The sequence below is a fragment of the Canis lupus genome, chromosome 8, assembly GCF_003254725.2.
Source record: "Canis lupus dingo isolate Sandy chromosome 8, ASM325472v2, whole genome shotgun sequence".
In the NCBI taxonomy this organism is placed as follows: Eukaryota; Metazoa; Chordata; class Mammalia; order Carnivora; family Canidae; genus Canis; species Canis lupus.
Genome location: NC_064250.1, coordinates 21,767,584 through 21,828,531, shown reverse-complemented (window position 1 = coordinate 21,828,531; position 60,948 = coordinate 21,767,584). Strand labels below are relative to the sequence as shown.

The 60,948-nt window shown below is 35.0% G+C and overlaps 1 long non-coding RNA gene across 1 annotated transcript; it reads left to right on the top strand.

The window, feature by feature from the left end:
* The first annotated feature begins 357 nt into the window (after nt 1-357).
* On the top strand, nt 358-38,603 carry LOC125755552 (uncharacterized). The gene is made up of 3 exons (XR_007412289.1): nt 358-477; nt 734-859; nt 38,483-38,603. It is a non-coding gene; the product is annotated as an uncharacterized LOC125755552 (long non-coding RNA).
* The last annotated feature ends 22,345 nt before the right edge of the window (nt 38,604-60,948 follow it).

The following is a 60,948-nucleotide window of genomic DNA, read 5'->3' as shown; positions in this document are numbered from 1 at the left end:
GCCTCATAAGATTTGGGAGGTAACACAACAACTTGTAGTGAGCTGCTCTGATCCAATGTGTAGATATACTATATCTACACTATCTATACACTCCTAGTTTAGAGTGAGCATTAGAATAAGACCATCTGTGGTATAAGCTCCCCTTCCACTTTGGGCCTGTGATCTAGTATTTATAGGGCCTTAAGGGATGTGTGTGTGTGTGTGTGTTTATCTGCTATTGGACACCTGCTATTTTATTGGTCTATCTCATTTATTGCCAGTACTAATATAGTATTCATAGTAATATAAAAACGACTCACTATCTGGCAGCATATGATATTCAGTCTTCCCCCTACCATGTAATCCTTTCTCTTCCAGTGTATCATGGCATCTCTTTTATCCTTCAGTCTTTCATATGTATCTAAGAATGAGCTTATCATGTTCTACCAAAGAAGGAAAGGAATGGGAAGGAAAGAAAGAAGGAAGGAGAAAAGGATGGTAAGAAGGACGGAAATACAAGAAACCTTCTTTGGATGTTTTGTTAGAATTTTCTTCATGCCCAAAGTCAATTTAAACCAATAATATATCTTACTAGGCTTATCCCTCCATTTACTTTGTTTTTAAAATGTATATCAATAAAGATGCTTATGGTTTTCATAAACATCTTTTCAAAACTTATTCTTTGGTGCCTCATATTTTGCGGTTGTTATTGCAAGTGGCAACTTTTAAAAAAATATTTATTTATTTATTTTAGAGAGGGAGAGAGAGTTCAAGCAATGAGGAGGGACAGAAGGAGAGGGAGAGAGAGAATCTCAAGCAGACTCCATGCTCAGCTCAGGCCCTGTGCAGAGCTCTCTATCTCATGACCCTGACCTGAGAAGTAAGTAAGAGTCCAATTTTGGACCACCAGCCACCCTGAAAATTTTGAAATTACTTTCTTTTTTACCTTCTTGTTATCATTTAAAAATAGAAATAGTTTATACTTTTATATCAAAATGATTTATTTTAAATAATATCTAAGTAAATTAAATCTTGTTCTAATAATTTCCTCCATATTTATGTAGACATATATACATAATAATGACAATGTCTCAAAGTACTTTTCAAAACCATATACTTTTTTTTTATACTTTCTGTACTAATATTTCAGTTAGACTTAACCAAAACAGTATTAGCAGGTATCTAATATTGTCAATTTTTTCTAATATCAAAATAGATATGCAAATTTCAGTTTCTTTCTTTCATTTCCAGTTTACATTGCATTTCTTTAAAAATCCTTTCTCATATTCTATTTTTTGGTACAGATTTTTATGTATGTTCATTAAATCAAACCATTAATTATAATGTTTAAATATTCTGTATCTTTTACTAATTTTTATCTGCTTTATATAATTGATAAAGCATATATTTGAAAATTTAGAAAATTTTTGTAGTATCCAATTTGAACGTACATAGCATCTTCAATCCAATTCCCTTAAATGGGGATAGGACCAGTGACTGTAAAGAACTAGTACTTTGTGATTAGATTACTTATCAGTTACTTTTGAATTACTCAAAGTGGATATTGTTTCATGTGGGCCTGATCTAATCAGGTGAGTCCTTTAAGTGAAGATGAAGCATTAGAGAGAAGTCCTTTTGATGATTCAGTTCATGATTTCTTAAATTGTAAGGATATGAATTCTTCCAATAACCACATTAGTTTGGTAGACTACCTCAAGGCTCAGCTATTCAACCTTGGCCCCAGTTGTCACCTGGATTTCAGTGAGACCCTAAGCAGAGAACCCAGGTGGACTTCCAATATGTAGAAACTATGATACAGTGATTTTGCATTGTTTTAAAGTGATAACTTTTTGGTCATTTGTTATGTAGCATTAGAGATATAAAATATCTCTTTTTATATATTTATAAAGTCTCTTATATCCCCATTTCTTATCATATTACCTACCCAACTACCATCCTGCAAAGGTAACCCTTTATTATGTGTGTGTATTTTTGAAAAATACATGTTATCTTATACATATGTATTTTTATTTATAAGCTGTGGTGTTATAGGTCTCATTTAATCTTATAATTTTAACATGACAATGTTTCTATGAACTATTTAAATCGTATTTACGTCTAGTCTGTTGCTTCTCATAGCCTTCTAATATTCCGGTTTGCATCCACCATATTTTTATGTCTATTCTCCAGTAATGGCCAAACTGTGGGCAGTGTCTCTAGGATATATGCTCAGGAGAGGATTACTGGTTCTCAGAGTATTTGCATATTTAACCTGACTGAGTACTATCAGATTGCTCTCCAGAATACCTGCACATTTAATACCATCATTTGTACTTCATGAACCTTTTTATAGTCCAGTGTTCTCTTCAAGGATTCATGTTACCTAGCATTTTAATTTTTGCTAATACGGGCAGGAAATTATATCACATTGTTTTAATTTGGTCTTCTCTTTTAAAAATGAGTTTAAGCATTTCTTCATGTCTTTGCCATTTACATTATTTCTTCTGTGATTATGTTTTTAATTTTTGAAATTTATTAATATTTGTTTTCTCATTTCCAGAAGGGTTATTTTTTAAGCAGTCACATCATTTTGGTGTTCATCCTACTCTTTCAGTATGTTTTTTTTTAAAGATTTTATCTATCTATCTATCTATCTATCTATCTATCTATCTATCTATCATCTATCTATCTATTATCTATCTATCATCTATCTATCTATCTATCTATCTATCTATCTATCTATCTATCTATCATCTATTTATTTAAGAGAGAATGAGAGCAGGAATATGCATGCAGGCAGAGCAGTAGAGGGGGAAGGAGAGGGACAAGGAGACTTCATGCTGAACAGGGAGCCAATATGGGGCTTGATCCCACAAAGCTGAGATCGTGACCTGAACCAAAATCATGACCCAGATATCCAACTAATTGATCCACCCAGGCACGTCTTCCCCCTGACCATGTTCATGTTATCTGTAATTTTGGGATTGGTTGTTATGAAATGCTTTTACTTTTTCTGTTTTTTTTTTAATTTTAAAATATACCTATTGAGAATTAATCACAAATATGTTGTCTTTTTCTGGAAAATCATACAAAACATTTGATTTGAATTTTAGAGCTGGGCTTAAATACTGGAGACTCATAGAACCTCTCATTTCCATATAACTCTTTGCTCATTGAAGTATCCAACCTCTGTGTCATTTTTCTTTTTAACATTAAATTCACTTGAATGGTTAGTGCAATGAATTATTGGCCTTATGATATACCAAGAAGAATACTCCCATATCAGAACAGAGTTTACCAAACATGTATGGGCAGTTGCTCTTGTAGGAATATAGGATTTCATATGAAGAGTTACCAAAAAAGAAAATGTGGATAGACTGAAAATATCACTGATTCTTATAGGTCATTGATCTTGGAATGATATTAATGAGAAAATGTTAAATGTTCTCACAAGTATATAAATTTCACTTGCTTTTTCTGTATTGATTATATACTGTTCTCCACCCCGTTCCAGCTTAATAAAAAGGTAAAAAGAAACAATATTAAGAGCTACCATTTATTCATTTTAAAGCTTGTCTTTTTTTCTTTATTTAGTGCTTTAATTGCAATAGCTCATATGATTCTCAGAAAACTCCTATGAAATTTGTACTCTTGCATCATTGTTTTACAATGAAAATCTGGAGGCTTATTTTCACCACGGGGTCAAAAGCTTGTTTTACCATATGAATTCTACTATGCTATGCCGCCTCAATTTAAATTAATGTTCTTGTATAATGTAGACTATGACAGGCTAGTTCCAGCCTGGGTATGGCTTTTCAGGGAGTATGTGTATGAATAATGCTGATATCTTAGCATTATTGCTGACATTAGTGCTTGGCTAAGCAAGCTCAGAGGTGGAGTGGCAGTACATATTGAATTGGGCAATGTCCATTCAAAATGTATTTTCAAGATTTAGTAGTTCTTTGTCTTTTTAGTACTGCTAGTTCTTATTCCCTTCCAACCCCTATCATCTAGGAGTTCTTGAATTTGGGCAGAGATACACTTACTATTATAAGGAAAACAGCACTAAAAAAGAAAGTAAGTTGCATTATTTTTAGTGCCTAAAAACCTCCAAATGCTGAAATGGTAAAAAGAAAATCTGGCTATATAGAGACCACTGGAAAAAAAAAAAAAAAACAAAACAAGCACTATCATTGTTATAACAAAGGTTTCAAGAATACTAAGTGATATTGATCATTAAGGCATTGCCTAGTGATTTCCCCTTATGTGACATTAAACATTTGCATTTTAAGTAATGTGGTGTTCTGAGTACAAAGAAATCTGAACGCTGGAAAACATACAGCTGTTGATACAGCAGATATAGACATTCTTTTTAAAATGATTTAAACTTGATATCTAGTATTTGATTCTTTTTTGGTATGTTTTTTTTTTCCCTGGGAAAAGAAGAAGCAAAAGTTGTGTTTTGACATAGGATTAGACAGTCAGGATTATGGAAAAAGAAATTAAACCGGTGATATCCAAATCCTTATTCTTCTGACTGAGTTTTGAGAGTATAAATAAATGAGAATATGCTCCCACCTTAGAAAGGAGAAACAGTGGGTTAAGCCTTGATGGAGAGAAACGGAAAGCTAAGGTACTATAGAAGCCCCATACCCAGGCCCTAGACTAGTGAGTTCTGCTGGACATGCAGTTATATCCACTTTGTTGAGGTGCTCTGCTGATACTGAGGCATTTTCCTTGAGCTTTAACTTAGACAGCAAAACAGGAATACATGAAGTTGTAGTATGTCCAGAGGAACCAAGGAAAACATGCAAGTGCATTGATTCTGAGTGGGAGACCTGTGTTAAGTCTTCCACTCAGGGACCAGGCGTGAGCTATTGAAAAGCTGAACACTTGACATTACTTCTACTTTTCCCTTTTGTCTGTGTGCTCTCTAAATAGGCTTATTTTTCTTTTTCAAGTGCCTGCTGTTAAGAAGTGTTGATTTGGTTTGAACTATGTGGGAGGGCTAGGACAAAGTGGACCAGATTGAAAGAAAATTATTGAAGTTAACCCAGAGAAACCATTCTGAAGCAGTTGAAAAAAATGTCAGTTGCTTGCCATATGATACACTCTTTTTGCTTTTGATCCAGATGTTTTAGACACTTGTTGACCTAGAAGGCTTTTATAAATATTCTGCTTTTAGCACAGTGGACCTCTGATCACCAATCATTATATACATTTAGTATCTGAAATTAGCTTTAGGCAGTTTTGTCACATTGTAGCAGCAATCATTTACTTTCCCTGCCAAAAATGTATACACAGTTGTCCTTCCCTATCAGACTGCCAACTTTTAACACTTAGGTAATAATACAGATAAATGGCCACTGAAAACAAAATATGAATGCCTTCTGTATGTGTGTTAAAGTAATTATTGTCGTTAGATGGTTCTTTTGGGTTTGTTTAAGGTATTATTTATTTATTATATATCTAGAGAGCGAGCATGAGGAGGAGGTGCAGAGGGAGAAGCAGACTCCCCATTGAGCAGGGACCCAGACATATGGCTCAGTCCCAGAACCCCAGGATCATGAAGGCAGATGCTTAACTGACTGAGCCACTCAGGTGCTCTAATGGTTCTTTGGTTAAGAAAGCAACTTGATGGATCTTTTTCTACCTCAAGTACAGCTCCTATTCTGGATGAAATAGGCTAAGTCAAAGGTTGGCCAAATAAATTTGCATAATCAATTAAGAAAAATTTGAGTTTCTCCTAGGAGAGATATGGCAATGATGAGAAACAGTAATGGAGAAAAGAGAAAAATATACAGCTAGCAAGGCTGGTAGGACATGATAGGTGATAAATTTCATGGTTTTGAAGTCTGATATGGAAAACATTTTTTGGATAATATTTATTTAGTGATGAAGAGTTGTAGAAAGAGGATGGCAGCAAAGGAACCAAGAAAACAATAAAGGGCCAAGTGAAAACAAAGAAGCAGGGAGTACATAAATCTAAAACAAGATGAGAAGTATTTGACTGTTGGAAAGACTGTTGGACTTTAAAATTTTAAAAACTTACCTACCTATCTACCTACCTATCTACTTGCCTGTCTATCCATCTGTCTGTCCATCTGTCCATCCACCTATCCACCCACCATCCACCATCCACCTACCTATCAACCTATCATCTATATGCCTAATATCCTTTAGTGATCTTCTGACTACAGATATCTGAAGGTCTTATAAACTTTCTGACTGATAGCATCTTTAAACACTTAAATAAAAGATTAATACCCTTATTTTTTGTAGAGTGTCATTTTATAGACCAGGAAAACTTCTACATCAGTTCTTGCTTTTCCTATTTATTTCTGCCTTAATATGAAGGGTCAAAATGAGAAAGACATATCCTGTTTCCAAGTAGTTTTAGCAAAAGAGCTAATGGTGGACACAATTATAGCTATAAGCTAAAATGAGCTCTTTAGATTAATTCTTTTTTTCTTTTTTTTAAAGATTTATTTATTTGAGAGAGAGAGAGAGAGAACAAGAATTGAGGGAGAGGCCAGAGAAGGGAGAGAGAGAATCTTCAAGCCGACTTCCGACTGAGCACAGAGCCCAACATAGGGCTTGATCTCATCACCCATGAGATCATGACCTTAGCAGAAAGCCAGTGTTGTATGTTTAACTGACTGAGTCACCCAGGCACCCCTAGATAAATTCTTTTTTTTTGGCTGGGTACAGTATACTTTATTGATGGTACATGACAAGGTAGGGCTCCCCAAGCCCCTCCCCTTCCTCGGGGTCTAGGATGTAAATTGGAGGTCAGGAGATTCTCAGTGTGTTGGGGGATTAAGTTGGGGCAGGGACTCCCCAGCAGCTGAGGGCCTCTCTCTTCCTCTTGTTCTTGCTGGGGCTGGTGGTCCAGGAGGCTCTTACTCCTTGGAGGCCATGTGGACCATGAGGTCCGAATTCATTGTCATACCAGGAAATGAGCTTGACAAAGTGGTCATTGAGGGCAGTGCCAGCCCCAGCGTCGTCGAAGGTAGAAGAGTGGGTGTCACTGTTGAAGTCACAGGAGATCACCTGGTCCTCTGTAGCCCAGGATGCCCTTGAGGGGTCCCTCCGATGCCTGCTTCACTACCTTCTTGATGTTGTCATATTTGGCAGCTTTCTCCAGGCGGCAGGTCAGATCCACAACTGATACATTGTGGGTGGGGACACGGAAGGCCATGCCAGTGAGCTTCCCGTTCAGCTCAGGGATGACCTTGCCCACAGCCTTGGCGGCGCCAGTGGAAGCAGGGATGATGTTCTGGGCAGCCCCTCGGCCGTCATGTCACGGCTTCCCAGAGGGGCCGTCCACGGTCTTCTGGGTGGCAGTGATGGCATGGACGGTGGTCATGAGGCCCTCCACGATGCCGAAGTGGTCACGGATGACTTTGGCTAGAGGAGCCAAGCAGTTGGTGGTGCAGGAGGCATTGCTGACAATCTTGAGGGAGTGGTCACACTTCTCGTGGTTCAGGCCCATCACAAACATGGGGGCATCAGCAGAAGGAGCAGAGATGATGACCCTCTTGGCCCCGTCTTTCAAGTGAGCCCCAGCCTTCTCCGTGGTGGTGAAGACCCCAGTGGACTCCACAACATACTCAGCACCAGCATCACCCCATTTGATGTTGGCGGGGTCTCGCTCGTGGAAGATGGAGATGGACTTCCCGTTGATGACAAGTTTCCCTTCTCAGCCTTGACTGTGCCGTGGAATTTGCCGTGGGTAGAATCATACTGGAACATGTACACCATGTAGTTGAGATCAATGAAGGGGTCATTGATGGCGACAATATCCACTTTGCCAGAGTTAAAAGCAGCCCTGGTGCCCAGGCGCCCAATACGGCCAAATCCGTTCACTCCGACCTTCATTTAGGACGCGCCTGGCTCTGCACCAGAAGATGCGGCTGTCTGTCGGGCGGGGAGGAGCAGAGAGCCTAGATAAATTCTTTTTAGAGCTATACCTTACACCCCAGTTAATAAAAATTAAGGTTTAAATATGTGAGGATATTTTCTAGATTTGGAAATATGGAGTCTGTTTATTTTTGTTCTTCTGTATTTTAAAACCCATAAAAAAAATCATAAGGAGACCTCCAAGATTAAAGATGGATATTAGGACTGGGTTTAAATAAATTTCCATGGTTCCTTAGATCTTTTTTTAACCTCTTCCCCTTGCCCTTGCAAAAGGGTTTCACTATAGATTGAACACTTTTGGACTGAAATTGGGGAAACATTATGTGCATGGAGGTGGAAAATGCACATTATTCCAAAAGAATGGAAGATGATAGAAGGTTGTCTTTGAACCTCAAAGTTTTTCTCCTGGCAAATGAGCTATAAAATGGTTTTCTCAATATGAGCCCAATTTAGTACAGTTCTAAGTTTCAATGACTTCTGGATTTTTGAGGTCAAGAAGAGTGGAAAATTGGGTTCCCTGTGATTATCTCCTATAGAAATTCCATGCCTGTGATGAAGAAAGAAGATTCAAGGATGTTATCGTGTTTACTTTTATTTTATTTTATTTTTTGTGTGTTTACCTTAAATCTTGAAAATATGTGAAGAAAAATATAAATGATCAAGTCAATTACTGCAAACATACTAAATTGCTTTTTATTCTGTTTCTGATCTGTCATTTAGTTTTTCATCAAAGTTAGAATTGAACGAAGCTTATCTCTACCTCATCAGGGAAACTTATTTTGTGTTTGGAAGTAGTGGGATTCAATAGTAATAGTTTGTAAGAAGAGCACTCCAGTTGGTTTGGAAATTTTCTTGGTAAGTTTTTGAAATTGACATGAGCTTAGCTGACTTTATACAATAGCTGAGTAAGAAGCTCCCTGGAGTAACATATAAGGGGAACTTCTGAATGGATGTCACAAACTATTTTACATAAAAATTGAAAGTATCAGTAGGAAATCATCCTTTAGCTCTTTTGTCTACTTAAATATCCCATAGCCACAACTTCTTATAACCCATCTTTATTAAATTACTTCAGTTGTCGTCTTCATCAAAGCTATAGAGGATGCCCATTCCTTGTTATGTTTTCTTTCTTTCTTTTTTTATTATTAGCATTTTACTCCTCACTTCCTTCCTCAGTTTCAAGTATCATTTTCATCACTTTGATACTTCTCTCACCAATATCCTTGGAGATCTATATCACTGTTATTCTATTGCACTAGCCTGGTCAAACACCAACCCTTCATGAATCTTGGAAGGAATTGCTTTTTCGAGGCAGTTAGTGTCAGAATTACTTGGTGTGGAAAACCTGTATATCTGGTGTCAGATGTGTGGTGAGTGTGGTAATGGTGTAAGAATAAAAGTACACAATAAATTGTCCTTTTCCCTCACTTACTAACTTACCTGCATCTGCACTCAGAGTCTCCTACTGGCCATTCATTATGGAGGAAAGCATGTTCTGTCCCACTGAACCCTTGCATTTCTTCTCTGAGCTCCATGTCACCTCACTTTCACAGAGGCCTTACTTTCTGAGGCTAATTACTTCTCCTGTATGTCAATATCCCCTTCTTAACAGTGCCTTAAAGCAGATCAGTGTTTTAACGCGTTCAGTTCTCTACTATCTTAAAACAATTCTTCTATCCAAAATCTCCTTAGAGTTGACAGTTTCTTTTCACAACAAAGATTCTTTAAAAGGTCTTCTTATTGTCTTTATTCCTTTCTCTGTCATTTTACCTTTGCCTTTATTCCTTTATAATTTTATTAGTCAGCTTCACTGCAGTGGTAAATAACCCCCCCAGTCTCAGCAGATTAACACAACAAGCACTTATTTCATGCTCATGTTACATGTCAACCCCTGGTGGTTTGCTGCTTTGGCTCTTCTCTCTGTATCTTATTATTCTAGGACCCATTCTGAAGGAGAAGCCCTTTTGGGAAATGCCGTTTCCATGGCAGAAAGAAAAAAGTGAGAACTGATGAAAACACTTCATGCTCATCCGGCTTTTATTTGGAGCTGTTTAAGCTCTAATCCATCAACTTTTGTGATATTTGGACACAATTATCTTTTGTATGATCGATATAAACCAAAAGATATGGAAAACCATTTTGATGGAGCATAAGCCAAGTTAGTAATGAGAGCAAAAATTTAGGGCTACAGCTTGTGCTAGTAGGGCTGAGCACCAGATCCTGAGAGACAGAGGTGTCTGTCTAGGTGTTAATGCTTTAACACATTTGGTTGTGTGTGTGTGTGTGTGTGTGTGTGTGTGTGTGTGTGTCTGTGATACGTGAAGCCCTCTAAATAGCAGACCCCTGACTGGGGCTCCTTTTCCTGAGCTAAGGATGGTCTACACTTGGATGTTCCATATTGACATTGAGCCTAACCCGAAATGAACTAATTTTTGCTCCAGATCTGCTCCTTTTCCAGGGGTATGAGGGCAGAGATCATGTTCTTTCTATTCAGCTTTAATCCTGATGCTCCACAGACACATAGGTGGCTCAGTGGTTGCACATCTGCCTTCAGCTCTGGGCATGGTCCTGGAGTCCTGGGATGGAGTCCTATATTGGGCTCCCCATGGGAGCCAGCTTCTTGTTCTGCCCATGTCTCTGCCTCTCTCTGTGTGTCTCTTACAAACAAATAAATAAAATCTTTAAAAAAAATCCTGATGGGGATCCCTGGGTGGCGCAGTGGTTTGGCGCCTGCCTTTGGCCCAGGGCACGATCCTGGAGACTCAGGATCGAATCCCACGTCGGGCTCCCTGCGTGGAGCCTGCTTCTCCCTCTGCCTGTGTCTCTGCCTCTCTCTCCCTCTCTTTGTGTGACTATCATAAATAAATAAAAATTAAAAAAAAATCCTGATGTTCCAATTTCCTAATATTGCTGTGGAGCCTCTTTCTAAACTGGAAATGTGATGATAACCCTCTACTCAGACAAAGCTCAGAGTCCACATTCTCATGGGATGAAATCCAAAATTCCTGGCTTGCCATTAAACTCTGCTTGTTTCTCCTTCCATCCTCTTATAGCCCTCATTTTGGTAGTTTGGATTAGTAATATTTTACTCTTGCCTTTGATATTTTTTCTAAGATGTATCTATCACTAACTTATAGTTCAGTTTCCTATTTATCAACTAGGCCTCAGCTCAGATATTACCTACTCTATTGAACTTAGCACCACACACAGACTTTTGTGTCCCTTCCCTTATGCTTCTACTGAAATCCTCTTACATAATTATGACAAAACATTTAATTATGTTATCTGATATAATTTGTGTTATAAAGTTAAAATTATATAAGTATATATAGCCATATTGTATGACTTATATGTTTGGAATATATATGTGCTATATATGTGTGTATGTATCAATATATGCCACTCATAGACCTTAATGTAAAATAATATATCAATACACATTCACTAAATAAATAAAGTGTTCTTGTCAAGCACATTTTTCCTAGATATTAAGACATAATCTCTGTTATTTTGAATTTCTCTATTCAATAATTGAATAGTCCAAAATAAGAAATTCTGCTTTTTATTTGATGTATCTTCCCTCCGATGTAATTAGTTTCTAGTGGAGAAGCATATAAAGTACACACACACCTTAAAGTTTCAGATTCTTCTCCAAATATTTGAAGTTATTAGAGATATGTTCCTGGGCTATGTCTGACTCTGCCATTCATTTCCATGTGAATTACCTGAAGTTCTAAACAGTTTAGGAGAATTGATGAATCTTAGCAAAGGATTTATAATACTTTGTTTTAATCCATTTATATTACTTTGGATTACCAACAACTTTTATCTGAAACCTTACATTTATCTCTTAAACCATTTCCTTACCTCCAGTCTCCCCTCTATCCCAACTTTTTAGAATGATTTTTTAAAAATACAAATCTGGTTCTTTCACTCGTTAGTCAAAAACTATCAATAAGTTTCTATTTCTTATATTTATAACCGACAACCTCCCTTTCAGTCTTTACCCCCATTCAATCATCGAGTTTTAGAGATTCAACTTCCCTGTCCTCTATCAAATCTAGCCTATCCTTTCTACCCCTAGAGCTACTGATAATTAAAGCATCTATCATATTGTGCTTGAGCTATTAGAATAGTCTCAAAATTAGTCTCTCTTCTTGGAGGATTGTCTTTCCCTAATACATTCTGTACTCTACTGACCGATGGATTATTCAGAAATTAAAATTAGTTCATATAGATACATGATAAACTCCATAATATTATCACACAAAAGGTCTTCCTTTATCTACTGGGCTGTCTTTTTCTTTTCTCTTTTGTTTTCTTTTCCTTTGTTTCCTTTTTTTGTTAATAACACTGGTTAACCATCTAGAAAGACTCTTTAGCTCCATCCTTATAAAAAATACTTTTAACACTGAGTTTTATCAACCTTGTCTGTGAAATCTTTTCTGTAGCCTTCACTGCCTTTAGCAGAGAGTTCACCATTCCATTCCATCCTCGGTACCCCTTTTTGATTTTGTTAATATTTCTTTAATAGTCATTATAAAATTCAATCACTTTAGTATACTTACCCATATAAATTCTTTTATGCATTTTATTTAATGTTTATGACATCTCAAAAAAGAGTTACATTGTTTTATATGTTTATTCATCATTCTACACATATATTAATCATCTATTTAGTATGAAGCATTTTTGCAATATGTTAAAGCTTATACAGTAAGAAAGCCATAGTTGCCATAATAGAACTTCAGAAAATTAAGGCTCAAAATATGTAAGTAACCTAACCTAGTGATACATAGTTGCAAATACCAGTGGATTCAGATCTAGGCTCTTAAGGGCATAAGCAACCTCTTATTTATGATTTCATCACTAGTACTTTCTTCAATTTCTAGCTCATTGCAGTTGAATAAATGATATAATGAAAAATTTTACTTTTTAGATATAATTCTTTTATTTGGGGATAGTTCATCCACTCCTGAAATTCCTTTCATTGTATGTACATTCCAGGATGGGAACACTTTGGAAAATACACTGAATCACAGAAATTATAATTACTACTATGACAGTTGATATTTAAGTATCTATTTTATAGCTTTGCATGTCTTAATTAAGGATTGACCTGAGATACAAAAGAGCTCACCTCATCTTATGAATGCAGCTACATAACAGCCACACCAGTAGAACTAACCCAGAAAATGACTCAAATCCTGGCATAACGGACTCTCTACAGTTAATTGTAGAGAGGAGGTCATATTAGAAATGGCAGGAGGGGCAGAGACCTGGTAGGAAGACAAACTTCCTGTGAGGCTAACCACAAACTGGAGGGATACATGGAGATTGGAGAGAACAGACCCTATTCCTACCATACACAGAGGACCCACGCTGAAAAGACAATCCATAACATTTGGATTTAAAAACCAGTGGGGTTTTTACAGTCAGTGGGTCTTAACTCTGGGTACTTTAGAAATCAGCAGACTTGAGGCACTTGGGTGGGCGTCTGCCATTGGCTTAGGTCATAATTCTGAGGTCCTGGGATCGAGTCCCACATCTTCCTCTGAGGAGCCTGCTTCTCCCTCTGCCAAGTGACAGATCACTGAATTCTATTCCAGAAACCAATACTGCACTGTATGTTAACTATCTAAGATTAATAAACAAACAAAACAGCACAACAAATAACCCCACTAAAATACAGCATAGAAGCAGCAGTTTGAGAAGCAAGCACCTTGGGTATATGGGAAGAAGGTTTATTTACTATTCTCAGAACATGCAGTAGAGAGGCAGGGATTGTAAGGAGACTTCTCCAAAAGCAAAAGACCTTGCAGGCACCATTTTTCTCCTTCAACCCAGCCTAGATACCACGACAGCCTCCAGAAATCAACACAAACACACTCCACATAGCTCGCTAACACTGTGTGCTCTGCCCCCACGTTCTCCAGATCTGCCTCATCCAACTGTCCCCACTCAGCAGGCTTCTGTTCAAAGCAGCTCTAGCCGGGTCCCACCCTGTAAGCAATCCTGGTAGGGACTAGTGCCTACTTGGCTAAAACTGTGCAGTCTGCCCTGCTGTTCTCCTATGAACACACCAGCCTCAGCTGCACTCCCTTCAAAGTACTGCCTGACATATCTCATTCTGCAAGCAGCCCTAACAATGAGCAGCACCACTCCAAAGTGACTCTTGCCCTGGGGAGAGGGGAAGATAACCAAACACAACAATTCAACTGCACCCCCAGCAGTGGGCTGGGGGCACACATCTTACCTAACTGCCAGTCCTACCCACCAACAAAACCTCAGAGGGGGCAGTACAATGAGATAGCCCTGTATCTCAGGACCACTGCTTCCTCCCAAAAAAATGTGTGTGTGGGTGTCTGGGTGGCTCAGGCGGTTAAGCATCTGACTCTTGGTTTTGGCTCAAGTCATTATCTCAGGGTCATAGGATCAAGCCCTGGGCAAGACTCCAGGCTCAGCCCAGAGTCTGCTTGAGATTCTCTCTCTCCATCTCTCTCCCTTCCCCCTTTGCACACATGCTCTCTCTCTCTCCCAAATAAATAAATCTTTTTTTTAAAAAAAGCATCCAAATCGGTAAGAAAGAAGCAAAACTTTGATCTCACTTATATGTTGAATTTAAGAAACAACGCAGAGGATCATAGAGGAAAGGAGGGAAAAAATATAAAAGATAAAATCAAAGAAGGAGACAAACCATAAGAGACTCTTAATCATAAGAAACAAACTGAGGGTTGCTGAGGGGGGATGGGGTAACTAGATGATGGACATTAAGGGTACATGATGTAATAAGCAGTGGGTGTTAAATAAGACTGATGAATCACTGAACTCTACCTCTGAAACTAATAATATACTATATGTTAATTAATTGAATTTAAATTTAAAAAAGACTTTAAAAAAGGAAGAAGTAAAACTTTCACTATTTGAAAAGGACATGATACTATATATAGAAAGCCCTATATACTCCACCAAAAAACTACTAGAACTGTAAATGAATTTAGTAAGGCTTCAGGATACTGAATTAATATACAGAATTCTTTTGCATTTTTATAACTAGCAGAAAGAGAAATTAAGAAAACGATCCCATTTATAATTGCACCAAAAACAATAAAATACATAGGAATAAACTTAACCAAAGATGTGAAAGATTTGTACCCTGAAAACTATAACATACTGATAAAAGAAATTGAAGATAAAACAAACAAATGGAAAGATATTCCATGCTCATAGTTGGGAGAATGAATATTGTTAAAATGTCATTATCACCTAAAGAAGTCTACAGATTGAATGCAATCCATAACAAAATACCAAAGCATTTTTCACAGAAGTAGAACAAGTCATCCTAAAATTTGTGTGGAACCACAAAAGATGTGAGTAGCTAAAGCAATCTTGAGAAAGAAGAATAAAGTTGAAGGGATTACAATTCCAAACTTCAAGATTACTACAAAGCTGTAGTAATCAAAAAAGTATGGTACTAGCACAAAAATAGACACATAGATCAATTAAATAGAGGATCCAGAAGTCAGTACACAATTATATGGTAAATCTATTACAGAAGAGGCAAGAATATAAAATGGGAAAAGATAGTGTCTTCAACAAATGGCCTTTGAAAAACTTAACAGCTACATGTAAAGCTACGTGGATCACTTTTTTACACTATACACAATGGATTAAAGACCTAAATGTGAGAACTGAAACCGTAAAATTTCTAGAAGAAGACACAGTCAATAACACCTTTGACATCAGCCATAGCAACATTTTTCTAGATATATCTCCTGGCATGGGAAACAAAAGCAAAAATAAACTATTGGGAACATCAAAATAAAAAGCTTCTGTACAGCAAAGGAAACCATCAACAAAACTAAAATACAGTCTATTAAATGAGAAAAGACATTTGCAAATGATATATTTGATAAGGGGTTAATATCCAAAATATATAATGAACCTATTCAACACCAACAACATGGATAGATCTAGAGGGTATAATGCTAAATGAATCAAGTCAGTCAGGGAAAGAAAAATATCATATGATTTCACTCATATGTGGAATTTAAGAATCAAAACAAACAAAGAAAATAAAAGACAGAAAAGAGAGAGTGTCTTAAATATAGAGAACTGGTAGTTGCCAGAGGGGAGGTGGGTATAGGGATGGGTGAAAAAGCTAAAGGGGATTAAGAATACACTTATCATGATGAACACTGAGTAATGTATATAATTGTTGAATCATTATATTGTACCCTGAAAGTAATCTAACACTGTTTTAATTATATTTGAATAGAAAAGCCAATAGTAGCAAAAAGAAGGCAGCAGTAGCTATACTTCTATTAGACAAAATAGACTTAAGCTAAAAAATTGTCACAAAAAAGTCATTATTTAATGATAAAGGGGTGAATAATAATGATATAATGACTATATGTATATATGTATCCAACTGTGAAGCTTCTGAATATATAAAACTAATACTAACAGAACTAGAAGGTGAAATAAACAGCAATACAGTAATATTTGGACACTGATACTGCACTCTAAACAATGAATATGTCATCTGGACAGAGAATCAATAAAGAAATTGCATTTGAACAACAGATAGCCCAAATGGACCTTACACAATATACAAGATAGTCCATCCAACAGCAGTGGAATATGCATTCTTCTCAAGTGTACATGGAGCATATTCTAGGATAGGTCCTATGTTAGGCCAACAAATAAGTCTCAGCACATTCAAGGAGATAGAAAGCATGTCAAATATTGTTTCTTTTTTAAAAGATTTTATTTATTTGAGAGAGAGAAGGAGAGCTTGAGCAAGGGGAGGGGCAGAGGGAGAGAGAGAAGCAGACTCTTTGCTGAGTGGGGAGCCTGATGTGCAGCTTGATCCTACGACTCCAGGATCCTGACCTGAGCCACAGGCAGATTCTTAACCAACTGAGCCACTCAGGTGCCCCTCAAGTATTGTTTCTGACCACAGTGTTATAAAACTAGAAATCAACAAGAAGAAGGCTGGAAAATTCTCAAACATGAGGATGTTGACATACTCCCCCAAAATCACTGGATCAAAGAAGAAATCAGAAGGGAAATCAAATTATATCTATATCTATCTATATCTATCTATATCTATATCTATATCTATATCTATCTATATCTATATATTAAAGATTTATTTGTTTTAGAGACAAAGAGTACAGAGGGTGAAGGAGAGAGAGGGAAGAGAGAATCCTAAGCAGACTCCCTGCTGAGCACAGAGAGCCCAATGCTAGTTTTGATCCCACAACCCTGTGATCATGACCTGAGTTGAAACCAGGAGTCTGATGCTTATCCAACTCTGCCACACAAGTGCCCCAAAATATTTTTTGAAACAGATAATAGAAACACACCAAAATTTATGGGATGTACCAAAAGCAGTTCTAAGAGGAAAGTTTAGAGCTAAATATGCATATATTATTAAAAATATATTATTTTTACATATATTATTTTAAAAAAGCTCAAACCTAACATTACACTCCAAGAAACTAGAAAAGGAAGAATAAACTGAGCCGAAAGTTAGCAGAAAGACAGAATTAAGATTAAGACAGAAACTGAAATTGAGAAAAGAAAAACATACAAGAGACTCACAAAACTAAGAGTTCTTTGAAAAGATAAACAAAAAGACAAACCTTTAGTTAGACTGACCAAGAAAAAAATGAATAAATGAATAAAAATTATAAATGAAAGAAGAGACATTATAACTGATTCCACAGAAATACAGAGGATCATAGAGAATTACTACAATCTATTATATGCCAACAAAGTATGGGTTTACCCTACTATCCAAAAGTAGAGTGGTCCTATGAAACTATTTTAATCCAAAATGGCATAAAGAACAATTATTACTAATTTATATGGAAGACATTTTTAAGCATTCCTAACCCCAAATATAACCTTTGTTAGGCTTTTCTGGTACCTTAGGACACATTCTGGTAATGGAGACAAAGTAAATTGAGATAAAGTGCAGATGCTCGCAGACAAAATTGTGGCCTGATGCTGAGATGCTGACTGTAGTTCTGGGAGAAGGATCTTGGTGATGCCACTCTCACTGCTTGAGGTGTGCACAGCCTGCATCGTGGCTTGCTGGAATATAAGCACTGAACACATTTTTGCAAATGCAGAAATTAGACCTTTTTTCTTAAGTCTTAACCTTCAGGTTTCTTTCTTTTCTGATCCTGTGAAATGTTTTCCTTCTTCATTGAAAATGACAGTAGTTTTTATTTTTATTTTCTCTTTTACATATAATTATTGTTGAAAAAAAAAGGTATAAGCCCAAGGCCTCAAAATACTAAAAGAAAAAAGAAATATGTGAAGTGAATTCCAAAATGAGTTACTAGATCACTATGCCTAACTTGCTAAGGAGGTAATAACAATTTGATCATTGTGAGCAGAACGAGGTACTACAAATGAGGTTGAAGTCGAAGACTTTAGTGAGAGGCTCTGAGAAAATCACACAGAGACTTGATAGTTTGGAGACATGGTGGACAGCATTTAAAACACAAAAGTACCTAAAAACAAAACAAAACAAAACTCAAAGTACCTAAAGATGAGAAGCTGGCTGAACATTCTACGATAGCAGGTAAGAGGTTTGCACTGGGATTAAAAATACATATCTGTTTACATCAAGATCAGAGATGCATGAAAACTTCCCTTAGATCTAATGTTAACCATATATGAGAGATTAAGCCTGGAGCTATTTAAAATCATAACCAAAAGACAGTATAGAGAGTTGTTTGAATCCTAACAGAATAAGTCCGAGTGGTGTTGGGGTATTCAGGTGTTAAAAAAAGGTATCTCTGTAAGATTAAAGACACGCTGTGTTGTGCAGTAACAAACAGCTCTCAAATCTCAGTAGCTTAACACAGTATCATGCTGTGCATTCATCACAGGTCAGTACAGGTGATCTGCTTTTGGTAGACTCTGTTAACCCAGGCTGATAGAGTCTCTTTCTTAACATGGTTTTTCATTATCACTGAAGCAGCAAAAAGGGGATCTAACAAGTCATATAACTAAGAGTATACTATTATAAGGATCTAACATTATAAGTAAAGAAGTGTAATATAATTTAAAGGTAAAATGTGATATATATACATGTTGTAAGCCCTAGAGCAATTACAAGAAAATAATAAAAAGTAGCCTATATCTACTAAGCCAATAGTGGAGATAAAATACTTTAAAAAGATCTTCCACACATGTAAAGATGTAAGAATCAAAAACTAATAGGAAGTGTAAAAAACAAATAGCAAGATAGGATGTTTAAACCCAATTATATCAATAATTACATTAAATATAAATGATTCAAATTCCAATTAAAAGAGATATGGTCACACTGGATTAAAATCAAAACCAAAATCCAAGACCTTAATTTATGATGTCTGGAAAAAATTCACATGAAATATAAATTTACACACAGGATAAAATTGAAAAGGAGATATTCAATAAATAACAACCATCAGAAAACTGCAATAACTATATCAACTTAGATTTCAGAATAAAGAACACTACCAGGGGTAAGGAAGAACATTGCATAATGATAAAAAGGTAAATTCATCAGTCCTGTTTAAGCAGGCACATAATCACAAAGCTTCAAAATACATGAAGTAGAAAGTGACAAAATTAAAAAGAGAAATAGGCAAATCTACAATTACATCTGGAAACTTCAACCCTCTGATAGAGGGTTTATAATTGATAGAACAAATGGGCATAAAATCAATAAGGATACAGAAGACTAACATTATCAGTCCACTTTAAATAATGGACATTTTAAACACACCACACACTTTTTTTTCAAGTTCACATGGTAAAATCACCAAAATGGACCGTATGCTTGGTCCTAAAAGAAGGCAGAATTAAGAAGTATTAAATCATTCAATGTATGATTTCTGATCAAAGCAGAATTAATAACCGATATAAACCTGAAAAATTGTCAAGTACTTAGTAATTACAATATGCTTTTTTAAACATTATACTTCTATTTTTTAAGATTTATTTATTTATTCATGAAAGACACACAAAGAGGCAGAAGCATAGGCAGAGGAGGAAGCAGGCTACCCCCAGGGAGCCCAGAGTGGGACTTGATACCAGATCCTACCCGGGGGTACACCCTGAGCCATAGGAAGAAGCTCAACCACTGAGCCACCCAGGCGTCCCAACGTTATACTTCTAAATAGCATCTGGAACAAAGAAAAACTAGCAAATATTTTGTACTCTATACAACTGAAATTATAAGATGTCAATTTTTTTTGTTTTTTATGATAGTCACAGAGAGAGAGAGAGAGAGGCAGAGACACAGGCAGAGGGAGAAGCAGGCTCCATGCACCGGGAGCCTGATGTGGGATTCGATCCCAGGTCTCCAGGATCGCGCCCTGGGCCAAAGGCAGGCGCCAAACCGCTGCGCCACCCAGGGATCCCAAATTTTTTCGATACAACTAGAGAAGTGCCTGGAAAGATATTTGTATTTTTAAATGATTATATTATAAATGAAGAAATAATAAATATGAAATAAGTGATACGATGTTCTCTCTCATTTTCTTGAAAAAATCAAACAGATTCAGAAATTTTCAGCCAGTTGTTAACTTATTATTTTTTTAACTAGATGAAAAATTGTTTCTATCATTTCAAAATATAGGATTGGTAGAAATAATTTCAGAAAACTTTGTTTCTTTTCAGTCTGTTACAATCTATTTTTAAGTTTTATTTTTCAGGTCATTAATTTATATGGTAGAGTAGCAGCTTCAGGCTTTTGAAAAATGATACATTTAACAATGGCTAAAGTACTCAATTCTAGGAAAATCACTGAATGTGAAGTTACTCTCTAAACTAAAGTAAGTTATGAGCGTCAGTATATCTATTTAGTATGCCTGCCTAGATACTATGTAAACACATAGTAATGAACAACTATAAGGCGTTTCAGTGCAAAGAGTTAAATTCATCAGCTGGTCCCTCAAAAAAAGTTTTTGGCCTACAGACAGTTGCCTCTATTCTATGAATTTTGAATTCTCATACAAATAATTACCTAAACTCTGAATATTCATTTACGTTTTATAGAACAAGTGTTGTGATCATTTGTAGAATAAAAACAGATAAAAATCACAAAAGTATGTATTTAAAAAGAGGGTTATAGCTTTGAAGAGTTTGCTGGGATATATTAGACCAAGATTTCAAACTTTAGTTTTCTCAGTTCATTAACATTCACATACTTAATTTTTCAAAAAAATACATCTTAGACAAACTTAAGAATAGTTTTGAGAATTGGGTTTTCTAAATATTCATTTTCCATTGTGATTAAATATTGTTATGACTCAAGAGAACTGTTTTTTCTTAGGATTATGTTTTTGACTCAAAATAACTTTGCTCAGCCTTATTTGCCATAGGGATTTTTGGATTATTAAATGTTTTACTTTATACATTTCTGAATAGTGAATGTGTGGAAGAATGCAATGTGGAATTTGGCAATTCAGAGGGTTAGAAAAACAAAACTATTAAGAAGCAGCTTTATAATAAACAAATCATTTGCATTTTCAATGAGTTTAGTAGGGTCTAACTTTAGACTCTAAGAGCAATGTGATGATTACTTTTGATGGCAACATATAATCTAAATTCCTACATTTAGTTTTGGTAAAGTCTCTATTTTGAAGAAACCTTTCAATAACTTTTTCTTTACTTATATATATTGCATATATATAATAGAAAAAACCCAAATTATCTTAGTCTCCTACATTTGGCCAAATCTAACTAAATGAAGTATGCAGTTGATAGCATTTTATGAATTCTAAAATTTTAAGCAGAAAAATGTGAGTTGTTTTTTCAAGGAGAATATTTTGAGTAATTTTTTAAAAGATTTTTATTTATTTATTTAAAATAGAGTGAGAGTGAGAGTGAGTGAGAGAGATGGAGCACAAGCAGGAGACAGAGGGAGGAGAAGCAGACTCCTCACTGAGCAGGAAGCCCAACAGTGGGCTGGATCCCAGGACTCCAGGATCATGGCCGGAGCCAAAAAAATAAACTGGTACACCCACTTTGAAAAATAATATGGTCTTTCCTGGTAAAAATAAAATTATACAAATCATATAATATACCAATGCATTATAGGTTAATATTTTAGCTTCCTATAATTTACGACAGTCCCATGTTACAAAGAATAACTTATGCTTCATTTGTCATCCTTAAAGGTGAGGAACTGTTTCTTTCTTCATGGTTTGTCCAAAAAAAAAAAAAAAAATCCCAACTAATCCTTTGTCTTTCACATATTTCCTAACTTGTCATACTTTTAAACATTTGCATTTTTATGATGAATGAATAACCCATAATGGGTATTTTGTCTAGTCATCTGATGGTGATGTGAGGTTTTGAATTTAAATTATACTGATTTCAAAGATAATAATGTCATACTATTTTCCAGAGTGATTCTTAAAGGTAAAACCGTTGTCATATTAAAAATTAAAAATGCCAAAAAAATAAAAAAAAGTCACATAAGATTTTAAAGATCAAATATAGATATTTCTAAGATAAATAGATTCTATCATTTTAAAAGGCAATTCTTAAAGGTAAAACTACTTTTATATTAAAATTAAAGATGCACAATATTTAGTACAAGAAAGCTATGTAGATAGCCAAGAAGAGTTTGTTTTCTTCAAATTTCACACACTTATTTTCTTTTACTGTGTAGTATCAAAAAAAAAAAAAAAACTTTTTTTTTTCCAGTTAATTTGTTGGTGTGCCTGCTATCATGACAGTAAATATTGTTTCCATTTATCCTGGGTGTTACAAAACTGAGACTAATTTGTTCACTTTTTTTTTTTTTTTTTAAGATTTATTTATTAGAGAACCTGGGTGGCTCATTTGGTTAAGCAGCTGCCTCTGGCTCAGGTCATGATCCCAGGGTCCTGGGATCAAGCCTCACATCAGGCTCCCTGCTCAGTGGGGAGCCTGCTTCTCCCTCTCACACTACCCCCTGCTTGTGCTTTCTCTGTTAAATAAATAATCAAAATCTTTTTAAAAAATATTTATTTCTTTATTTGAGAGAAAGCATGAGCAGGAGGGGCAGAGGGAGAGGAGAGAGAATCTAAAGCAGCCCTGACGTGGGGCTCCATCTGATGACCCTGAAATCAGACCTGTGCCAAAACCAAGACGTCTTGCTCAACCTACTGCACCACCTAAGTGCCTATGCTCATTACTTTTTAGAGTTTTCCTCACTTGGATATTTTAGTATAATTTTTCTCCCCTTCTCTACCTTTATTTCTTCTTTGCTTTCTTTCTTATTCAATATGTTTGAACATATTTTAAGTACTGCTTTAAGTAAAGGCATATTTGTGTTTCTGTTGTGTGAATTAATTGAGAAATAAAACATTTTTCTCTCTAATATTTGAAATAGTATCTTGATTGTTCTCAGCTATTAGCAAATTATTTAATTTTATCAGAACTTTTGGCAAAGTTACAAAGTAGAATGAAGATTAAAACAATACTCAAGGGTCGCCTTGGTAGCTCAGTGGGTTAAGTGTCCGCCTTTGGCTCAGGTCATGATCTCAGGGTTGTGAGAATGAGCCCCATCCCCAGTTCATGCTCCCTGTTCAGCTCAGCAGGGGGATCTGCTTCTCCCTCACCCTCTGCCCCTCCCCCTTTGCACAGGCTCTCTCCTTCTCTCTCTCTATAATAAATACATCTTTTTAAAAAGTAATTATGATCCTAATATATATATATATATTAAAGATTTATTTTTTTATTCATGAGAGACACAAAGAGAGAGAGGCAGAGACATAGGCAGAGGGAGAAGCAGGCTTCATGCAGGGAGCCCAATGTGGGACTAGCCCTGAGCCACCCAGGAGTCCCTAAAAGTTTCATATTTTGGTCTTTCACTTTTAATTCTTTGATTCACCTGGGCTGATTTTTGTAACTGTTATAATATAAAGAATTCTTTTTGTTCCCTTGAGGAATAATAAATAACCGAGCTCTATTAATTGAAAAGTCAACCTTTCCTCCATTAATCTATAATAGAATAAATCAAATGTCCAGTTATGCATGAATTTGTTTCTGGACTCCCTATTTGGTTTCATATAAACCTTGATATCTAGTGGTACAGTTACTGTTATTTCCTCCTTTTAAAAATATATGTTGGCTATCATTGAATCTTTGCAGTTAACTGTGAATTTTATAATCAGCTTCACATTCATGCAATAAGATGCTTTTGATTTGAGTAGATTACAGATTAACTGTACATCTTTACAAAGTTGAGTCCTTTATTTACAGAAACAGAGTATTTCCATTTACTCATAGCATCTTTAATTTCAGCCCACATAAATTTTGGATTTTTTCCACAAAATTTTTGCACCTCCTTTGTTAGATTTATTTTCAAGTATTTTTGATTTTTGATTCTATATACTGATATATATGTATAAGTTGATATATATTTTGATTATATTGCAAACACCATATTTTTATGGTGAAAATACCATACACACAGATAAATTTATAAAAGTATAATTCTAGATTAAAGAATAATTTGAGGGATCCCTGGGTGGCGCAGCGGTTTAGCACCTGCCTTTGGCCCAGGGCGCGATCCTGGAGACTCAGGATCAAATCCCACGTCAGGCTCCTGGTGCATGGAGCCTGCTTCTCCCTCTGCCTATGTCTCTGCCTCTCTCTCTCTCTCTCTCTCTGTGACTATAATAAATAAATAAAAATTTTAAAAAAATAATAATTTGAAATGAAACATCCCTGTTATAACCACCACAATTGGAAAGAGAATATAACCTGTTCCTTAAAACCTCCCTTCATGTCAACACCTTCTCTAATGGCAGACTTTCCCTCCTTCTAGAGGTAACCACTGTTCTGACTTATGTGATAATTGTTTTCTTGCTTTTCTTTATAGTTTATGTGGTATGACCCTTTAGATAACATTAAAATTATGTAGTTTAGTGATACATAAACGGTTATGCTGTATGTATAATTCAATTATTTGACTTCCTTCCTTCACTAAAAATTATGGTATTGAGATTTATGCATATTGATAAATGTAGATTATTCTATTACAAGAAAATACCATGATTTTTATACAATTCTACTGTTAAGAGACATTTAGAATGTTTCCACTTTTTGACTATTGTTGAGAATGCTATTATCTACATTCTCATGTATGTTTTCTGATCTAGCTGTGCACAGAGTATGTCTGGATCAAAGAATAGAATGCTGTGTTCTAGCATATACAAAAGATTACTGTACCAGATAATATCAAACCATGGTTAAAAGCAGGGGCAATTTGCCCTGCAAAGTTCCTGTTGTTTTATATCTTCATCAATATACAGTATCATTATCAAGCCTTTTAACATATATTATTCTGATATATTTAAATATGCCCATTAAAATTGGTATTTCTTTGATTGTTAATGAAGTTGAGCAATTATTATATGTTAGCCACTTACAGTAACTCTTATGAAACATCTATTCAAGTTTTTTTCATATTTTACTGGTTTGTAGGAATACCTTGCATATTATAGATGTGAGTGCTATATAAAGTTTGTGTGTTGCTTATGGTCTCAGGGTTTGAGATTGGACCTCAGTTCACTTTCCAATAGACCCAATAATATGTCCTTCCAGCAGGGAAATGCAATTTCCATTGGTTTCTAAAACACGGATTTCCAAGACAAAATGAGTAAAAATTGTGAAAATCTTAGACAGATAGACTGGCATAACACCCTATTTAGCCAACTGAAAAGTCTGCTTTTTATATTTCACCCATAACAATTTATATATACAGGGACTGTGTCTTCTGAGTAGCGTATGGACTTTTTTTTGTGTGGATTTAGCAGTACTCTGGCCTAGGTACAGGAAAATCAAAACAATAGTGTCTTCTATTCTTTTTTTGATCCTTGTATATGTTAATTTCTGCTTGTGCCAGTGGAAATTAAGCCATAACATATGATATTGTGAAATTTGTCCCAAACTTTGTTAATCAGAAGTGATGACCCAGATGGGACTCACCCTGTATAGCAAACATTTAAAGAAACTATTTCATGGTTCTCCACTGATCAGCAATACCATCTATGTCTTACATAAATGTTCATGCATATGTCAGTTTTTGACCCATCTAATCTTTTCTGTTTATTTTCCCACCCTCATACCAACACTATTAGTGTAAGTGTCCAAATTACTCTAAGTTGTGAAAAAATATCTTGAAACCAGTGTGGCACTTTGCTGTTGTTCAGAGTCTTGGCTATCTTTGAACCTCTGTGCTTAAAAATATTAGGATCAGCTCTTCAAGTTCTACAAAGATATGTTTACATTGAAATAAGTTTACATGGAGATTGCATTGAATCTGTACATCAATTTGGAAAGAATCAGCATGTTTACTAAATTCATTTAGATCTTAAATATCTTAAATTGTTTTATGATTTTGTAGGTAGTTTGTTCAATATACTTTTGCACACTTTATTTTGATGCTTTTAAATGGTCAAATTTTTAATTTGTCTGTTTTGAAAAATAGAAATGTCATTAATACTTATACATTGATTTTCATATCCAACAGCCCCCTAAATTATTTTTTTTAAAGATTTTATTTGTTTATTCATGAGAGACATAGAGAGAGAGAGGCAAAGACACAGGCAGAGGGAGAAGCAGGCTCCATGCAGGGAACCTGATGCAGGATTTGATTCCGGGAGTCCAGGAGCCAAAGTCAGAAGCTTAACCGCTGAGCCACCCAGGTGTCCCCCAGATTCTTATCAATAAAATAATTTATACGAGAGTTTAGATATTCAAAATATGTAATCATATCATTTATAAATGATAAACATTTTGTTCCTTCTCTTTAAATAATTATAACTTTGTTTTTTTCTTATTAGAACCTCAAGCATCATGTTGATTAAAAGCGCTGCTAGTAGCAATCCTTAATTTGTTTACTAATTCAAAGGGAAAGCTTTCACTTTTCATAAACACAATGCTTATTGTAAGATTTTTAGGAACCTTTTGTCCAATTAAAGAAATGCCTTTCTGTTAACAGTTAACTAAGGTATTCTTGAACATTAACGGTTATTAAATTTTATTAATTATATTTTCTATGTCTTTTGAGGTAATTATATTGTATTCTCCTTTAATCTAATAATATGGTGGAATTCATTATTGAATCTTCTAATGTTAAATGTGATTTTCACTCATTGGAAAAACTCAGATTAGTCATGTTTTATTATCTTTTTAATATACTGCAGATTATTATTTGCTGATATTTTTCTTTAGGTTTGTTACATCAATGCTTATTAGCAAAATTTTCCCATTTTGGTATCTCAGGTTTTGTCTTCCAGAAGCAGATGCTGACAGAGTTTGGTGTGTAAGATATTTACAAAGGATCAACATTTATGGAAAGGAGGGAAAAGGGGGGACTGAGAAAAGATTAGGCAGCTGTCTGTGTCTGAGGCAAGCCCTAAAGGGCTTAAGAGATGGAGGCTGCCTGCTGACAGCCCTCACAGTTGCTGGAAAAATCTTTGTTGAAGGGGAATTTTAATAGCAAGACAATGTGTCCATTTTACTTAGAATGAAGTGTTCTCTCTCTTTCTTTACCTAGAAATGTTTGAGTATGCTTTTGAGGAAAAAAAACCCAGTAAATTTCAATTTGAGTTAAAATGACTCTTGAATGTTTAGTTGAAATCAGCAAATTACTCAGATGCCAAGTTTTCTTCAAAGAAAGAATTTTGACTACTGAGTTTAAATATTTGATAGCTTCAAGAGTGTTTTATGTACCATTGGAATTATTTCATCTTTGAATATTTGGAGATAATCACCTGTGAAACTGTCCATGGCATAGAAGGGATGTGAAGGATCTGGGATTTTATCTTGTTTGCAAGCCAGCAAGTTTAGTTAGTCTGTCACAGTTGCATGGAGGCTGAGAGGACATGAAACACATGGGTTAGAGACAAAGGACTTTATTGCTTACAACAATAGTAGTGGTCAGAGCATCTGCATTCGCACCAGTTCCCGAAGCCTCAATTTCTGAACAGTTAATTGGGTTGCATTACAGGTTTAGGGAACCTAAATCTCTTGTAATGTGTAGTTTGCTTGCCTTACTTACCTTCACCAAAGAGGGAGACATGGTCTTTATCATATTGCAGAATAAGTAAATATTCTTTTGTTCTGAAGGGAGAATCTACTTCTCCCAAGGATGTTTGCTCTACAAACATTTTCAAAAAAACAAAAACAGCCCATAAACCCAGTTGGTGCCTTTGTTTACAAGACATACAGAGAAATGAGAAACCCACAGGGAATTATTTCTCATCAAGGCTATCATATATGAAGATATCTTTGCTTATTGACTGAATATTTAATAGTTTTAGGACTAGTTTTTTAGTCATTTTTGAGTCAGTTTTAGTAAATTAAACTTGACAGAAATATGTTCATTTCACCTCAATTTTCACATCTATTGGTCTTTATTTATAATATCTTCATTTTATTTCCTTGTTTGTACTGACTATACTTATGTATACCTCTTTAATTCTAATTCATTTTATTTGTGCCTTCTCTCTTTTTTCTTTTATTTAGATTTTATTTATTTATTTATTTACTTACTTACTTACTTCAGAGAAAAAGAGAGTGTGAGTGAGGGTGATGAGCAGAGGAAGAGGGAAAGGGAAAATAATCTCAAGCAGACTTCATGTTGAGGGCAGAACCCAACCTGGAGCTCAGGACCCTGAGATCATGACCTGAGCTGAAACCAAGAATTGTATGCTCAACTGACTGAGCCACCCAGGCACCCTTCCTTTTTCTTGATTAATATTGGTAGAAGCTTATCAATTTTATTGATCTTTTAAAGAACCAATTCTGTCAGATTCTGTAGTATTTTGTTGCCTCCTTTTTTTTTTTTTAGTTACTCTAGAAAATACAGCTAGACTATATTTGTCAGGACCCCTAATACATGAAGTTATATCTTAAGTTTTAGCCACTATAATATAGGTAGAAATGCTAGTTGTGCAGAAATGATATAGACCATTCCCAGACCAAGCTTTGAAAAACTAGCCTTTGGGATACCTGGGTAGCTCAGCGGTTGAGTGTCTGCCTTCGGCTCGGCATGATCCCAGGGTCCCAGGTTTAAATCCCACATCAGGCTCCTTGCAGGGAGCCTGCTTCTCCCTCTGCTATGTCTCTACCTTTCTCTATGTCTCTAATGAATGAATGAATAAATAAATAAATAAATAATAAATACCCAACCTTCTTTGTAATCCTCCATGATCTCTTGCTTTCATCAGTTTTCTGATAACAGGGTACAAATAACTAATTAGTGGAGTTAGAGGCCCTGGTGAACTGTCAAACATAATACAAAGAATGACAAGGAGTGACTGCAACGACCAGAGTTCCCTGTCCCCTTTACTCCCCAACTCCCATTACTTTCACTGAACATGAACAACACATAAACCTTTATTGTGTTAATCTACTGAGATGTTGGTCTTGTCTTAGCATTTAGTGAATTCTAACCCATTGTTGACCTCTATTGTAGGTTTGTCTTCTAATGCATTAACTTCGGCACTTATTTTCAAAATTTCCATTCTTCTACCCTCATTTTATTATATATATTTAATAACTTATTCAAGTAGATGTTTATATCATTCATTTTCAATGTTTCTTTTTATATAAGCATATGAGGTCACAAATGTCCAACTAAATACTTCTAGAGTCCATATATTTTAATGTAATATATTAATTTTCATTGTTTTAATATTTTCTAATTTCCCTTTTCCTTACTTGACTACCAGTTATTTGATAGTATACTTATTTTTTTTAAAGATTTTATTTATTTATTTGAGAGAGAGAGAGTGAGAGAAAGTGTGAGCGTATAAGTAGGGGGAGGGGCAGAGGAAGAAAGAGAAGCAGACTCCCCTCTGAGCAGGAAGCCCAAAATAGGGCTGGATCCCAGTACCTTGGGTTTATGACCTAAGCTGAAGGCAGGCGCTTAACAGACTGAGCCACTCAGGTGTCCCTTGATAGTATATTTCTTAGTTTCAAAACATTTACAAATACTCTGTTTATAATTGTTATTTTAAACTTCCAATTATTTTGTCTGAGAGGGTGGTATAATGATATTAGACTGACGAAAATTATTGAGATATACTTTATTGCCAAGTACATGACCAGTTTTAGTAAATCTTCTGTGTGTTCTGGAAAATAATATATTCTCTGTAGCTATTAGGTACTATGTTCTGTAGATATGCTCCCCACAGGAAGCCTGATGAGGGACTGGATCCCAGGACCCAGGGATCATGACCTAAGCCAAAGGCAGATGCTCAACCACTGAGTCCCTGCCACCCTGCCTCATTTTTTCCTTATTCTTAATGAATTTTTTGTTTGCTTAATATCTTGCTATTGAGACAACTATACTAATATAGTCCACAATACTTGTGGATTTATCTATTTCTCTTTATACATGTAACAATTTTAACTTTATATATTTTGAGGCTGAGGCTATTACATTTGGTGAATAATAATTTAGAATTTTATAGTTTAGAATTGTTATATCTCTCTGAGGAATTTACTGTTTTATTATTATGCATTGAAGCATCAATAAAATACTGAATGTTTTATCAGTATGTATTGAGGGGTATTTTAAGGACAATTACGTATTCAGATTCACAGCACCAGAATAGGCCACACATGGCACTGATTTACTCAGAGAGACAGGAAACACAGCTTGCCAATAATGCAGCATCCTCTTTAGGGGAAGTGGCTTTTGCATTATTCTTTGCAATAGTTTACACAGTTGTTTAGGAACTATTCCCTTTGATCTCTAGGTGTTAGCTCTCAGGTACAAGCGTTTAGGGTCACATCAATGGGTTTAGGGTTCATTTTGGCTCAGAGCCAATATACAGCCAATATATCTCATCATGTATCTAGGTACATAATCCAAGATTATCCATACTCCAAGTTTATCCATAATCCAAGTACATATCCATAATCCATACCCATTAGAAATATGATCTGTATGAAGATCACTATCCTTAAGGAATTCTAAAGCTATGGCTTCCTATTAAGCATTTAGAGTGCATCCATACCTCTAGGTCAAATACAATTTACCAATCAGCAGTTGTTTTTACCATAAGCAATCTTGCCTGGCAATACAGCTGACAGTCAACTTTTATCAGGTTTCCAGGTGAAGAGAGATGGCAAGTTACTTCAAGGTCAAATGTGTCTTTAGAGAAAGAGACACAAATTTGTTGTCCTTTACTCACAAGTGACTTTATTTTCTTTAGTAATCCATTTTGCTTAAAGTGTATAGTGTCTGATATTACTTTAGCTATATGTTTTCTTTTAGTTAAAAATTTCTTATATCATTTTCTAGCTTTTCATTTTCATACTTCCTGTATCTTTATGATTTTTATATGTCTCTTGTTCAAAGATACACACTTCCTATTTAATTTTTATGCAGTGCAGTGTGACTTTTTTTTTAGATTTTATGGGAGATTTATTTGCTTTCTTTTTAACTAATTAGTTATTTCTTATAATTCCATTTTTTTCTCTTTTGCTAATGCTGCTTGCTTCCATTGTGCTGTTTAGAAGTCAGTTGTCAATCTAATTATCTCTCTCTTTAGAAGTTTTTTAATCTCTTTTCTCTAATTTCATCTAAGATTTTTAGTTTAAGTGTTCTATAGTTTCACTATGATATATATATAGATGTATATATTTATTTTTATTTATCTTCCTGATAGTTAATTGGGTTTTCTAAATTTGTGGATTGATCTTTTAGTTCTTTTGGAAAATTTTCACCATTATTTATGTGGCTATTTCCTCTGTTCAATTGTCTCCTTCATTTTAATACTTTGATTAGACTTTTGCTAGGTCCATTCACTTTATCTTATGTCTCTTGATGTCTTCTTATAATTTTTCATCTTTTGTCCTTTTTTTTTGTTTTCTAGATAATTTTCTCAGTTATGTCTTGCAGATTTCTAATTCTCTTAGCTCAGACTAGTCTGTTATTAAGAGATAAACTTTACATTGAGTCTTAATTTCAATTATATATATGAAAATAATTTCTAGTACTTTTTTCTTTCTTAAATTCTCTTGCACTGAACTAATATTTTAAGTACAATTTTTATTTTTTGACACATACTAGGTATATATTTTGATATTTTTAAATCTCATAATTCTAGGAGTTAATTCTCAGATACATTATTCTATTGTCTTTTATTTTTCTTTGTCATATCATGGTGACTTTGTTAACTTCTTCTTTTTCCTGCAACTTAGCTCTGATAATCCTTTGAGGCCTGCAAAGAAGAGATGTTTCTCCAGAAAATATTGCTTTTCTTTCTGATTGACACTTTAGACACTAGAAATCCCAGAGTACTTAAGGCTCAGTTCTTTATTATTATTTTTGTTATTTTTTCCAGGTTTATTGACATGTAATTGACATACAACACTGTGTAAGTTTAAGGTATATAACGTGATTTGATATATGAATATATTGTAAAATGATTACCACAATAGGCTTAGTTAACATTAATCACCTCATAATAGTTATACATTTCTTTTCCTTGTGATAAGAACATTCAAGATTTACTCCTTTAGCAACTTCTGAATATGCACTGTAATGTTGTTAACTATAGTCATCATGCCATCCATTATATCCTCCAAATTTATTTGTCTTATAACTGGACATTTGTGCCTTTTGACCACCCTTCTCCAATTTCCCCACTCCCCACCCCACCTCTGGTAACCACCATTCTGATCTCTGTTTCTATGAGTTTGGTTTCTTTAGATTCAACATATAAGTGAGATCATACAATATTTGTCTTTGTCTGACTTCACTTAGCATAATATTGCCTTTGAGAATCATCCATGGTATTGTATGTGGCAGGATTTCCTTCTATTCTATGGCTGAGTAAAATGATATCACATTTCATTTTCCATTCATCCATCGATGGACACTTTGGTTGTTTCCATGTAATGTCTTGGTTATTGTAAATAATGCTGCAGTGAACATAGAGATGCAGGTATCTCTTTGGGATAGTGATTTTGTTTCCTTTGAATATAAACCCAGAGGTGGAATTGCTGATCATATGGTAGTTCTTAAGTTCAATTCTTATTTTATAAACTTGAGCAGTAGTAAAATCATATGAGCATTGGATTTTTTTTAATGTACCTACACTTTTTTCACCAAGGAGCGTTTTGTCTTAATCAAAGGTGAGGAAATGAGTTGGGGGGAGCACAGAATTTTTGCCATATATGCCCACTTTATTGTCCCATTTTTGGCATCTCATCCTTTAGTCAGGGCTGGCATTTGCTTAATGGGAAAAGAAGTTGAGTAGACAATTCTTCAAAGATGTATAAAGGGCCCTCAGGTTCCAGGTATATAAAAATATATGCAGTATCATGAATTATCAGGGAAATGTAAACTAAAACCACAATAAGAAACTATCTCATGTCTGTTAGGAAGGGTATTTTAAAAAGACACAAAATAATGAAAGATAACAAGTACTGGCGAAAGTGTGAAGAAATTGGAATCCTTGTGCACTGTTGGTGGGAATACAAAATGGTGCAGCCACTATATAAAACAGTATGGAAATTCCTCAAAAAACTAAGAGTACTACTGTGTGATCTATTTCTGTGTGTATATTCAAAATAATTGAAATCAGGAGCTTGAAGAGTTATCTGCACTTTCCTGATTATTATTTACAATAGTCAAGAGATAGAAACAAACTAAAGGTCTATTGACAGATGAGTGGATAAAGAAAATGTAGTAAATACATTCAGTGGAATATCATATACCCTTAAAATAGAAGGAAATCCTGCCATATGTGACAACATGGAACCTGTAACACATTATACCAAGAGTAATAAGGCAGCCATAAAAAGGACAAATTATGCATGACTCCACTTTTTTTTTTTTTGCATGACTCCACTTATGTAAGGTATCTGAAATAGTCAAACTCATAGAAGCAGAGAGTAAATGGTGGTTGCCAGTGGTTGAGTGAGTTTTTATTCAATAGACACACAATTTCAGCTATGAAAAATAAGTTCTAAACATCTGCTGTTCAACATGTGTCAATAATTGACAATCTGTATTGTGCACTTAAAGATAAAACGGTAAATTTCATGTTAAGTATTCTACCACAATAAAACAAAACAAAGAGATGCCTGAGTGGCTTAGCGGTTGAGCACCTGCCTTCGGCCCAGGGCGTAATCCAGGGGTCCCCGGATCGAGTCCTGCATCGGGCTCCTTGCGTGGAGCCTGCTTATCCCTCTGCCTGTATCTCTGCCTCTCTCTCTGAGTGTGTCTCTCATGAATAAATAAATAAAATCTTTAAAACAAAACAAAAACACAAAGGGATAGAAGAAAATTTTGGGAGAAGAGAGATATATTTACTAACTTGATTGTGGTAATGGTTTCACAAATATATACATAGGTCAATACTCATCATGTTGTATACTTTAAATATGTTCAGTGCCTTGTATAAACTTCCATTAAGCTGTTAAAAAAGTAGCATGGGTAGTTTTGTCTTGAGTTCCATTCCACTTATTCACATAACTTCCTTAAGAGTGATGTCTGGATAGTAAATATTTCTATTATAGCATTATCTATCAAGAGGTCCTAGAAAAGAAACTAAGATTCTGGGCAGTACCAGATTTAGAACTTGATGCCCGCCCATTTTTTCTATGCCCTAGTAGTGAGTGTTCTTTAGCCATAGTACCACTCATTATATCTCCACTCCAGGTACATAGTGTTTAATCCTAATTTATATAGTTTTGTCCTCTTTGGTTCTAAGAGGTGCTCTGTCACACCTTTTGAAAACTTTCTGTTACTCCTGAGTGAAATAAAAAGGAGAGTACTACTTCCTGTGAGTTTTTGTTTGGAGAATCCATTTGTAATTGTCTACCTTTTTTACTTCTTTTTTTTTTTTTTTCCTTTTTTACTTCTTAGTAAGGAAAATATCTGTTGGTAGATTGAGCTCCTCTTTCTCAGAGCCTGTCAAACTTCCACACTTCAACTCTCCTTTATCATCCATAATAGAGAAATTCCCTAACCTATTTGTTTGTAGGTCACTATTTCCCTTTTGATAACCAGTGTTAGAGAAAACCACCCAAAGTGGTTTTAAGTTTCCCTTTTCTTTATATGGTACTTGAAAAAGTGTACTAACTGGGAGTGATTCTCATCTTTTCCTTGTCTTGCTGAAGTTTCTAGATTCCACTTCCCTAAATGAGAGGGTAAAATAGAAATGGCCAGAATTCTCTTGGCCTAGATTTCCAAATGAATGCTTGCATTGTTTTTAATTTATTTTTTATTATTTTTAAAAGATTTTATTTATTTATTCATGAAGGACACAGAGAGGGAGGGGTAGACACAGGCAGAGGGAGAAGCAGGCTCCACGCAGGGAGCCTGATGTGGGACTCGATCCCGGGGATCACGCCCTGGGCCAAAGGCAGGCGCTAAACCGCTGAGCCACCCAGGGATCCCCTGTTTTTAATTTATAAGTGTATTCTATACATGGAAGAAATATATCAACATTTGTAATATGCATTTAAAACATTCTCTAATGGGACACCTGGATGGCTCAGTGGTTGAGTGTCTGCCTTTAGCTCAGGGTTTGATCCCAGGATCTGGGACTAGATCACTCATCAGGCTCCCTGTGGGGAGCCTGCTTCTCCTTCTGCCTATATCTTTGCCTCTCTCTGTGTCTCTCATGAATAAATAAATAAAGTCTTAAAAAAAAATTTCCCTAGCTTTGGGCTTCCATATTTCTTTTCTATCTATTCAGTCTCCTCTATGCTTACTTAGGGTTAATTCCAAGGAGGGGATTTAATAGAGGCAAGCATTTAGACTCCTGCCTTTAACAGAATTCCTGTCAATACACTTTTTTTTTTATCACTATTTCTCAAACAAGTAAACATTATTTGCAAATAATTAAGCTTAAAATTTATTTTGCTAACTAGTAAACTATAGAAACAAGGAAAACATTGAGGCCATTCATAAATTCATCCTATTATTTATAATTTGTCTCTAGAATTCCTAACTAGGCCAGTCTTTACACATTTACAGTCACTATGGATATGTTGACTGAAATTAGTTCCCCAATGTAAAATTCAGTATAATTCTATTGATAGCTCTATTTGTTTGTACTAAGAACAAAATTTATTAATTTTCCAATTTTTAGCTTCTGTTTCAGATTTTTCTATGGTAAACATTCTTTTTCAGTGTACCCTTTTACCTACATCCAGAAATGGTCCAACTCAACTCTGATGGTTACCTCTCAAAAATACTTCTTCAGCATAGTGTAAAAATCAAAGTCACTATCTGAAATGTCCTTTTATGCATCAATAAAGTCACCTTCTAAAATTCAGGTATATATTTAGAGAACAACTGATAATTCCCTTAAGCCATTGGGGATCCATTTAAAACATGCTTCAGTATATAATGCATAAAAGCCATTATTGTTCTATAATGTCAATTGCAATTTGTAATGTAAGAGAAAATTCAGCTCTATTAGAGGATATTGATTATAACTGTGGATCCTTATGTAAGGAGAGGGAAATACCATCTATTTACGTTTATAATAAAAGTTGGGAAGTACAAGAATTATATTTTCAAATCTCCAACATGATTCAATTTTATATGGCCTTTCATGTCATTATGATGATACTGTAAGCTTAATATATGTGTTTCTAGTCTCCATAGGATGGTTTTATACATCCAATTTATTTCTTTAAAATCATTCAATTGGACTGCAAATAGCACACAGCATTTTCTGAAATGACTATTGTAGGTGTGTTATATATAAAGCTTACCTATATGTTAACAAATTTTTAAAACTTTCAATTTCATGTGTACTTTTTTTAAATCGTATAAAATGTATGAAAGAAACAGAAAATGCTATTTAGCTAGGAAAAAAAAAAGAAATGAAATCCAGTCATTCAAAAGATTTGGTGTATTTACTTTCATATACTTTTACATTTGTACATTTAAGTAGAATTATATTATTTGCAATATTCTTTTCAGTCTACTTATTTAATAGTATATTAAGAACATTCTTTATAGAATATGTATTTCTGTATACTATAATTGCTGCATCAAGCTCAATTACATGATTATAATATTACTTACCCAGTAACCAGCCATTATTAAAATGAACTTTTCCTTTTTTTCTTATCATAATCCATACAGTGGTAAGTTCAGCAATTAAGTTATTTTTACACAGTTGTTGATTATATACTGATACCAGGGCATTCAGTGAGGTGTCACAGATAATGATGGGCCAGAAACAGATATTATCCTGATTCTCAAATCACTTATAATCTATTGGGGGAAGCAGAAATTAATAAAATGATCACACAAACAAAAGTTAAATGGTGAGTGTTTAAGGTATTTATAAAGGAAAAATACCTATGACTTTAAGGTCTCATAATTAGGGCATTTAACACCTAGAGAGTTTAAGGAAGACTCGTTAAGGATGTGATTCTTGAACTAAACTATGGACAAGTTAATCAGGTGAGTAAGAAACATCGAATCCTGTGGCTGTCTGGCAAGTGGGTGTGTGAGAAAAATAAGAACCCGAAGGAGGCCAGTGTGGAAGTAGTATCAAGAACAAGAAGAGTTTTCTGTGAGATTAGGTTGGAAAAAGAATACAAGAATAATAATTGCATGGCTTGTTAGCCAGTTAATAGCTTTAATTTTTTTCTAAGACTAATGGGGTAGATGATATGAATGACCAGACTTGCCTTATGAAAAAGATTGTGCTGCTTCAGTGTGGGTACATGTTTCACTAGTTAGGTGGTTAGTGCCCAGGTACAAGAGAACACTGAAGGAATGAAGATCAATGCAATGGTAGTAGAAATGGGAGAAAACGAGATTTAAAAAGTACTTAGTATGCAAAGGCCTTAAGATGTAGACAGGTGATATCAATGATGGTTATAAACACAAAATATTTGGCACCCCAACATTTCAACATGAGTAAATGTACGAATATAGAAAGGACAGAGAAAAATATTATCAAACATTTGGCATTGGGCACTGGGCATCATTCATTGAAAAGAATATGGCGAGACACTGATTGCCACTTGTTTTAGGCTATCTTTTTTTTTTTTTGGGGGGGGGGCTATCTTTTCAAGGATATTTGTATAGCAAATGGTCTTGAAAGATATGGACAGTGCCACCCTCTGGAACAAAGTGAAAGTTTGTTTACAGTTTGTAAAATAGAGAGTCTCCCTCCTGGAAAAGGGCGAGTATACTTATTGACCATTATAAAATATTTGGGTTCATGAAGCCTAGGGATCATCACCATTAATGCAACCCACCATGTGTGCAGGTGTCACTTGGCCCTCTTTACATTACATTATGGGAATGGGGCTCAGGGAAGTGGCATAAAAATGCTGATATTCTGGCTATTGTTTTTGCTGTGATAATAAGTCATTCTTCATCTCAGACTCCAGAGTCTTCTCCAGCATTAGTAAGATGATGGCAGGCTAATTTGTTTGGTAAAATCTCAGCCTCTTCAGTCCTGACATTAGGTTCCATTTGACTTAAAATTGAAGAGCTATATATTAATTTCAAGTATGGTACCATCACTTACCTTTTTTTTTTTTCTTTTTTTTTTTTTTAAAGAACTCTTCTTTTAGAACTGAGAATATTGGGCAGCCTGGGTGGCTCAGCGGTTTAGATCCTGGAGACCTGGAATCGAGTCCCACGTAGGGCTCCCTGCATGGAGGCTGCTTCTCCCTCTGCCTGTGTCTCTGCCTCTCTCTCTCTTTCTCTCATGAGTAAATAAAGAAAATCTTAAAAAAAAGAACTGAGAATTTTAAATTATGCATTTTTGGCTCTTTTGGCCAAGTGTTGGTATATATTTCAGCAACATACATGTCTTCACATCTGTCTTCACACCATTCTATTCCAATATTTTTTTTTTAAGATTTTATTTACCCTGGACTGAAGGTGGCGCTAAACCACTGAGCCCCCCCGGGCTGCCCTCTATTCTAATATTTTTATAGCACAAACTATTTTTGAAAAACTGAACACTCGTGTGTGTGTATAATTATAATATTATTTAAAAACATTTTTCCATTGATTGTTCCTTTTGGGCAATATACATCATAATATTTATCTTTCCCCTTTTATTCATCGTTGTGCCATCATAACATTCCAATCCACATTCTGCATATTTTGGAAGCATCTACATTATAACATTAAACCAAAACATTCTTCCCTCTTGTTCTTTATTATTCTCAATGAGGACATCTACTTTGGTAGATCCCTACCAAGGAATCAGATTGGGAGGCATAAACATTAACTTGCTAGCTTTTAATTTTTATTGTAGTCTGATTCAACATCGATAGGATACAGGACCTTTGACTAGATTTTTAAATTATAATATTTTTATATTTTCAATGTGGGAGGCAGATGTAAACAATTTGGTGGTGTTTTAAGCATGATGTGAAAGATTGCTTTTTTGACTCCAGCATCCATCTTTTGTAGGAGAAAACTGGGCATTATGTTCATATGTGTGACTTCTGTTCACCTACATGAAAGTGTAAGCATTAGATGGGACTTTGGGAAGGCTATAAGGAGAAGGGGTGCAAAGTTTTTTTCCCTACTATTTTCTCTGTTGCCTGCCTGATAAAGCTGTATGGCCAGAGATTTATTAGATATCTCTTATAACGAGTAGACTCTGAAGATGGAACTGTGGAAAAATAGGAGTCTGAGTCCCTGATGACCCTGTAAAGCTGTTTATAAGCTCTAAACTAGTTTTTTTACACGAGAGAGAATTATCTTTTATCTTATTTAAGCCACTGGCTCTTAAACTTGACTGCAAATTGGAAATACCTGGAGAGTTTTAAATACTTGAGATGCCTGGGTTCTATCTCAAGAGATACTGATTTAATTTATATAGAATGCAGCCAGGGCATTGGGAACTTTCAAAGCTCCTCAAATGATTCTAACATACAGAAAAGTTTGATAACTACCAGTTTAATGGTAGTTTTTTTTTTTTTTTTTTTTTTTTTTTTGGTTTCATTTTGTTTTGGTTTGGTTTTCGTGGGGTATATTTTGTTATAGCTGAAGACAGTTCTTAGCTGATATATCTATTTTACACAGCTGAATTTAAGTATTATTCTTTTGTTTTTGTCATAGTCTATTTGATAAATTCAAATGAACCCTCAGGGTACAGAATAAACTATTGCCGAATTTGTTAAACTAAATTAGTTCCTATTACAGCAAGAATCGTTGCATAACTGGTTAATTACTTATAGATACAAAACAAAGATAAGTTTATTTAAAGATTTATGGATACTTAATAACATATCTAGTGAAATATTCCTATGGTGAAAGTAAGTATCAAATAAAATTGAAATACTTTGGTTGTTTCATGTTATAAGAAAGATTATGGGTAATAATAAAGAGCTTAAGTTTAATAATTTTATTATTGAAATTAAATTTAAATGATCAGGGATTTAAATAAGATTTAAAATCCTTTGAAAATACTGACATTTTGAGAAGTTATCAGGATAGAAACTAATTATCATAATAAAACCAAGTACTTGTATATATGTTACATCTAGAATACTGTTTCATCATTGCCTTGGTATCATTCTTCCATAAATTTATTTTATTTTACTTAATATTAATATTACATAATACATACAATGTTTCATCGTATATAACACTCTTGGGCAGCCTGGGTGGCTCAGTGGTTTAGCGCCGCCTTCAGCCCGGGGTGTGATCCTGGAGACCTGGGATCAAGTCCCAAGTTGGGCTCCCTGCATGGAGCCTGCTTGTCCCTCTGCCTGTGTCTGCCTCTCTCTCTCTCTCTCTCTCTATCCCCCACCCCGTGTCTCTCACAAATAAATAAAATCTTTAATTAAAAAAATACATTTATATAACACTATTAACCACATGAATATTCATGATACATGTTAAATGATTACAATTACATGGGACCTACTATTACTGATTTACACACATCAAATCAAATAATTGTTTTGTCAACATTCTTAGTATAGTCAATGACAAATTCTTAATCGCTATGTTTTGAGAAACAAGCAACCCATCCACTATTGTGCCCCTTGCCCCTTTTTTGCTTCAGGCACATAATATGTAGGGGTTTTTAGAAATGACCTATGTGTAGTACCTGGTTCTTATTTCAGGACCATCTCCCCTAAAATTTCCACTCATTCCTCTTTAAATTCTTTGGAACTACAGGCCTCATAGTAAGCAACAGGTATTAGCAGTCCAACAGTGGAGGATCCCAGTCCAGTTCACCTAAGTGAACTCTAGCAACAATGAAACACAAAATCCAATCAATTCCTGACAACCTTTTTATACTTTTTATCCTCCCCACTGATCTCCCATGAATCACTTAACAATTGCAGTATTTTTATACAAAAATATTATTTACATCAGACAGTCTTATTTTAAGACACATGTCTGGCACTCAATAAAAACTATGAGAAACAATAAGTCATTTATCAAGAGAAAAATGCAGACCTGGAGCTGTCCCAGACTAAGCTCCAGAAATGGCCCAGAATTTTAAAAAATTAGTAAATTTAGTCATTTATTTGACTTTTTAGTAAGAAAGTGGCAAGTTTTTATTTATCGTGATTATAGGATTGTGCTAGGCACTGGGATGTAGAGGCAAAGCCATTGCACCCCAGCAAACAGGCAGCTACAGTGTTGTGCTGTGAACAGTGATTAAGTAAAAGTCCTTCAACACAGAGAATGCAGAGAACTTCCCTCTTCACTTACCTCTTCCTCCCACTCCTTTCCTAATCTGGCTCAATTATCTAACCACATCCTCCAGGCAGAAGATTAAAAGATAACACTCTTGTTCTCTGAACACTTCTTCCTTTAAGAGTATCCTATTATTTCATGGATGCGTGATCTCTTTTTTTCCTCCCTGAGTATGTAAGTTGCCAACATCTTAAATAAATCAGCTTTACTTTCGTTGATTCCTGTCATTGTCCTTATTTCTTCATTTTCCTTTTTTCCCTTTTATTTTCTAAAGATTTTATTTATTTATGAGAGACACAGAGACATAGGCAGAGGGAGAAGCAGGCTCCCTGAGAGCAGCCTCATGCGGGACTCAATTCCAGAATCGCAAGATCACAACCTAAGCCATAGGTAGATGCTCAACCACTAAGCCACACAGGCACCTGCTTTTTCCCCTTTGTTTTGATTTGTATCTTCCATGATAACACCTTTCTCTAATGTGTGGAACTCTTTGATTTTCCATTCGTATTTAACAATTAAGCAATATTAGCTTTTATTTATTTATTTTTATTTTTATTTATTTATTTATTTTAAGCAATATTAGCTTTTTAAAGGGAAATCTGAGACCTTTCCACTGATGGGCTGGTTCATGGGGCGGGCTGGGGGAGGGGGGGAGACGGGACATGATTGCCACTTAACTCTCAGTATTTCTCTTTGATTCATTTCCCTTTACAGAAATCTTCCAACATTATGCCTGGAGGATATGATTTTGAACCAAATTGGGGACGAAACAATCAGGAGGAGGTACATAGAAGGGGAAAGTCTGTATCTTATGTTGACTTTCATTTAATCACTATTTACAGCACAAAACTGTCACACTTAATAACCCCTGGTTTCCTGGTTCTCCAAATAATGAACCTCATGTTTCTGCCAGTTTGTAGGTATAGTCAATTGATACTAAGTTGGAAAGGGGATCTGAAGCCTAATAACTTTTCATATAACTTTAATAAATCTTCCTGTTTTCTGCTTCATTTACAAACCAGTCTCCAAAGGCATTTTTGGCTCTCATACTCGAAATTTTTACAGAATCTGTAGCATGAATAAACTTTTTTTTTTTTTTTCTGGATGATCCTTTTGAACTGAAATAAAAGTCTTATGAGCTATGTAAAGTCTCCACTCATCTATTTGCTTTCCTGCTTCTCAAAATTACACTTCTTCTATTGTCTTCCCTTTTCTTTGTTGATAGAAGCATATTTTTTCCCCTTCATTCTCATTTCATTGAGGTTTAAGAGGGAGTTTATTTTAATCCAAAATGCTTAACCAGAATCCTTCTAGACACATTTTCCATTTTCTTTACTTTTTAAAAATTATTATTTCATCCTAAGTGAGTTTTATGCAAGTATTTTCATGAGTAGGTGTAAATCCCTCAAATCTTAGCAAATCTGCTTTAAGATAAGAGGTTTAACTTACCTCTCATTTTTTATGATTATTATGCTTTTGTATTTATTTCTGCAATCTTATTTTTTTCAATTTATCATTATTTCTTTTTATTTTGTTAGTATTTCATCCCCACTATTGGACTATTTGAAGTATTTTTTTCCCTCTAGTTGTATGCAGGTCAAACATTCTGTTACTGTGTTTACACAGGTTACACATAAATGTTTTAAAAAGAGTAACTTTTGTATTTCTATGATTGTTTAAATTTATTTTATATTTATATCCTACCGTTAAATAATACAAAAAGCTTCCCACATTCCCCCCTCTCCGCTTGAGCTTATCACAGATTTTTCTTCCAGTTTCATATACTTCTGTTACGCATCAATAATTATGTTGAATGAAACTTAACGTCCACTGCTATATTTCTCAGTGCCATTTCTTATATTCTTTATTTTTATTTCTTTGAATTGTCTTATTTTTTTTATTTTCTTAATTTTTTTATTACGTAGACCATACTGAAAGTAGTAACATTTCTGCAAATATGATTTTCTGTTTCCAATTATTGTCCTTATATTTGATTGCTAATGGGGGTGGGAACTATTTAAAAAAAGTATATTAACTTGTTCACCAATCCAAGATCCTATTCTGTATGTCTCTCTTTTTAAATGTTTTTTCTTAGAGAAATTAAGCCTTTATGAAGTCTTGAATCTTGAATCGTTATCAGCAGCTCCCAGCTCTTTTGCTCCATCTTTCCTTCCTCCTCCTTTCCTTCTTCCTCCCTTCTTCCCAAGTATTTCCCTTGTGCATGTTTGCAGCTACTTCAGGCTCTAATCTGATTCTTTCTATAGTCTCAAACTAAATCTTAGAATGTTTTCTAGAGATTGTTCAATTTTTCTGAGCAGTATTTCTCTGCAGTCAGATCATAATCATCACCTATAGGGATAATTAAAATACATGTTACTGTGAAGGAAAGAGGGTTGGAAATATGAATTTCTAACAGATACCTGGAGATTCTTATGCATTAGAAGACAGTGTTCACGATTTTAGCCTGAGGGGAAAAAACACTGTTTCCGGTTGTCTAATATATACATGGGGGTAGGAAATGCTTAACCAGACCGGTTCTTCTTCTCCTTCTTCTTCTTCTTCTTCTTCTTCTTCTTCTTCTTCTTCTTCTTCTTCTTCTTCTTCTTCTTCTTCTTCTTCTTCTTAAGATTTTATTTATTTATTCATGAGAGACACAGAGAGAAGGCAGAGACATAGGCAGAGGGAGAAGCAGGCTCCATGCATATCTGGATGTGGGACTCGACCCCGGAACACCGGGATCACGCCCTGACCTGAAGGCAGAGGACACTCAACCTCTGAGCCACTCAGGCGCCCCCAGAGCGGTTATCTTAAGCAATTATAGTTCCTACACTGAAAATTACCCCACAAGTCCTCTGCGATAGTTGTTGTTTACAGATAGATAGTTGTTGTTTGCAAGCTTGGACTGTATTTGGAGTTTCGAAAGGAAGAACTACTTGTGACTTTGAAGAAGAGCTACTCCTTCCTCTGCTTTGGATGCTTTTCCTGAGGCCAGTCAGCATTTTATGAAGTGCTGAAACTTGATGAGGAACAAAAGCAGTGCCATTTATGGCTGAGCTAAGAACAGTAGGGAGTACACCTGATGTGAAGATGAAACTGCCCATTGGGATAGCTCAGTAATGATCAAATGGCTCTATTTCCAAGTAGCACAGAGGAAGTCTGTCCTAGAAAAGGCTGGAGGACATTTAGATGACTTGTGCAGAATTTATTATCAGCGTATTTCCTAAAAAAAAAAAAATTAGGTATGATGTTAGAAAATTACTCTATGAATAAATTTAAAAATAGCAGAGCAATATTGTATGAGACAACTATCATGCCCCTTCCCCGTCTACTTGTATTAAATCTAGATTAGTAGTCTAAGATTTATAAGTAAGGAAATGTTTCATTGCCACTGAGTGAAGAGTAGTAGTAGTTTAATTGCCTCTGAGTAGAGAAACAGCTAAAAGTAGTAGCATAATATTATATAGTTAAACAATAGCACTCTTTATATTTGATTTCCTGCATGAGGGTAGAATATATCATCCTAGCCCTGGATATTTCTTTAGGATATGAGCTTACTCTACGTATTTCTTAGCAAGTAAAATGATATGAATACATTATATAAAAGATAGACTATATGTTTCTCATGAAACATGTAGCCTAAACCAGGATCCAGTCTTTATAAAAATAAACTCTTTATTAAAACAGTGTCATGATTAGTTGATCTATGTAGACTATGAACAATGAGCAGCTATTTGAAACTTACTTTTAAAATATTTGCTTTAAACACAATAAGGTAAAATATTTTAACTTTATCTCTTAGTATAGGCAGTTAATTAGCTATAATGTCAAATTTGTTTTAAAAGTCAGATCATAAGTGCCAGGAAATAGCAGTTGCACCTCTAGGTCTGAGCATAGTTACTCTTGTACATGGTTCATTGTTGTCATTATATGGCTTCATGTTGTTCTAGCACTTAGCGGATTAGAAACATCTGTGTGTCTAGGTTTGCTGTGATTTCACCAAGTGTTCTTTGTTTAGTGCCTCTTCTCTGCACTAGAGGTTAAGTAAACTCATGTTCTCAAGACTTTTTCTTTCTCTGTTATCACTCTCCAGAGCTTTCAGGTTTTCTTGCTTAATTTGAGATTCTGACTTTGGCTGAATTATATAGAAAAATACTCTTTTCACCTGGGATCATCATTCTTGATAAGAATATAATGGCATATTTCTGGTTCTCTGCTCCTAAAAATCTTCTTAGCAAGGAAGATCCGGCATACATATGCTGCATTATGGAAGGAAGAGTCCTGCTCTTCCCACATAACTACCATCTACCTTTCTTTAAAAAATTTTCTTCCCTAAAAATAGTTATCTTATATATGATAAGTCCATTCTTATTACTATTATCACCTAATTTAGGAGCATTGATTATTTTCTGAACACCTAAAAAATACTAGAATTTTAACAAACATCCTAAAAAACTATTGAGCATATAGGCCTGGGGTTTTGTACAAATATATACTTCCCCCACACTATAATAATAAGGACAACCTTTGAAATTTCTTTATGATTCAGTCAAAAGGTACTACAGTCATTAAGAAAAATGTTAAGACTTAAAATAGTCTAAATGACTCTACCATGTCCTTTTAGTTTACCATGGAGGAAGGACCCTCAAATTAAATAAATTGATTTTTAAACATAAATACCATATTGTAGGTCCAATTTAGAGTCTTATTAACAGTCTCTCTAGCTGAAGCAATTGGAAAACAGGATATTTAGCCACTAGAGCAGTTATAATTAAAATGAACATAAACTTACAGTTTTACAACATTGCAATTATCTGTTATATAACATCCAAGTTTTCAAATTACAAAGCAAATAGAATCCAAATGAACACTGAAAATTCTCATTAGTTATCAGACAGGGACATAAGGTGAAAGAGTTAAAATAAAAGAATCTTAAATATCAGCAAATTTAATTATCTTATTTTAACTCTGTACTAGAGGTTACTCTGTGCCATTGTATGCATTTTCTCCCTTGATGTCTTCCACTTATTTGGTATTCAGTTCTAGCTAATTTCATGAGCCTATCCTTGTTTCTTACATGATTTACAATATTCCCTCAAAAAATTCCAGAAATGCTCAGATGCACTTAGTTGAGACTCCATTTTGTGAAAAACCCAAACACTGCAACTTGCTTCAGGTTATGATTGTGTAGGAGAGGGTACAACTAAATGTAAAGATAAAATATTATTGTTCAAATGATATGATTTTCTACTGAGAGGGTCTGCTACAATGTCAGCCCTGGAAGAGTCTTTTGGAACTCATCTGTTCTCATCTACTTTTGGGAACGTAGAAACGTTCTGCCTTCTTGTACTCTTAATAGTTGGACCCATAATCTATGATTGGAAGTGACATTATCAGGATGCCTGGGTGGCTCAGCGGTTGGGCATCTGCCTTCGGCTCAGGGCGTGATCCTGGAATGCCAGGATCAAGTCCCACCTTGGGCTTCCTGGATGGAGCCTGCTTCTCCCTCTGCCTGTATCTCTGCCTGTCTCTCATGAATAAATAAATAAAATATTTTTTTAAAAAGGAAGTGATATTGTCACTTTGTGACTGGGGCATTTAATTTCTAGTGTGAAACCCATTAGTGCTGTCTTCCTTGGCCCCACTGAAAAAGGTTACAAATGCCAGATAGCGCAACTACAGGTAGTAGCATTTTGTCACCCTGTGTGACTATGGATTAGCCCCCACAACCACAAATTGCACATATAAACAGAAATAAACTCCTATTGTCTTAAAGAATTATTTATTAACAGAGCATAACCTAGTCTATTCTGATCAATATATTACCTTATTTTTAATTGCTCTCATTTAAACAGCATAACAAATCTGTGAAAAAGTATTCTCCTTTTGCAGATGAAGACACAAACTCCAAAAGTTACGAGGACCAATTTCTCAAGTCTTTTGAGGCTGCAAGGATAATACATGGGAGCTAATTCCAAATGTAGAACCCTGCTTCCTATTTCAGTTGCATTGTAAAGACAATTATAAAATACAGCTGCATTATGTTTTATATCAGAATTGTATTGGTTCACTGGATTATACAGGGTTACATAAAAAATGATTCAGGAAAAGCAGGGAGCAGAGATGCAGTGATTTTTTACTATTCAGTTTTAGTCTAGCCAAAGAGAGAACATCTGCTATCTTCATTGCTGCTATAGCTGTTGGAGATGCTTTCCTTAGGTTGATGCTTAGCCTGAGGGGAGAAAACCAGCTGAATCTGCTTAGACGGATTTGTTTTTTCTTGGGTTTAGAAGGTTACATAGGTATACTGGATACAGACTGAAAGGTGAATTACTTTAATGTTGCTTGTTACTTCATGTTGCTCGATTTGGGGAATAGTATCATTTTAAAGACTTTTTTTTAAACAAAATTTGTGGTCAGACCATGTTCTCATATTTGGTCTAGAGACAAGGATCCCTATAAGCATATTTCAAATGACATGTTAATTTCACATAGTGGACATTGCTTATTGGCAGAGACAAAGAAAGTTTCTAGGCTTATCCTTGAAAATAGTAGTTTGCTATTCAGAACCTGGAACCAGAGCACCTACTATGCAGGCAACCTTGGAAGAATATGTAATTTCTCCTACTCAGATGCTTTATCTGTTAAACAGGGGAAAAATAGAGTTTGGTGTGTTTTAATGAGATGATATAAGTGAAACACTCAACAGAGAGTCTGAGACAAAGAAAACAATGTTGAGATTGGAAGATTTTCAACCAATTGAGGTGTAGACGTCTATGTTATTGGAATTAAATTTATCTTTTTTAATACCGGCACATGAACTAAAAAACTCAATTGAGGCAAGAGGCCACCATTTATATTTTTATTTAATTGAACCAACTTGTTGTATCAGTCAGCTTTTGTTAGGTGATATTGTGGTAACAAATAATCCCAAATACCTGTGGCTTACAAAAACAAAGATTTATCTCCTATCCCATTACATGTTGGCTATAGGTCATCTTAGATTCTGCTCTATGTCTTTTCTTTTTCAGGATCTACAATAAAGGCACAGGCACTATTCAGGACATTATTAGGCTGGCAGCCTAGAGAAATTAAAGAGAGGGTGAGCCATGAAATACCAATGCTTAGAGGTAGCACATGCTAGTTCTACTTTTCACTGATCAAAACAAGTCATGTGTCAAGCCTGGCATCAACCTGGCAGAGATGTATAATTTATCTTTTAAAAAGAAGCCATCAATATTTTTACAATAATACAGTCTATAAGAGTCCACATTTTGGGTATAAATATTTATTACCTTTTTTTTTTTTTTTTTTTCCCACAAGCAAAGTACATTCACTCTTTCCTTGAGTACAACATCAATCAGGTTCAGGTTCTGTGAGTGATTATCTTGTATCAGTTCTGGATGTGGTTTTGCTTATCTGGAGGCCTGTGAACTAAAGGAAATGTATCTGCTTCCTATACAATCTATTTATATCATGGAGTGGGTCAGGGCATATAGTAACAATGAACACTACAATTCAGGAAAGATAAAGGTGTGAAGTGCTCAGCAATCACTTCTCCACAGTAATTCTGAGTTCTGTGTAGATGTCCCAAGGCCTTCCCTTAGGACATGTGGAAGGTACATAATTAAGCTCTTGCATCCTAGAAGTTACTTTCTTTTTTAACCTGACTTGTTTGAAAGTACAGCTCTCTCAAAAATGTGATTAGCTTCTTATCTATATGATACCATTTAGCTTTTGCTTCTAGCTATACACATAGCTCTTTTGAAGATATGTCTTTTTCTTTAGATTTAATTAAGGACAACTTGAATTGACCAGGTCTTCTATGGGAGAACCAGATCTTTAGTCTCTTTCTTCTAAGCCATTTTGTCCAATTAAAATGATTTAATGGGTACTACATTAACCAATTCAGAGGCTTTAAAACACATTTTTATGGCTTCTCTCTGATTTGGTCTTGACACTAGGTTGAGGTTTTGTAGACCTTTGTATTTTTCAATTTTATCTTTCTTAGGTTGGAAATGAGGACCAGTTGCATTTTCCATCTTTGAAAGTCGAGGAATTTCTATATTTTCTAAACTCCCTTTATGCTATTTGCAAATTAGCCAATTCTTTCCTGAACTCATCTCTTAGAGGTTTTAAAAATACTTACCAAATTCATTCATAGAAACTCATACCACCATATTCTCCTTTTTTATTTTACCTAAAGTCACAAGCTTGTTAAGTATAGTAATTAATGGGAAACAGTTTCACCAAATATTTGCCACTGCAGAGCATGAGTCTCCCATCTTTCTTGGCTCTAATAATAGTTGATTGAATGTCCATTGTCTAATTCCAGAGCCAATTCTGCACATTTCAGAATTTTTACTGCAGTGCCCTAATTATAGTTACCACTTGTATCGATCACTTTGTTCTATGTTATGTTATAGTAACAAGTGCACCCCAAACTTTAATAGCTTAGCACAATTAAAGCTTGTTGACATTACATGACTACTATGGTTTGGCTGTAGGTTTCCTGTGGCTCTGGTCTCTGTCTCATCTAGGATCCAGACTGAGGAGCAGAAACAATATCAGGTTTATCTTGGAGGGAAAAATGAATTACCAAATAATGGCCCTTAAAATCTTTACTTAGAAGTAGCACAATTATTGTTACTCATATTCTGTTGGCTATAACAAATTACATGGGCAAACCTGACATCAATAGGTAGGAATATGCAATATATTCAGTTGGTGGGGGTAGCAGATGTTTTCATATCGATATAGTTCACTACAGTGCCCTTTTAGTCACAGATATTTGCTTCTAAAATGAATGGACAATATTTGAAAAAAATAACACAATCTATATCATCTACCCCTAAGTCAGCTTGAAGAATTAGAAAGTTACAGGACATTTTTACTGAGTGGGGAATCTCTCCCTGAAAGTTTGTGACACATGAAAGAGAGATACAAGAAGTTAAGACACACACTGTAGGATGTAGGCAGCTCTGAGAGAAAGAGAGGGAACCAAAAGACTAGGTCATGCATATGCAGAGACCTCTTCTGCACTGACCCCAAGTGAAGGCACTGACCACCATCCCTACTTTTCTGATGAGGAGGGGTAAGAGGAGGGCCATAAATCATACTTCAAAACTGTTCCTCCTTCTGGGAGTGGAATGAAAGTTTCTTATTTTCTAGAGGAGCATATTTTCTGTTCTTCCTCAGATTGTTGTCCCCTTATCTCACTGAACTTAACCATCAAATCTATAACAACCAGTATTTGGTTTTCTTCTCTCAGTGGGGAAGAGACCCTGGCACAGCTTATGCATAGCTAAGCCTATTTTTATCAAGCTGTTCTTAAATGAAAACTACCACTCCTTTATGTGTTTTCCTAGGATCCAGAATGAGCATCTCAGCTTTTTTTTTTTTTTTTTGCATCTTAGCTTTTTCCCCAGAAATCTCTGAAATGAGGCCAGTATGAGACAAAAATAAATTAACTCTAAAGCATACTTCATTATTAACTAAAACTTTGTTGCTTATTTTATTTCCCAAATTAAATTATGCCTTAAGTTTAATATAACTGAGCTGAGATTAGGCAGCAAGAACAACTGTCAACATAAGTCAGAATGTAAGAATTCTCCAGGAGTGTGTATTCTCATGTTATTTTACAGGGATAAATTAGAGTCCAAAATCCCTTATTAAATCCAATTAAATTAAAGTATGAAATTCCGCCTTTTCCAATTCCATATTTTACTCATTTTCTGCCCATTGTATTTCATTCAGCTGCCTGGGTGGAGATGAATATCAGCAGCAGCAGCTTGGGCTGTCACTGTCTTCCTTCTTTGTGAAGGAAAGAATGGATAGAGTTTGTTGGTACTTACAAAATTAAATCAGCCCAATATCAAATCTCTTCTGGGACCAAATCTTCTAAAGAGATAGTCAAGAGGACACAACAAAGTATCAATGCACAGCCATATTCCTATATGAAAATAAGACAGACATTCCATCAAGCTATAATATCCAGATTTTGGTTAGGATACTTTAGAGCCACATTACTTTGGCCAGCCAAAATCTAGAGCAAAGGTCTAGTTGTCTAGGGGAAAGAATTAGTGGAAGGGCAGGAAAGAGGGAGAAACACACACACACACACACACACACACAGAGAGATTTTATTCTTACCAAAATACATCTCTGTTATCTAAAAAAAAATATATTACTGAAATCCTATCTTAATATCAATTGGAAAAAATCTCTCATTTAAAGAATACATAGGAATAAAATAAAGAGTATATAAGATTTTACAGTGACCAAACATCATATTTAGGGGGAAAATCCAAGAAAGTCCTATGGCTGCTTCTTCTTCTTCTCTTCCTCTTTTTTTTTTTTTTTTTTGTGTGTGTGTGTAGCATTTGAAAACTCCCACCATCTTCTTGGCAAACCAGAACTGATTTTAGATTTCTATTTTACCCTTAGGTCTAATGGCTCATACTTAATATCCCTCTTGATTTTTATTTCTCCTTTAAAACCTAGATTTCTGACAACCAAACTGAAGACGGGCTTCTTCTCACATTTGTAAACAAAGTGTCCATATTTTTAAGAGGCCCATAGGCTTACAAACCTGGGTTCCCAGCCTTAGATATTTCTTTACCCTAATCTCTCGAACTCTTTTGAACTTTGGCAGATTCTGAATTTTTCCATCCTGGAGGTGACCATGCTGTACTGAAAAACCCTTTTTGCCAATGAGTTTTTAACTTTACAAATAACCAACCTCTATTCTGCCTCCATATCATCAATGTCAACATTCACATACACACACACAAATATAGGAAAAGAAAAAATATAAGGTGGTATTTTATGGGCCATTTACAGATGAAGAAATAAAATTAATAGAGTTGCAGATTTTGCCAGAGCTTAAATAAGCTAATACCTTTTATCTAGAAGTAGAAGAGTTTAAAATTTTCAATAGGATTGGATACTAGAATGATCAAAAATCATTTACTTAGAAGTAGCACAATTATTGTTACTCATATAACAATGAGTAACAATCTCTTGGGGGTCCATCCCCAGAGATTTGGGGATTTATTTTTACAGTTCCTAAGTCGCTTTTAAGCATTTGTAGCAATGATTATACTATTAAGTCAGATCTAGAAATTTTAGAGCTATTAATTTTACTTCTGGGGACAATCTTTCCTTTTGTCCATTTTTATTCTCACTTGGAAATCAGAGTCAATATTTTTTTCTAAGATAATATCTTCAGGAGCCTATAGAGTAGAAACATTTATTTTTTAATGTACATTTATTATCTTATTTTTTCATATTTTCAAGGTAATATGTATGTAACTGATAACTACATTTTATGTAGTGTTTGAGTTGCCTCTACTTACCACCTCTTTCTTTGTAGCAATGAATGCCCCTAAATAAATTTCTTTTATTTCTTTTTATTTTTTTCTTTTATTTCTTAATCATTTACAGTGGGCCAATTTGGGTTTTAATCTTCGTGTTTTTTTTAGATTTTTTTTTTTTTCTTTCTCTACCATGTACAATGCTAAGTTATAATGCTCCTTCCTTTTTTTACCCATTTCCTTTTTTTGGCCCACACACTTGGTTTCCTATTATATTTCAGTAGATTCTCTTTTGAGGTATGTTACATGGTGAGATATGAAGACACGAAGACACAAATCCTATCGGCCTGTGACCATTGTATTGGCTAATTCTACACAGAATATAACCTAGACCAGAACTTGTTCTATTTTTGTCTGTTATGAGTCTTTTTAGGATGACTCATCTTCAATGTGTCTTCTTTAGAGATCTAACTTCATAAATTGTCTGACCATATTCCCCTAAGAAATATACAGATATATTTTCTCAGATAAAAGCAAAACAAAAGAAAACTATCACAAACAACAAAAGATATAACAACAAAAAGCGTTACCTTGAAACAACCAAATATTGCTTGAAGTATTTTAGACTGATCTTAGTCCTTCCTTCTGAAATCTTTCTGAATTTTCTTCAACTACCCAGCTATCTCTGTTTTCAAGCTGAGGGTTCCCAATTGCACTTATTACAGACTTTCCATCTGTAGTTCTGAGTGCTTTTTAATAGTGTTTTTTTTTTTTTATCTGAGATGTCTCTGTGAGCATAATTTTATTTTATTTTTTGTGATCTTGTTTCCTTTTCTTCTTTAGTATCTCTCTATATTTTTCCTCCACCTGAGCCTAAGAAGAAGACTACCCCAATCAAAAGAGTCTCTGCTTTTCAACTGGCTGACAAATACACTAACTCCACTATCATGGCTGCAATATCTAGGTTTCTAAAGTCAAAAGCCTTTGTCAGGGCTTAATTAATTGTGATGAATGAATTTGAGATTATCATCTAGAAATCAGTAGCAAATCATATGAATCTAAAATTAGAATCTTCAGTTTCTTCTTTGTTCTTAGGTGAAATTCAATACATCTACAGAGCAATAATTAACAATGTATCATTAAAGTTTAAAAGTGGTGATAGGGGGCGCTTGGGTGATTCAGTTGGTTAGGTGTCTGCCTTAGGTTCAAGTGTCAGTCTCCTTGCTCAGTGGGGAGTCTGCTTCTCCCGCTCCCTCTGCTCCTCTCCCTACTTGTGCTGTCTCATTCTCTCTCTGTCAAATAAATAAAATCTCAAAAAAAAAAAAAAGTGGTGATAGATTGCAAAATAGCCAGATTTCTTTACGTCTTAATAATATTCACATTGTTTGATTTTGGAGTTTCTCTCAACAGAGTGGTATATTTTATTTGCCTTGTTTTTGAAATTGCCCTTACTTTATAACTTCTTTTGGCTATTAGAATGCCGTGGTATTAATGGATGTATCAGTTCTGAGTCTTGACCTTAAGAGAGCAACTTCTTGCTTACTTGGACCCTTACCTCTACCATGAGAAAAACCCTACTTACTCAGGGGGTGAAAAAGATACATCTAAGAGAGGTGAGGCTCTTATGACCTACCAACAGCCTACCCCCAAACATGTGGGAGAACCTAGTCAAACTCAGCTGAGAGACCTCCTGACCCATACCTGATATAGAGACCAGAGTGATCTTCCAGCTGACCTCCTAAAATCCTATACAGTTCTGTTAAACCTAAACAGATATTGTTTTAAGCCATTGACTTTGGAATGGTTTGTTATACAGAAAAACTCTGGTGATAGTTGATAATTTATACAGAGGATCATGCACTAGAACTCTGTAGTCTGCAAGGAATTTACATGCTTATTGCAATTTAAGCTTTGGGACTACAGTCCTGGTTGAAAACAGAATATAGTAATTTTACTCAGTAATACCTTAACACCCTACATACAGAAGCTTGACAGTTTTGATGTGAGCCTTAACTGAAATGACATGACTACCTGTCTCAGCTTCATCTTCAATGTGAGAAAAGGCCAGGTTGTGTCAGGAGTATAGTCAGATCCGTGCTTGATTTTCTACCAGCTAACAACAGTCCCTATTCCTACAACATGTCTATTGAAGCCAGATTCAACCCTGCAGAAACCTACCATTACATCACAGAAAGTATTTCATGTTTTCTATGTGTTTCTTAGTCCCCTAATCTTCTGCTTTATCCCTCTTTGTAATTTCTTTTCACCATGTTTTGGTCATTTTGAGTCAGACTAAATAGTCATACCTCCTATGTGTGCTGAGCCAATAGAAAATGTGAGCAGGAGACAGACAGGAATTAAGGTATGTTTAGATTGGGTAATATCGCTTGAACTAGAGGCCACAATCCAGCTTTCTACACTTTTCTGTGTAAGTTGAATTTATGCACTCATTCTGTTACTGGCAGAATAGTTCGCTTTCTCTACAGTTTGGGAAGGAATTTAATACAAAGGAAAAAGTTAATATACAGGAAGAGACATAGGGAACATATACTATTTACAAGTAGGCACTTTATAGAAAGGGAGAGAACAAGAAGCTTCATAGTTGAACAATGGCTTTTAATATATTAACCTAGTTAAATTACACAATGGAGGACCAGGACCTTGCAAGTTGGCGCCACATTTCCTTCTGCAAATAGGAGAGTGTGGGCAGAAAGAGAGAGACCAAACAGTTTTCTTTGGGCATGTAGTAGTACAAATCCTCTACTCTCCATGAAACTTATGTAGTTGGAGTAAGAGCTTTTTTCCTTGCAAAAGGTAACTTTTATTAATGATAATAATAATTCTTAATATTTTTGTTCTAAAGCTATATATCCCAAATTGTTTAGAACCTAAATTACCAAGGCTACCATTAGAATCTCATTAAGTTACACAAAACATGGTAGTGATATTGGACATAAAGTAATATGTTATCATAAAATATAATTTAATAATTTGTAGTCAGGACATGCAGGAAGCCAGTATGTGGACATGGAAATGATTAGTGCTATTTTCTAGGCATGGATTACATTCCCTTTAAGTTGGGTATATTTGCTTTGACCGATGAAATGTGAGAAGAGGTGATATGAGTTACTTCCTGGCTGAAGCCTTTTAGGACAATGTGTGATTTACCAGATTCCTTCTCATTCTTTGAGACTTCATGAAGCATGTGAGATTATAGAATGTACATCAGTTAAGGTCCCTAATGGAGAAAATCCTCCAAATGACCCACACTAAACATGTAACCTGAGTAAGAAATAAACCTTTGTTTAAATCATGGGTATTTCAGGATTATTTGTTACTGTAGCATAACTTGCATTGTCCTTTTTGTTGTTGTTGTTTTATTTTTATTTCCATAAAAAATACTTACAGGCACTATAGTGACTGATACCATAGGTTCTAATTATGTTAGTACTCACTTACAATGGTTTTAGCTTTTTGTTACTAAAAGCTAGAAGGATGACATTCGAGGGTTTTAAGTTAGTGGAGCAGTAGGTATAAAACTGCATTCTTTTAATAAGTTGGAAGGGAGACGATATAATGAATGATCATTAAACTCTAAGAAAATATATCAAAAAAGGAGCATATTAGTTCCTATTTAGTTGTTGACTGCATTTGACAAGGAATTACAGAGAAGAAATAAACCCAGAATTTGCTGTCATTGTCTCAGATATTACTATAAAAGATAAAAAAAGATATTTAATAAATTTGGGGACTTGTAGAGGTAGAAAGGTAACCACTTCTTAACCCCAAATAGTTAAAGATAAAATGAGGAAATTCTTTGACCAAGCAAGACAGAAAATTTCAGCTACAAGGCAATATTTACAAGAAGAAGAATGGCTGATACATCCATTTTGTTAAAATCTCTAAATAAACTAAGATGAAGATGTCTCAGTGCAAAAGTCCAAGTAAGAGGATAGTTTCAATTAATCTTTTTTAACTAGAAAAAATAGCTTAATGAAAAAAGACTAAATATGTGATTCTTCCAATAAAGGCAGATGGGTGCAGAGAGCTGCAATGAATTTGAGAAATAAAGAGTCAAAGGGATGAGAAAGCAATGAGGTATTATAAAAATCTAAAAAAATCTTGAAAAGATTTTCTGTATAGTACAGACTTACCTCAGAGCTGTTACTGGTTTGGGTCTAGACCACTGCAATAAAGCAGATATTATAATAAGGTGACTCAAATACATTTTTTGGTTTCCCAATATGTACAAAAGTTATGTTTACACTATACTGTAGTCTAGTAAGTGTGCAATAGCATTATGTTTAAAAAAGCAATTTACTTACCTTAATTAAAAAGTAGTTTATCACTAAAAAAAATGCCAACTATCATCTGAACTTTCAGTAAACCCTAATCTTTCTGTTGGTGGAGAGTCTTGCCTCAGTGTTGATGGCTACTGACTTATTAGAGTGGTGGTTGCTGAAGGCTAGGGTGACTGTAGTAGTTTCTTAGAATAAGAGCACAGTGAAGATTGCTGCATCAATTAACTGTTACTTTCATGAGTGACTTTTCTATAGCATGTTTTAAACCATTTTACCCATATTAAAATTTCTTTCAAAATTGTAGTCAATCTTCTCAAATACTGCCACTGTTTTTATCAACTAAATTTATGTCATATTCTGAATCCCCTGTTGTCATTTCCAAAATCTTCACAGCATCTCATCAGGCATAGATTCCATCTCAAGAAACCACTTTCTTTTCTCATAGATAAGAAGCAACTCCTCATTCTTGAAAGTCTTGAAATCCTCAAAGTCATCCATGAGCACTGGAATTAACTTCTTCCAAACTCCTGTTAATGTTGATACATTGACCTTTTCTCATGAATCATAAATGTTAATTTCATCTAGAATGGTGAATCTTTTACAGAAGGTTTTCAGCTTACTTTGCCCAGATCCTTCAGAGGAATCATTTTCTATGGCATCTATGGCCTTATAAAATGTATTTTTAAATAATAAGACTTGAAAATCAAAATGACTCCTTGACCTGCAGACTGCAGAAAGGACATTGTATTAGCAGACAGGAAAGCAACATTGCTGTCATTGTATAGCTCCATCAGTGTTCTTTGGTGATCAGGTGATCAGGTGTATTGTCAATGAGTAGGAATACTTTTTGAAAGGATATTTATTTATTTATTTATTTATTTATTTATTTGTTTGTTTATTTGCAGTAGCACTCACCAGTGAGCTTAAAATACTTAGTAAACCATGTTGTAAACAGTTGTGCTGTCATCTGGGCTTTGGCGTTCCATTTACAGAACACAAGCAGAGTAAATTTAGTATAATTCTTAAGGGCCACAGGATTTTTGAAAGGTAAATAAACACTGGCTTCAACATAAAGTCACCAGCTCCTGACAAGAGTCTGTCCTTTGAAACTTTGAAACCAAGCATTAACTTTTCCTCTTTATGAAAGTCCTAGGTAGCATCTTTTTCCACTAGACAGGTATTTCACCTACGCTGAAAATCTGTTGTTAAGAGTAGCCATCTTCATTAATTTTCTTAGGTAGATCTTCTGGACAACTTGCTGCAGTTTTCTACATCAGCACTTGCTGCTTTACCTACCATTTTTATATTGTGGAGATGACTTCTTTCCTTAAATCTACCTTCAAATTTTTCTTTTCTACAGCTTCCTCACCATTCTAAGCCTTCATAGAATTGAAGAAAGTTAGGGCCCTGCTCTGGGTCAGGCATTGGTATAAGGGAATGTGTGGCTGGTTTGATTTTCTGTCCAGATCACTACAACTTTCTCCATACCATCAATAAGCCTCTTTTGCTTTCTCATTTTTGTCTTCAGTAGAGTATCACTTTTCAAAAAAATTATCTAGGGATCCCTGGGTGGCGCAGCGGTTTGGCGCCTGCCTTTGGCCCAGGGCGCGATCCTGGAGACCCGGGATCGAATCCCACATCGGGCTCCCGGTGCATGGAGCCTGCTTCTCCCTCTGTCTGTGTCTCTGCCTCTCTCTCTCTCTGTGTGACTATCATAAATAAATAAAAATTTAAAAAAAATTATCTAAATTCCAGTTAACATACAGTGTAACATACAGTATAATATTAGTCTCAGGTGTACAATATAGTAGTGATTCAACACTTCCATACAATACCCAGTGCTCATCACAGCAAGTACATCCTTCATCCCCATCACCTATTTAACCCATCCCCCACCACCTCCCCTTCAATAACCTTTAATTTGTTCTCTATAGTTAAGAGTCTGTTTCTTGGTTTGCCTTTCTCTTTTTGTTTGCCTTTGCTTCTTTGTTTTGTTTCTTAAATTCCACCTATGAGTCAAGTCATATGGTATTTGTCTTTCTCTGACTGACTTACTTCATTTAGCTTTATACTCTCTAGCTCCATCCACATCATTGGAAATAGCAAATTTTCATTCTTTTTGATGGCTAAGTTATATATATACATATATTATATATATATATATATATATATATATATATATATATATATAAAATCTTCTCCCATTCAGGAGGTTGCCTATAGTTTTATATATAAAGAAAAGGTGGTGTGTACAGTTGATGGACACAGCTGTTTTCATACTTTGGCTCTTTTGGGTAATACTGCTATAAATATTGGGGGCACATATATCCCTCTGAATTAGTACTTTTGTTTCCTTTGGGTAAAAACCTACTGGTTCAATTGCTGGATTCTAGGGTAGTTCTATTTTTAACTTTTTGAGGCACAACCATACTGTTTTCCAGAGTGGCTACTCCAGTTTGCATCCCCACCGACAGTGTGAGATGGTTCCCCTTTTTCCACATCTTTGCCAACACCTGCTGTTTCTTGTGTTATTGATTTTATCCATTCTGACTGATGTGAGATGATATCTCATTGTAATTTTGATTTCATATCCATAATGATCAGTAAGGTTGAGCATCTTTCGATGTGTGGTTGACCATCTATATGTCTTCTTCTTCAAAAAAATGTCTACTCATGTTTTCTACCCATTCCTTAACTGAATTATTTTTTTGGGTGGGGTTTGAGTTTTATAAGTTCTTTACATATTTTGGATACTAACCCTTTATCAGATATGTCATTTGTAAATATCTTCTCTCATTCAGTAAGTTGCCTATAGTTTTATCGATTGTTTCTTTTGCTGTGCAGAAAGTTGTTATTTTGATGAAGTGCCAATAGTTTATTTTCCCTTTTGTTTACCCTGCCTCTGGAAATGTGTCTAGTAAGAAGTTGCCATGACCAATGTCAAATAAAATTACTGCCTGTTTTCTTTGGGATTTTTATGGTTTCAAGTATAACATTGAGGTCTTCCATCCATTTTTAATTTATTATTGTGTATGGTGTAAGAAAGTGGTCCAGTTTCATTCTTTTGCATGTTGCTATTGAGCTTTTCCAACACCATTTGTTGAAGAAACTTCCTTTTCCCATTGGATATTCTTTCCTTCTTTGTGAAAGATTAGTTGACATATAGTTGCAGGTTTATTTCTGGGTTTTCAATTCTGTTCTATTGACCTATGTGTCTATTTTTGTGCCAATACCATACTATTTAGATTACTACAGCTGTGTAATATAACTTGAAGTCTGGAATTGTGATGACTCCAGCTTTGTTTTTCTTTCTTCAAGGTTGTGTTGGCTATTCAGGGTCTTTTGTGGATCTATACAAAGTTTGGGATTGTTTGTTCTAGCTCTGTGAAAAATACTGTTAGTCTTTTGATAAAGATTGCATTAAATGTCTAGATTAGTTTAGGTAGTGTAGACATTTTAACAATGTTTTATCTTCCAATCCACGGGCATGAAATATCTTTCCATTTCTTTGTGTCATCTTCAGTTTCTTTCATCAGTGCCTTAAAGTTTTCAGAGTATAGTTCTTTCACTTCTTTGATTAAGTTTATTCATAAGTATCTTATAGGGTTTGCTGTAATTATAAATGGGATCGATTCCATAATTTCTTTCTCCTGTTTCATTATTGGTGTATAGAATTGTACCAGATTTCCATATGTTGATTTTGTATCCTGAGACTTTACTGAATTTGTATATCAGT